Genomic DNA, 55,794 nt, shown 5'->3' on the forward strand with positions numbered 1-55,794 from the left:
CAAACCCATCCTCTCCCCTCAAGTACCGGATATATCTTGTGTGGTTTGCGTTCTACGTCAGTGTATGGGGGTGGGATGGCTGAGCTGGGAGCCTCGACATTTTTTGTTCTTCTATCTTTCATATCCCAACCATCACAATCTGGATTATACTTCCACCCCTCTTCTTTCGCTCTATTTGAGACCTTAATTAAGCATTGAACCTGACGCATCCATTGCTTCTCTAACACCTCTCCTTGTCTGTCCCTTTTTATTTCACTCCATACATCTGGGTCTAAGCCCGCTGCTCCTTTCACCTTAAATTTACGAAGGACATCCTTTAAGTCCTGTGCTTCGGTTTTCCCATAAATGTTCTTAATTATCTGTGGCACCGTATAGTGCGCCACAATTCCCTGACGGGGTTTTGTGTTCCTCTGGCCCATTCTAACAGTCCTGCCTAGGTAGCGTGTGGGACACTTAGTGTACAATATAATGCGGCTACAACATATACAAGAATGAATAATTACTTTATATGCTAGCCCAATAGCAAACCAGCTAAGTTACACTAGTTCCTCGTTGCCTTCCTCCTAGGGTGCTAGAATTCTAGAAACCTCTCCGGAATGAGATTTCTGAAACCGAATTACTTTATATGCTAGCCCAATAATAAATAATTACTTTATATGCTAGCCCAATAACAAACCAGAATGCGGCTACAACATATACAAAAATGCGGCTACAACATATACAAGCATTCCTTTAAGTGGCCAGGTATCCGACTAGATCTCGGGACTTTGTTGAGACCTTATTCCCTCCCCGTATCTGGGAATCCCTCTCATACACTCTTATCCCTGCTTTATGGAGCAGACAGGGCTTATACTCTCAACCTGTCTATGGTTTATGAGTTAGATGTGAGGTTAAGCATAAGCGTCAGACCCCCAAGCTCACAAGCCCTCAGGTTCCCAATCGTGTGAGGTAAGGCGCATTCCGTTGCTTAGTTCGGCAATCCCCTTCTAACTCATACCATCCTTGACAAGGCTCATTCACTTTCTCAACAAGACAGACAAGACAAACACAGATAACAAAACAAACAAATAATTCCAGCAATATAAACTAAAATATGCAGTAATTCTAGACTCACCACTACAGAGGCTGGTGTTTTAAAACCAGGAGAACCGTAACTGACAGAACGGATAGGCACAAATCAGGGGAGCACAGAATATAAGAAAAATAAAGCTTTTTCTTACCTGCGCAGGTTTTTTTTTTGATCTGTCGTTCCCGGAATGCCTGTCTTTTTGTTCCGTCAGCTGCGTTCGTCCACCTCTTGTAGTATCATTGGTGAGTCCCTGTTCGGGCGCCAAAATGTTAGGTTCAACTTTTAAACAAGTTGCTTAAGTTTATATTGCTTTGCCAAATTATTGCTTCTATAAGAATAATGACACGGAGTCAGGTATGTCTGTATCACAGTTCTGAGCAAAAAAAAAAAGGACTGCTCCCTTTACTTCTTTTATAGGCAGTTCCAAAAGCAGTAATCTTATCGGCATTACCAAATGAGGTTAAGGTACAAAGAGTTTCTCATCAGCGAACATGTAATGATTATTCAGCAGTTCCAAATTCCATCTAGATACAAATTGATAGAACAATTGATACGTACACAGGTAAGAAAGGAGCACAAACAATTTAAATAGAACAATTGATACGTACACAGGTAAGAAAGGAGCACAAATAATTTAAATAGAACAATTGATACGTACACAGGTAAGAAAAAACAGAAACAATTAAAGTGGAACTCTAAGTCATTATTTCAACCCTATCATGGTGTAATCATCAGAAATAATCTGAACAGATAGGAACCAGGGCAATGGCAATGGCAATGGACAGCAGAATATTTACTCTTAGATATATGCAGTCATGGTCAGAGGCGTAACTAGAACCTTCAGGGCCCCTGTGCAAGAAACCATGATGGGCCCCCCTTCCATCCGAGCTGCGGGCTTCCAATTTTGGGAGGGTGTCCATGGACATCCTCCCAAAACCGCGCTTCCCGCATGCTCCCTGGGACGTGCATTCAGCGCAATCACAGTGGCCATTTACCATGTGATGTCAGCTGATCACATGTAAACAGACTTGCCGGTTATCTGCAGCCCTTTCCTCCCACGCTGTGTCTGTGTTAGGAAAGAACTGCCATTAACTGTCAAGAATGTCAGTAAATTGTTTACACTGATAATCAGTGCCCAAATCATCAGTGCCATCTATCAGTGCCCATCAATGCCGCCTACAAGTGTTACCTATCAGTGCTCATTAATGCCGCCTACAAGTGTTACCTATCAGTGCTCATTAATGCCGCCTATTAGTGCCCATCAAATCTGCCTATCAGCACCACCTATCAGTGCTCATTATTGCTGCCTAACAGCGTCCATCCGTGCCACCTATCAGTACTCTTCAATGCTGCCCATCAATACTGCCTGTGCCTGAGTTCTGCCTATCAGTGCTCATCAGTGCCTCCTATCAGTGCCCCCATCAGTGCCTTTTTAGTGCCCCCTATCAGTGTCCCCTATCAGTGCCCCCTAGTGCCCCCTATCAGTGCCTCCCTTCAGTGCTCATCAGTAAATCCCACCGGTGCCTCCCATCTGTGCCCCCTATCAGTGCCCCCTATCATTGCTTATCGGTAAATCCTATCAGTGCCAACCAGTGCCTCCCATCGGTGCCCCCTAGTGCCTTCTCAGTGCCCCCTATCATTGCCCACCAGTGCCTCCCATCGGTGCCCCCTATCAGTGCCTTCTCAGTGCCCCTATCAGTGCCCATCAGTAAATCCTATCAGTGCCTCCCATTGGTGTCCCCTATCAGTGCCTCCCCTTTAGTGCTCATCAGTAAATCCTATCAGTGCCCATCAGAGTCCTCTATCAGTGTCCATCAGAGTCCTCTATCAGTGCCCATCAGAGTCCTCTATCAGTGTCCATCAGAGTCCTCTATCATTTTCCATCAGAGTCCTCTATCAGTGTCCATCAGAGTCCTCTATCAGTGTCCATCAGAGTCCTCTATCAGTGCCCATCAGAGTCCTCTATCAGTGTCCATCAGAGTCCTCTATCAGTGCCCATCAGAGTCCTCTATCAGTGTCCATCAGAGTCCTCTATCAGTGTCCATCAGAGTCCTCTATCAGTGTCCATCAGAGTGCTCTATCATTTTCCATCAGAGTCCTATACCAGTGCCCATCAGAGTCCTCTGTCTTCTCAGGACAGCACAGCTCTGAGCAGAGAGCGTGTCTCTCATGTAACAGTAGCACAGATACACCGCCATTGACAGTTTGTTTAATTTACCTCTCCGTGCGTCCTCTCTCGCACGGGATGACACAGGACACACAGCTGATCTGCTCCCCCCTCCCCTCTCCTGTGTGCTCCGCGGGCAGTCAAGTGTGAAGCTAAGGGGCTCACATTTCCCGCGGAGCACACAGGAGAGGGGAGGGGGGAGCAGATCAGCTGTGTGTCCTGTGTCATCCCGTGCGAGAGAGGATGCACGGAGAGGTAAATAAAACAAACTGTCAATGCCGGTGTATCTGTGCTACTGTTACATGAGAGACACGCTCTCCACTCAGGGCCCTGTGAATAGCAACCCCGCTGGGCCTCCCCCCCCCCCCCAGTGACGGAATGCCAGGGCCCAGTCGCAAGTGCGATTGTTGCGACCCTGGTAATTCCGCCACTGGTCATGGCCAAAAATATTGCACCCCCTGCAATTCTGTCAGATAATGCCCCACTTTACCCAGAAGATTGTTGCAATTACAAATGTTTAGGTATTCTCATGTTTATTTCTTTTGTTTGTATTGGTATGATACAAAAAAGTGGAGAGACATAAAGCCAAATCTGACACGTTCCACACAAAACTCCAAAAATGGACTGGACTGCAGATGGTACTAGACTGCGGATTACTTTTCAGAGGAAAGGCAAGGGCTGCTGCTTGTGAGCCCCCGAGGGAAGTTGCAGCTCAGCCCCATTCACTTGAAAAAGGGTCATATTTGGTGGTGCTAATGCCCGACAAACATGACTGGGGATATGACAGAAGAAAGCTGGGTACTATTGAGCACTTCAATACCGGGCACTTTCACCCCCTAACTGCCCAGGCCAATTTCCAGCTTTCAGCGCTGTCACATTTTGAATGACAATTGCGCAGTCATGCAACACTGTACCCATATGACGTTTTTATCATTTTTTTTCACACAAATAGCTTTCTTTTGGTGATATTTCATCACCTCTGCGGTTTTTATTTTTTGTTAAAAAAATTGAAAGACCGAATTTAAAAAAAAAAATTTTATATATTTTTTATATTTTGTTATAAAATTTTGCAAACAGGTAATTTTTCTCCTTCATTGATGTACGCTGATGAGGCGGCACTGATGGGCACCGATAGGTGGCAGTGATGGGCACTGATGGGTGGCAGTGATGGGCAGTGATGGGTGGCACTAATTGGCACAGATTGCTTACACTGATGGCTGCACTGCTAGGTGGCACTGATTGGCACCACTGGTGGGCATTGATAGGTGGCACTTGTGGGCATTGATAGGTGGCACTTGTGGGCATTGATAGGTGGCACTGCTGGGCACTGTGGGCACTGGCAGGTGGCAATGACAGATGGCACTGGCAGGCTCAGATGAGGCATATGTGCCTCCTTCCTCTTCGAGATCGATCTCCCTTTAACATAAGCCGGTGATCGGCTTTTTTTTCTCCTCACGCTGTCAGCGTGAGGAGAAAAAGAAACCGATTACCGAGCTTTTGTTTACATCATGTGATCAGCTGTCATTGGCTGACAGCTGATCACATGGTAAGGGGCCAGGATCGGCCCCTTACTCGGATCTGTGATCATTCGAGTCTCCGTGACTCAGTGATCACAGGGCGCGCAGAACGCATGCTCCGCGCGCCCTGCGGGGTGCGCCCGGTGCGCGTGCACAGGGGAGGACGTCCCATGACGGCCTCCCGGAAATTGAGGTCCGCGCTGTAGCCGTCATTTGGCTATGGCCCGGACCTCAAGTGGTTCAAATCACTTGAAGACCAGGCCTTTTCTGGCACTTTTTTCTTTTTCACTTTTGTCTTTTTCTTTTCTTGCCTGCGTGGGTTTCCTCCGGGTACTCCGGTTTCCTCCCGAACTCCAAATGCTGGTAGGTTAATTGTATCCTGTCTAAATTGTCCCTGGTATGGGTATGTATGAATGTGAGTCAGGGACATTAAATTGTAGGCTCCTTGAGGGCAGGGACTGATACGAATGTACAATATATATGTAAAGCACTGTGTCAATTGATGGCAATATATAAATACCTGTAATAAATAAATAAAAATAAATACATTCCAGAACTCAGTAGTAGTGACAGCGACTCAAGTGCGGAGTGAAGGATCCATAGCCTACCCATAGAAATTTTGTGCAACAAACCTCAGATTGCCTGATATGCCCGCTATCACCCTTCTGCAAAACAGAAATGTCTCAAAGACCTGAGCATCACTAAAGCAGGCCATAGATGATGAGATCTTCTTTCCTTTCCTTTCCTATAGCTGCCTGCAGTAATTGAACATAAAAAACGACAGGCTGGTTGTACCCAAGCTGATCGATGGATCGACTTGGGTACAATCGGCCTGCCCATAGATGGATTGAATATTGTCTGGTCCCTGCTAAACTGGCCACATTTTGAGCCATGTATGGCAGGCTTTAAGCTGGCTATAGACTATGCAATTTTCTTTCCAACCATTATCGATGAATGGCAGGCTTTCAGCTGGTTATAGAGTAGACTATGCAATTTTCTTTCCTTCAACCATTAAAACAATCAGTGTTCCTCCCGCTGCACTATTGTATTCTGATAGCAGGAGGTTTCCCCACTGTCAAAATACAATGACCACTGCTGTCATCGCTGGCAGTGATCTATGTAAAAAACCTCACAGGCTGGTTGTAATAAAGTTGATCAATAGATCAGTCCAACCAGCCTGCCCATAGATGGATCTAAACTGAACCGGCTGAATTTCGATCCATCTATGGCCGATTTAACGGGACTATTACAATGACTATTTGGCTGCTTAAAGTGTTTGTAAAGTGTCAGCTTTTTTATTAAAAAAACAAACATGTCATACATAACTGCTCTGTGTAATGGTTTTGCACAGAGCAGTCCCAATCCTCCTCCTCTTGAGTCCCTCGCCAGCGCTCCTGGCTCCTCCTCATCAGCCAGTGCCCACATTGGAAGTGGCTTTCTATGGGGACACTCATGCAGGCTCGCTCTTGAGCCCCAATGCCTGTGTCCATAGACACAGACTGCTTCACCCTCCCCCCCCCCCCCCACTCCCTCTTCATAGAGTTCAATTGACAGCAGAAGGGAGCCAATGGCTCCCACTGCTATGAATCTGCTTGTGAGGAGGGACAGAGTCGGGAGAGCCGCTGCTCTCATGCACAGCAGGGCCAGGACAAGGGGTGGACAGGAGGGGTGGCTGCCCTGGGCACTGTGGTATCATGTGAGGTGGGGGGGGGAAAAAGGACCGAAAATTTTGAAAAAAAAAGTTTTTTTTAGTTTCTGTTATAGCATTTTGCAAACAGGTAATTTTTCTCCTTCACTGAAGTGTGCTGATGAGGCTGCACTGATGGGCACTGATAGGCACTGATGCACAGTGTTGGGTCGCGATAGGGTTTAGGGTTCAAGAAAGTATACGGGGGGAGGTGGGATAGCTGAGGGGATCCCAGGCACAGAAGGGTCTTCCCATCCTGATTGGCGGAGCCAGGAGCGCCGGTGGGGGACCCGAGAAGAGGAGGATCGGGGCTGCTCTGTGCAAAACCATTACACAGAGCAGGGGAGTATAACATGTTTGTTAGTTTTAAACAAAAAAAAAAAACTTTAATATCAGTTTAATGCATAGATTGCATTAACCACTTGCCTAGCGGGCACTTTTACCCCCTTCCTGCCCAGGCCAATTTTCAGCTTTTAGCACTGTCTCACTTTGAATGACAATTGCGCGGTCATGCAACACTGTACTCTGAACATTCACTCTTTTTGCTGCCATTTAACCACCTCTGGGTTTTCCTGCTATAAAATTTTGCAAACAGGTAATTTTTCTCCTTCACTGAAGTGTGCTGATGAGGCTGCACTGATGGGCGCTAATAGGCAGCACTGAAGGGCACTGATGGGTGGCACTAATGAGGAGGCACTGATAGGCTGTAATAATAGACAGCGCTCATGGGCACTGATAGGGGGCACTGATGGGCAGCACTGATGGGCACTGTTGGGGCTGCATTGATAATCAGGACACTGAAAATCAGTGTCCTGATGATAAGTGTAAATGTCCCCTTTCACACATGCCGGTTACCGGCTCTCCTCCCCTCACCTTGTGACGGTGTGAGGAAAGGAACGCAAGTCAGTCTGTCTCCTAGTATAATATCCCCCCTTGTCAGTCTGTCCCCTAGTATAATATCCCCCCCAGGCCAGTCTGTTCCCCAGTACAATATCCCCCAAGTTAGTCTGTCCCCCAGTTCAAATTCTCCCCCTCCAGATCAGTCTGTTCTCCAGTACAATTGCCCCCCCCAGGTCAGGGATCCAGTGCACTGCTCATCCACGAGTCAGAGGAGTGCCTCCGGGAGCCAAGTCTGCCGATGTGTGTAGAAAGAAGAATAGGATGCATTAAGGTGAAAAAACACCAGGGTTTACAACCCCTTTAGGTATAAATGAAGGCGTGGATAGAGTGGGACTAGAACACCTGTCAGTTTTTTTATTGCTGTTCCGTCAGAGTCAGCGACCCGTCAAATGTTGTTACGGAAGTGACGTTCCGTCGTTGCCATCTTGGTACACCCTGCAGTCTGAACTTGCTAAGCGGACATCTTTTTACACCCACCGAAGTCTTGCATTTCACACTTATTTTTACCAGTAAACTCAGCTTATATCGTGAATTGCAGTATTTAGAAGTCAGTGACACTGTTTTGATGTTGAATTTTAAAAGTAGCGGCAAGCCTGCTGATCCCACAGGTTTGCTAATCTGACAGAAGGCCGCTGCTTCTAAAATTCAAAATTAAAACTGTTTCACGGACTTCTAAATCCTGTATTTCACAATATAAGCTGAGTTTACTGGTAAAAATAAGTGTGAAATGCAAGACTCCGGTGGGTGTAACAAGATGTCTGTTTGGTAAATTCAGACTGTAGGCTTACTGTGGACGAGTGCGGGGTGTACCAAGATGGCCATCACGGAACGTCACAAGTTTTGACGGGTCGCCTAATCTGACGGTACACCCCAATTAGGGAGATTCACCTATGTTTGGGATGATTACTGTTATCATTGAAAGAGAAAGTAAAAAAAAAAAATCCCAAATTTTGGGTTGTCCTCAGAACAATAAACATTTCAGTGGCAACACAAGTCCTTATGACTTCAGGTGATAACCAGGGAGTTCCTCACTGTGGACGGATTTCCTCTCACTTCCTGCTTTGGGATAGGAAGTGAAGGGAAATCTCCCAAATGGAACACAGATGGCAAAAAAAAAAAACAGACAGGGGTTATAACCCTCTGTGAATACTATCCAAAATGCAAAAAAAAAAATAAAAAAGCTTTGCCTTTAGTTCCATTTTAGGTAGCTGGGAAGGTGAACTGATTGCATCTATTATCTTGCTATATCCTGCTGACGGCTTTGGCCATGCCTGACACAGTCCTATATACATCTGACCATCATACATGACAGGTACTCATTACATACAAAAAAGATGAAAAAGCAATAATCACAGAGAAATACATTTTATTTTTACAATGACAATTTACCCATCACCTCAGTTATAACATAATAGTAACACATTAGTTGTGTAAATTGAATTTTTTTTTAATGTTTTAGTAAGCTCTCTCCATGTTAGGATGGATAAGCAACGTTTTCAGAGTAATAATAATGTTTAAGGCTCCATTCACATCTATGCATGTTGCTTTTGAGCATTTTTGCAGTGCTTTTTTAGGCTCCATGCAAACTAGCGGGTTTTTTTAAGCTCCTAGAAGCTATTATTAGCATTTTTTCTGCTTCTAGAAGCAAAATAGTGTTATGTGTCCATGCACACTATTTTAGGTTATTAGAGTTTTTTGAAATTCAGCAACTAGGAGCAGAAAAAAAATCTTTTTGTAGAGCTTTTTGAAGTGTTTTTCAAGCAGAAAAAAAATTGCTGAGTGCACCTAAATGCTTCTAACTACTTCTAAATGCTACTACAATGCTCCTAATAGCTTTTTTTTTTCTTCATGCACTGCAAAAACACTAATAAAATGCTAATGCTCCTTAATGCTCCAATAAAGCTAAAATTTACTAAAATACTACTAGAAGCTGACACAAAAATGTTATCATCGGCATTTTTCATCCAGCGTTTTTCTTCTAGCTTTTTTTGGGCTTATGAAAAACACTCCTGTGGAGCTAACTGAGATTTTGCCGTGATTGGCATTTTTTATGCTTTTTTTGGGGGGGGAACGCACTACATGTTTTTCTGCAGCTTCTTCATTGAAGTATTTTGAACCAAAACGGCAAAAAAAAAAAAGCAGCGTTTTGTGTTTAAAAAAAGTCCCTGACCCTTTCCAAAAATGCATTGATGTGAACGTGTTTCATGGGAACCCATGTTAAAAATAATGTCCTGCGTTTCTGCAAAAAGCATGAAAAAGCGCATTGATGTGAATGGAGCCTAAAGTACTAGAACCTCTATCAGCCAATCAGATCTCACCTATTGCCAGGTCAGAGCCTGCTGGTTCAATGAAAGATGATTGGTCGATGGGGGTTCCAACAATTTACATACTGCAAAGTCATAAACTGAAAACAAAATAAAAAAATTGATTTGTAGAATAGGATAACATGTATTTTTCCTTGACCATAAGGCCCCTTTCACACGATCGGACCGTTCAGGTCCGCCTGTCAGTTTTGACGGCGGACCTGAACGGGGGCTCCATGTTAGTCTATGGCGCGTCGGATGTCAGCAGAGACATGTCCACTGACATCCGACCCGGTCCGATCCGCTAAAAGCAGACGGATGGCCCTACGTCCAGGTCCGTTGCTGGCGGATCGGATCGGGTAAGATCTGATGAAAACGGACATGATGTCCGTTTTCACCCGATCCCTTCATAGGCGGCAGCGGCGCCTGACAAGCCCCTCCCCACTCAGTGAGCAGAGAGGGACCTGTCATCCGCCGGCTCAGCGGAGATCAACGGACTGATCTCCCGCTGAGCTGGCGGACCGAGGCGGGCTCCGTGGAAGCGGAGTCCGCCTCGTGTGAAGGGGGCCTAAGAAATAAAGAAAATACATAGGATACCCTCTATACAGTAAAAACATTATAGTGTATTTGTTCTATACAGTTATACAAAAGAAACCCCCCCCCCCCCCCTGCTTTTAAAATAATTACATTTCGTTGCTTTGCAGCTGGAAATTAGGACAGACACAGTTTTTGTTTTATCCAGCTGTAGTTACTCAGGGTAACTTATAATACCCAAGTGAAAAATATAACACATGTAAAAAAATAAAAATAAATCAAAAAAACAATCACTGAGTTGGAAAAAGGATCACCCTCCTCCTAAAAATGACTTGTAAACTCAATAAGGTATAGCTAATCACCTTCTCAATGGCACACAAATTCTTTCCTGGAGCATTTCAGTCCCTGATAGTGCATCTGAAGGAAACATTTAACTATGGTTGGCAAGGCAATGTCAAAAGATCTCTTGAACTGCTAGAATTCACTGTGAAGCTCCAGCCATACAGTGATATTTTATTTACAGGTGGAGTCTGGTGGGCTGAGGCACTTCTTGGCTTGATATTAAAGTCGTTGTTGAGCCACTCTAACCTATATACACCATCAGCACTTCCTCCTATTGTAGTGTCCCCCTCTGTGTGTGATTTATAAAAATAAATGCTGCTAATACCTAATTTTACTGCCGAGATTACGATCACATGACTGGCCAACTTTCTCCTTTTCTCCTCTGAGAGATGCAGTGGGCGGGGCTGAGATTCCCCTGCTGATGTCAGTCTGGAGGGGAGGAGGAGAGATCTAGCTGGTCATGTGATCGCAATCTCAGCTCTTAAATTAGGTATTTACAGCATTTATATTTATAAATCATTCACAGAGGGGGACACTGCAATAGGGGGCAGTGATGATGGTGTATACAGGTTAGTGTTATGAGAGCAGCAGGAGGGGGGAGGAGCGGCTCACACACAGACAGAGAGGGGAGGGGGAGGAGGACACAGGAGCAGAGAGGAGAGCAGATAGCAGGCTGCTGATGACAGAGGGACGTAAACTGACCACGGTGTCAGGGCTCAGCAGCGTGGTCAGTTTACAGAGGGGGGGGGAACTGTCAGGATCAGCCAGGTTTTTTAGATGTTACAGGGGGCCAAATGACACAGGACAAGCACTGTGCCATATAACATGCCTTAACCACTTGCCAACCAGCCACCGCAGTTTCACTGCGGCGGAATGGCATGGCTGGGCGCAACAATGTTATGTAACATCGCTTTGCCCTGGCACATGCGTGCCCGCTGCTCGCCCCCTGAGCCAATGCGAATACCTGGTTGTCGCGATCACCGCTGGGCTCCCGCGATCGCTGGTGAAACACCGAGAACCGGGATTTGTGTGTGTAAACACACAGTTTCCGGTTCTCAGAGGGGAGAAGAGACAAAGTATGAACAGCGATCTGTCCTCTCCCCTAGACAGTTCCCTCCCCCCTTCAGTTAGAACACAGAGAGGGAACGCAATTAACCCCTTGATCGCCCCCCTAGTGGTTAACCCATTCCCTGCCAGTGACATTTTTACAGCAATCAGTGCATTTTTATAGCACTGATTGCTGTATAAATGCCAATGGTCCCAAAAATGTGTGAAAAGTGTCCGATGTGTCCGCCATAATGTTGCAGTCCGCATGGAAGAAAACCATCAGGCCTTCAGGAAGAAAGTCAAGACATACCTCTTCTACGGAGCTGGACAACACAGGAGAGATCTAGCGCCTTGAGGCGATTCAGTTCGCATGTGCAGTGCTATACAAATCATTCATTCATTCATTCATGCAGTCCCGATAAAAATCGCAGATCGCCGCCATTACTAGTAAAAAAAAAAATTTTATAATAAAAATGTCATAAAACTATCCCCTATTTTGTAGACGCTATAACCTTTGCGCAAACCAATCAATATACGCTTATTGCAATTTTTTTTTTACCAAAAATATGTAGAAGAATACATAACGGCCTAAACTGAGGAAAAAAAATGTTTCTTTATATACTTTTGGGTGATGTTTATTATAGCAAAAAGTAAAAAATATTGCGTTTTTTTTTCAAAATTGTCGTCCTTTTTTTGTTTATAGCGCAAAAAATAAAAACCACAGAGGAGATCAAATACCACCAAAAGAAAGCTCTATTTCTGGGAAAAAAATGATGTCAATTTTGTTTGGGTGCAACATCGCACGACCGCGCAATTGTCAGTTAAAGCGACGCAGTGCCAAATCGCAAAAAGTGCTCTGGTCAGGAAGGGGGTAAAATCTTCCGGGGCTGAAGTGGTTAAAGGAGCAGGATGTATTTTTTTTTTTTTGGGTTAACAAATGTTTTAAGTGCTGTGACATTTTCACCATAATTTTTGGTTCTGTCCCCATTTACTTTGGAGTCTCACTTTTCCTGCAACAAAATGGTTGTCCTGCTCCCTTCATAGCATTCCCCTTAATATAGAACACATGACTGCTGAGGTGCAATACACCCAGGTCCACACCAAGATCCATCCAACTTAGACCTTACCCCTTCTAACCATCAATAAAGACCACTTACAACCATTCATGTTGGAAAGGGCAAGGCCACAGCTTTTATTAAATTCAACTCTTTAACAACTTAAACATAACATTTAACATTCCACAGTGCCAGTCACAGTAGCACTGTGAGCACTCAGTTCCGACTGGTGGAAAGGGAGAAAACTGAGGGGCCTGTCCTTACCATCAGTGCCGGACTGCCGTCTATCTCCCAATTAGCGTGAAGGGCGTACCTCTTACCGCCGTGTTTTGCTGGCAAGGTCACCAAAAACCGCCGCAAGCTGTGACATACCAACCATAGATAGGGCGGGGGGGTGGGCAGCTCTTACCGATCTTCTTCACCAAAAGGCCCAGAATCCCCTGGGGCAATCACCTTAGTGAGCTCAGGCCCAACCCCACCCCGTCCCCCCACCAATCCACCGTGACCCCTGGTCACCATACTCCGCCCTGGTTATGCCCCCATCAGTCAGGGCTCTCTTTCCTAATGGGTTCAAGAGGCCTGCATGACTGCTGAGGTGCAATACACCCAGGTCCACACCAAGATCCATCCAACTTAGACCTTACCCCTTCTAACCATCAATAAAGACCACTTACAACCATTCATGTTGGAAAGGGCAAGGCCACAGCTTTTATTAAATTCAACTCTTTAACAACTTAAACATAACATTTAACATTCCACAGTGCCAGTCACAGTAGCACTGTGAGCACTCAGTTCCGACTGGTGGAAAGGGAGATAACTGAGGGGCCTGTCCTTACCATCAGTGCCGGACTTCCGTCTATCTCCCAATTAGCGTGAAGGGCGTACCTCTTACCGCCGTGTTTTGCTGGCAAGGTCACCAAAAACCGCCGCAAGCTGTGACATACCAACCATAGATAGGGCGGGAGGGTGGGCAGCTCTTACCGATCTTCTTCACCAAAAGGCCCAGAATCCCCTGGGGCAATCACCTTAGTGAGCTCAGGCCCAACCCCACCCCGTCCCCCCACCAATCCACCGTGACCCCTGGTCACCATACTCCGCCCTGGTTATGCCCCCATCAGTCAGGGCTCTCTTTCCCAATGGGTTCAAGAGGCCTGCATGACTGCTGAGGTGCAATACACCCAGGTCCACACCAAGATCCATCCAACTTAGACCTTACCCCTTCTAACCATCAATAAAGACCACTTACAACCATTCATGTTGGAAAGGGCAAGGCCACAGCTTTTATTAAATTCAACTCTTTAACAACTTAAACATAACATTTAACATTCCACAGTGCCAGTCACAGTAGCACTGTGAGCACTCAGTTCCGACTGGTAGAAAGGGAGATAACTGAGGGGCCTGTCCTTACCATCAGTGCCGGACTGCCGTCTATCTCCCAATTAGCGTGAAGAGCGTACCTCTTACCGCCGTGTTTTGCTGGCAAGCTCACCAAAAACCGCCACCCGCCTGTCAGTAATCTACTGACGGGCGCCCCACCGCAGCCAGCGCCTGTTCCACGCCCCTCTGGAGACCCAGATTAAAAATATCCATCCCAATGTCATTCAAATGGACTCCATCACTACACAGCAAATCGCGATTATCGCCCTCTAGGTCTCTGTGGCGGACCACTATCCCCCCTATCTGACGTACAAACTTAGCCACTTGGGCATTGACCTTCCTACGAAAATGTTCCAGAAGGGGGCCAGGGACATCACGCGCCCGTACCGAGCGAGGCACGATTTCTGACCAAACAACAGTCAGATTATTAAATAAAGCACAACATTGGGCAATGTCACTTTTTACAGCAGATATGATGTCCACAGATCTCATATATCCAACGTCATTCCCACCCGCATGTATGACCAGGATGATGGGACCAGAGACGTGGGCACGAAGTTGCTGACATTCCTGAAGGACCTGATGCCAACGTAACCCGCGCAACCCAATCCAGCGTATCCTCGCCACATCGTATGAGAATCCCAAGTTCCTGCCATAAGTTCGGATCTTTGCCCGGCGAGCGGCCCAGTATATAAAAGAATCCCCGAGGATCCAAATCTGTGCTGGAAAGGAACCTGGAAATCAACACAACAGATGTGGTCGGACATACAGAGAAAAACGAGATGACTCCCATCTACCTAAACGCTGAAGTTCCGTATCGGTGAAACCCAAACCCGAAGCGGCGGTCGCGGCGCCAATGCGAAAAGAGTGGGTGGAAAACTCCTTTGCAGGAAAGCCCAAAATCTCCAAGCAACGACGAAAAACGCGCAAAAATTGAAAACGGCTGAGAAAAGTTGAATCAGCATGGACAAAAAATGTAGGGGACAGGGGGCGCAAAGGCACGAAAGAGAGGGCCAGAGACACCGGACAAAAGGGGCCGCCGCAATAATGCAAGACTACCCGGCGACCCCTGCCAGAACAATCAGTTTTGGATGATTGCAAGAAAATCGTGACACTGCGGCGCGACAACGACACGTCCTCCCATAGGATGCCCCCCGGAGACAATTTTGATTTTGACACCAATTCACCGATGCGAAAGGCACCAAAGAAAGCCCAAGAAAAGGATACCCGGAAAAGAAGGGTCTCGTATTCCGATGAACACACATTCGGAAGAAGAGACAAGATGGCCAAAAGAATCTGAATGGAAACAGGGCGCCTGGTGTCCGGGAGGTGCGTAACCCGCTTCCAACCCCGAACAACCCGCCGGACAGGGAAAGATTTAGTTACATCTTCCCACCCTAAGAGCTGAAACCAAAATGACAGGGCCGACAACGCGGATGAAACCGTCGACCCGGAGACGCCTTTTTCCGCCAGAAAGAATAAATAGGCAAATATGGTTAAACGACGGTCGTCTGGGGAATAAATGTTGAACTCACCGCCCAACGCCAGGACCCACTCATGCCAAACCCGGCAGTACGCCGCCCACGTCCGTGAAGAAAGCTACGACCGAAGGAGCTCTGTCAAACGCCGGAAACGAGGTTCCATAAGTGGGCCGGACAGGGGAGGCCCTCCAAAGAAGCCATCGGAGCCAGTGTTCGAAAACGGCAGAACTGTTGACGAGAAAGAGCATCGGCAATATCATTAGAAGCACCCGGTACATGCCTAGCCCTAACGCAGATGTTAAAATGTAAACATTTTAAAACTAAAAACCGTAGCAACGAAACGACCGGAGGAGAACTGGCTGACTGTTTGTTCACCACCTGCACCACACTCATGTTATCCGACCAGAAGACCACCTGGTGATTGCGCAACCTGTCACCCCAGAGCTCAACAGCAACAATAATTGGAAACAGCTCCAGCAGGGGGAGGTCCCGCAACAAATCCATGTGGGCCCATGAGGCCGGCCAGCGTTCAGCAGCCCATTCCCCTTGAAAGAAAGCGCCGAACCCACAGGAGCCTGCCGCATCGGTATATAACTCCAGCTGTGGGTTCGGCACTTCCTCCCGCAACCAGCACGACTGTCCATTGTAAGTCTGCAAGAATGATAGCCATATCCCCAAGTCATCCCTCATAGGCTTGGTGATCCTGACATAGTGGTGAGGGGCAGTTATGCCCTTCGTGGCCCATGATAGTCGCCTACAGAAGGCCCTCCCCATCCGGATGACCCTACAGGCGAAAACCAGATGACCCAACAACGACTGAAGCTGTTTCAGCTGTAATTTCTTCGCCCCTTTAGCCAAGCGGACCAACGAGAGGAGCCTAGACAACTTGTCACTAGGCAACCTAAAAACCATCGCCACCGTGTCTATCTCAATACCTAAAAAGGACAGGACTGTGACGGGGCCCTCCGTCTTGTCAGCGGACAGTGGGACGGCGAAAAGCCGGCATGTATCCTGAAAAATAGTGAGCAGCCGCAGACACTGCCCACTGCCCGCTGGACCCACAAAAAGAAAGTCATCAAGATAATGCAAAAGGGACTGAATACCCGCCTCCTGGGTGACCACCCAGTCAAGGAAGCTACTAAATAGCTCAAAGAAATAACACGAGATGGCACAACCCATAGGAAGGCACATGTCGAAAAAATAGCTACCCTGAAAGTAGCAACCCAGGAGGTGGAAACAGTCCGGATGGACTGGGAGGAGGCGAAATGCGGACTCTATGTCCGCTTTCGCCAGAAGGGCAGACTGCCCCGCTGCCCTAACCAGCTGAAGCGCCCTGTCAAAGGACGCATAGTGCACTCTGGATTCCTCCCTGTCAATGCCGTCATTCACCGAGGAACCAGAAGGGTAGGAAAGGTGATGAATGAGGCGAAATTTTCCCTCCGCCTTTTTTGGGACCACACCGAGAGGAGATACCCTCAGGTTGTGGAAAGGAGGGAGATCAAATGGGCCTGCCATTCTTCCCAGTTCCAATTCCTTCCAGAGCTTCTCGGCCACGACGGACTCGAATTCTCCCGCCGATTTTAAATTATGAGACATGGTCGGGGCGGCTGACGGGGTAAAAGGGATCCAGAAACCGCGGTCCAAACCGTCCCGCAAAATCAGGGCCTCTCTACGAAGGGGGTACCGGTCTAGCCAGGGAAGCATCTCTAGGACGTTCACCGGCGTCCTCCGGCTTAGGAAGGTCAGTCTTGGCGCCGAGTCTAGAAAACGATTGTTTTCCCTTTCGAAAACACTTACTGGCGGGGTGAGCCCCTCCACAACTGGAGCACTCATGCCTGAAGCGACAGGCGGAGTACCACTTGCAGTGGCTTTCGTTGAAAAGCCAGCAGATACCCTTCTTTTGAGCGGCCGACGCTCCGGACTGAGGGGCGCCGACCGCGGACTGAAAGGACGAAGGCCTGTGAGGGCACATAAGCAGCAACCACAGGCTACCGTCCTGACAATCAAAACGAAATTCCCGACGTGACGCCATTTTTTGCCGAAATTGAGTGTCATAGTGAAACCAGCACTGGCCCCCATAGACCTTGTATGCACCCCAAATAAGGTCAAATAGCAAAATAACGAGGTAGCCAACTCCGGGAACCGCTCACTGAGCACTCCCGCATAGGCACAAAACCCCTGCAGCCAGTTCCCGAATGTTCTAGGAAGCTGTTTGGGTTTGTCACCCTGCGCCGATACGTCAACCCGTCGGGATTTGTCGATCGTCTCCCTATCCGGCGGAACGAGGGTAAGAAAGTCGATGAATTTGCGACGCCATATCTTCTCTTTCGTCTCTTCCGCCAAGTGGGTACCCGTCGGCGACACAGCCCACAATGCACCCCCATAAGCGGAGGTGGGGTTGGGCGATCCCGAGACACCCATACTAGAGAGAACAGATTTTACAACCGACGCTATGCGATCCTCCAGGCCCGATACGGAAGCATCAGCAGCTCTACCCCAAATTAACTCGCAGTCATACTCACTTGGTCGAGGAGGCATCGCGGGTGATGGACGATCGGCCATCGGGCCCGGCAGCGAATCCGATTCCAAGGCGATTTCAGAAGACTGCAAGCGTAGGCGGGCTGCGTAATCTGCTGTGCTGTCCCGACTGAGGGAAAGGTCCAAGGGCGGGGGTCCAACCACGGACCCGGTCGAATCCGACTGACCATGGACAGAGGCTGAGCAACGGCAGGTACACCTGCCAGCTCCTCTTGGTTGACCCGGGGCGGATGCCGCCGCCAGCCCGGGTCTGGAGCCGAGATCCCCCGCCCTGACGGGTGCAGGGGGATGAGGAAGGGCAACCGATGCGGGCATCCCATCAGGACCGCCATCCCGGACCGGCACGTAGGGACACGGTTGCCCCACCGACGGGGTGGAGGTCAAACGCACTCGGCTGGCCTCCGCCCTGCGGGGCGCAGGAGGCTGCCGGTGGGCACGGGGTATCAGAGGGGGAGGGGTTAACCGCACATCGCCCGCCCTGCCGGGCGCAGGGGAGATGTGCCTCGCGCCAACCCCCGCATCCTGGGACGTGGGAAGAAAATACCTGTCCCCTGCCCTGCGGGGCACAGAAGGAGCTCCGCAGGATTGATCCTGCACTTGTGCTAACATGCCTGCCCAGGCAGGCGCAGGGGGATAGTGCTGTGGCCCATCATTACTTTCTCCACACACCACACTGCTGTGCTGCCCAGCGTGCCTAGAATCCAGCTGTGGTGTGTGGAGATTCAAAACTCCCGCTCTGTCAGGCGCAGGGAGCACTCCGTCCACCAGATGGCGCCGGACCGGCTCCAAGTCCCCGGCAGAGCGATCCTCGCCGGCTCCGAGGACAGCTGCGGAGGACGCAGCGGTGGCCGGCGGACCGACCCGCCTCCTCCTCCCCTTCATGCCCGAGGATTGCCCAGCGGAGGAATAAGCGGATCGGCCGCTCAGGACCCCCCGCCCTCCGCGCTGGCGGCAGTTCTCCAAGGATGAGTGAGGGGGCTGGGGAGCGCTGCGGCTCCAGCCCGGCCGCCTCCCACATTAGGGGGGGGCGGGGTGAACGCTGGAGCGGGGGCTGCGTGACCGGGGACAGCGCGACGAGGCCCGAGTGGAGGCCTTAGCCCGCGCAGGGGACCTACTCCGTGCCTGAGGACAACGGGGGGGGGGGGGCAGAGGAAGGGTGTTTCCCCATCGGAACAGGCAGGGGAGAGACAGGCGCAGGAGTGGGGGAGAAGAGGACGGATGTGGAGGGGGGCAATAGGAGGCCCTAGAGGGGCTGGGGCTGAGGCGGGAAGGCGGCCGAGTTGGCCTTCTAACCCTGGGGGGGGAAACCTGAGGGGGATCAGGTGTGGGAATAGGAGAGGGATCCCCAGGAGTCAGGAGGGAGAAAAGCCACCCTGCCTGACCCTGAAGAGCCATCTCTCGGACCCTGGCCAGAAGAAGCTCGGTGTCCATGGTTGGAGGGACAGGGCGGGGTTCAGCCAGCTCTTACCGATCTTCTTCACCAAAAGGCCCAGAATCCCCTGGGGCAATCACCTTAGTGAGCTCAGGCCCAACCCCACCCCGTCCCCCCACCAATCCACCGTGACCCCTGGTCACCATACTCCGCCCTGGCTATGCCCCCATCAGTCAGGGCTCTCTTTCCCAATGGGTTCAAGAGACCTGCATTATGAATTTACCACAATGGGAGCCCCTTGTAAAGATTTCACCATTGAAATCCCTGAGAAGGATAAGAAACCAACATGAGTTTATAACTATCCAGCATTTGCCAAATACAGATCAGATTTGGGTGAAGTGCTAAAACTGTCACTGACTGCCGAGAATGAAACATACAGCACAATATATTCCTAGTTGGTAATAGTCATTGATCCATTCCAAAGAGCGATCACAAGATGGAGGGGCTCGGTGAAGGTGGTGGTGAGGGTGTGGAGGTGCCTGATGGGGTCACACAGCTCATAAAAAGAGATCCGCCCGACCTCATAATCCAGATAAATCCTGAATTTATGACTGGTAGGGTTGTAAACACATGATATAGTTGTACTATTATGTATCATATTATACTCATTATAACACCTTCGCAAACACCAGGAATACTTATTATCCCCAATATATGATTTCCTGTCCATACTGGGATAACACAACCCGACTCTCCAGATGGTTGAATTACTCGTGTCCACCTCCCAGGAATGCCGTCCTGAAGAAAAACTTCTGCATTGAACCTGACATTGCTTAAATCTTTTGGGAGTTTCTAGACAATTTATTGTTGCTGCTGACAAAGATGCAGTTTTCAAATCCCCTGAAATCTTTATATTATTAGAGGCCGTTTCCTCATCAAGTAAAACTCCTTCTAGTTTCTGTATACTAAGGGGAATATCTTTTATAAAGTCAGATAATTTGTGTAATCCGTCTGTGATGGAATTCTCGTAAAAATCACCTTCACTCGGAATCTGTGTGTCCATATTATCCTCCGGCTCGGTTTGGCAGATGTCCTCCTTATCCGAGTTCTGATCCTTCAGGATGGTCATTGGGTCGGTGGTGTTACACAATTCCTCAATGTGACTTATCTTCCTGGACAACTTGTCCTTCTGTATCTCCAGCTGCTGGATAACTTTGGACACAGACTGTGAGATCTTCTCCTCCTGCCTGGAAATCTCACTCAGGACTCTCTTCTCAAGTTCTTCCAGCTCTCTCCTGATATCTCTGAACAGGACAGTGACTCTCTCTATTACACCGGCTGCCTTTTTTTGTACATCTGTTTTACGTTTCTGCAGACTCTGGACTTGTTTCTCAGCCCGTGCTTTGCTTGATGTTATCATCTCCAGATTTTTCCTCAGCTTCTTCATCTTCTTCTTGGAGGCCTCATCCAGCTTCTCCACCTGGTGTCCTTTGTGTTCTCCCTCGGCAATACAGTATACACAGATACAAACCCTTTCCTTGGTGCAGTAATACTCCACAATCTTTTTATGGATGGAGCATTTTCTGTTCCCCGGGGAGTTGGTGGGATCAGATAAGACGTGTTCTGGTGACTTGGCATGGATTCTCAAATGCCTGCCACATAGGGAACTTTCACAGTGCAGGCAGGATTTTATAGCCGGTACAGGAGAGTCTAAACAGTAAGTACAATAGATTCCCGTATCTTCCAGAACGGGCTGAGAAATAAGGAACTTCTCCGCTATGTTCCGTAGGACTCTAGCGTTATACAGTACAGGTCGTTCCTGGAACTCCTCTCTGCACTCTGGACAGGTATAAAGTCCAGATGCCTTCTGAGTGTCCAGCACGCGGTCAATACATTCCCGGCAGAAGTTGTGCCCACATCTCAGTGTTACCGGATCCGTATAAATGTTCAGACAGATGGAGCAGCTCAGATCATCTCTCAGATCAGCAGATGCCATTGTAGCCAGCAGGGGGAGAAATGAAAGTGAAAGTTTGTTCAATTTCTGCTAAACAAGACGGGTGGAATAATATACAGGAAGAGTCACCGGAGCTCCACTTGTCCAGCTCACCATTCATAGACGTGTCCAGGCACCCCCTCCAGGATCTCAAATATTTGAAGATTTTAAACACAGTTTGGGGGATCTCAGATTTTTGATACCTTGTAGCAGCTCTGGATGGATCTATCACATTCCAATGTTGCAAGTCCCCCAAACAATAACTTCCTTTGTATCCGTTCAAAAATTGATCTCACCGCTCTTTGGGGTCATTCAGTGCCTTCTTCAGACCACTCTCTTTGCTCGGAGATTCTGTGCCGGCTTTCCCCTCCGCAGTCAGAAACACTTCGACTTCCTCGTCATGTGATCACTGCCCCACCCACATAGGTTATTAAAGGTACAGAGCAATGTCTAGGGCGTAAAGTGACACGGTAAGGAAGGAGGATGGAAATACCTGCAGTGATATATAACTGCTGTATAGGAGGCATGCGGGTCCGGCAGGCAAAGATTTGCACACGTCCAATATGATCTAGATCAGAGTTACCAATGCAAAACCTTTTTTTTACCGACAATACGTGAAAAATTTACTGACTGAACTATTTATTAGAAAAAAAAGCAGTGATAGCAGTAAGTAGCAGGAGATTTATCCCCATTGTGGAAGGGGCTATCGAGTGGTCTGCATTCTGAGCAAGAGAAATCTAAACTGTTTATGGGCTGGTTCACACCACAAAAACGAACTCCAGAAATTTTCCGGATGTGTTTCTGCATGCGTGTTTTTGGCGTGTTCCGGTGCATTTTTAAAACGGTTCAGGATGCATTCCTGATACTTTTTTCTTATTTTTTCCCATTTCTTTTTCACTGTACTGGGGTTCAGTGTGTTTTTGATGCGTTCCAGTGCATTTCAGTGCATTTTTGATGCATTTTACTGCGTTCCAGTACAGTCCAGTGCAGAAAAAATGCAGCATGTTCTACTTTTTTTTTTTCTGGAACGGGAAAGCCCTGGAACGGACCGCACTGGTGTGAACAATGCCATTGGAAACCATATAACCTACTTTCCATGCGTTTTTGATACATAAAAAAAACGCACTGGCCTGCATGTGGTGTGAACTGGCCCTATGGCCAGTTTAATGCTTCTCCCTGCTGAAGGAATGTATAGAACAGAACATTACATTGATGGAGCTCTTTATGGAAAATAAACTGAAGTTGTGTGTTTTATATGCGATGTGCAATAAAACAAGCCCATTCATTGACGGTCCACCTTCATTACCCTCAGACCCCTTTCACACTGGGGCATTTTTCAGGCGTTTTTCAAGCACTTTAGCGTTAAAAAAAGCACCTGTAAAGCGCCTGAAAGAAGCCTCATCTGCCATCCCATTGTGAAAGCCTGAGCCCTTTCACACTGCCAGCGCCCGACAAAAACGCTGGTAAAGCGCCGCTTAAGACCCCTTTCACACTGGGGCGTTTTTCGGGCGCTGGTAGTGTGAAAGGGCTCGGGCCGTCGGTGCACCCAGCCGGTGTCAAAAACACGAAAGTGCTGCAAAGAAGCTGCTTGCAGGACTTTTTTTGGCGCCCTGCCAGTGCAGCGCCCCAGTGTGAAAGCACTCGGGCTTTCACATTGGGATTGCAGATGAGGCTTCTTTCAGGCGCTTTTTTTGACACTAAAGCGCCTGAAAAACGCCCCAGTGTGAAGGGGGTCTCACTGCCAGTCATCCAGCGCTTGGTGCAAAGATGAATAAAGGCACCCCTCTTCCCCAGTGGTGCATGAGGCGAGGTTAATAGTAACACAGGTTGGCACTGAAATAGTGCCGACCTCGTAAACCTAGCCCCATCATGTGACAACTTCATGCATTGCACATGGTTGCACAGTGGTTGTGATGTGACGTGACATGGGAGTATCATTTCTGCCATACCTGCAAATGCTTTGTATGTTTACAACTCGCTCTGGCAGCCAAGCCAGATTATTAGGTGGTAAAACTGTGGCTCAACCATCTGTTTTTACTACCCCCTGAATGCAAATGTAAGCAAGGCTTAAAACATGTGGCTAGCAGTGGCAAAGAAAGAAATACTCCGACATCAGTGCAAAGAAAAAAATGCCCCTGCATTGGTGTTGTCACTGGTAGCAAAAAATGCCAACCGATAATGAAATTCTCTAAAATATCACTTGATGCATTGAAGGAAATGTATTCATTGGTGTTACAATTATACATATAATCCTATTTAAAAAGTACAAAAAAATGGTATAGTGTCCCTCAGGTGTTGTAGGCGGTAGACCCTGGAGATGGCATAATCATCAGAAATAATCTGAACAGATAGGAACCAGGGCAATGGACAGCAGAATATTTACTCTTAGATATATACAGTCATGGTCAGAGGCGTAACTAGAACCTTCAGGGCCCCTGTGCAAGAAACCATGATGGGCCCCCCTTCCATTCCAATTTTGGGAGGATGTCCATGGAGCATGCCCCCTGGGACGTGCATCCAGCGCAATCACAATGGCCATTTACCATGTGATGTCAACTGATCACATGTAAACAGACTTGCCGGTTAGGACTGCCATTAACTGTCAATGGACAATCAGTGCCCCAGTCATCAGTGCCATCTATCAGTGCCCATCAATGCCGCCTATCAGTGCCCATCAATGCCGCCTACAAGTGTTACCTATCAGTGCTCATTAATGCCGCCTATTAGTGCCCATCAAATCTGCCTATCAGCACCACCTATCAGTGCTCATTACTGCTGCCTAACAGCGTCCATCCGTGCCACCTATCAGTACTCTTCAATGCTGCCCATCATCAGTGTTCCTCAGTGCCCATCCGTGCAGCCTATGAGTTCTGCCTATCAGTGCTCATCAATGCCTCCTATCAGTGCAGCCTATCAGTGCCCCCATCAGTGCCTTTTTAGTGCCCCCTATCAGTGCCCCCTAGTGCCTTCTCAGTGCCCCCTATCAGTGCCTCCCTTCAGTGCTCATCAGTAAATCCCATCGGTGCCTCCCATCTGTGCCCCCTATCAGTGCTTATCGGTAAATCCTATCAGTGCCCACCAGTGCCTCCCATCGGTGCCCCCTGGTGCCTTCTCAGTGCCCCCTATCATTGCCCACCAGTGCCTCCCATCGGTGCCCCCTAGTGCCTTCTCAGTGCCCCCTATCAGTGCCTCCTATCAGTGCCCACCAGTACCTCCCATCAGTGCCCCCTATCAGTGCCCCCTATCAGTGCCCCCTATCAGTGCCTCCCTTCAGTGCTTATCAGTAAATCCTATCAGTGCCTCCCATCGGTGTCCCCTATCAGTGCTTTCCATCGGTGTCCCCTATCAGTGCCTCCCCTTCAGTGCTCATCAGTAAATCCTATCAGTGCCCCCTATCAGTGTCCATCAGAGTCCTCTATCAGTGTCCATCAGTGTCCTCTATCAGGACTCCCACAGTGACGGAATGCCAGGGCCCAGTCGCAAGTGCGACTGTTGCGACCCTTGTAATTCCGCCACTGGTCATGGCCAAAAATATTGCCCCCCTGCAATTCTGTCAGATAATGCCCCACTTTACCCAGAAGATTGTTGCAATTACAAATGTTTAGGTATTCTCATGTTTTTTTCTTTTGTTTGTATTGGTATGATACAAAAAAGTGGAGAAACAAAAAGCCAAATCTGACACGTTCCACACAAAACTCCAAAAATGGACTGGACTGCGGATTACTTTTCAGAGGAAAGGCAAGGACTGCTGCTTGTGAGCCCCCGAGGGAAGTTGCAGCTCAGCCCCATTCACTTGAAAAAGGGTCATATTTGGTGGTGCTAATGCCCGACAAACATGACTGGGGATATGACAGAAGAAAGCTGGGTACTATTAAGCACTTCAATACCGGGCACTTTCAACCCCTTCCTGCCCAGGCCAATTTCCAGCTTTCAGCGCTGTCACATTTTGAATGACAATTGCGCAGCCATGCAACACTGTACCCATATGACATTTTTATCATTTTTTTTCCCACACAAATAGAACTTTCTTTTGGTGGTATTTAATCAATAATCACCACTGGGAGTTTTAGTTTTTTGCTAAACAAATGAAAAAAAGGCAGAATATTTTGAAAAAAAAAAAATATATATATCAGGGTTATAAAATTTTGCAAACAGGTAATTTTTCTCCTTCACTGAAGTGCACTGATGAGGCTTCAGTGATAGGCTGCACTGATGGACACTGATAGGCACTAACGAGGCTGCACTGATAGGCAGGGGCGTTGCTAGGTCTGCAAAAGATCTGGGGCTGAAGCCCATAGCAGCGGTCACCAACCTTTTTGCATGCCCGAGCGGGGGAGGGGTAAGCAATTTTACACGGGCGATGGCTGGTGTTGGTGCTTCAATCACCCTGGCACCATGGTTGATATGGTGTCAGGGTGATTGATTGAAGCGCATTATTTATATTGTAACATTCTAATATATAATGAAGTGGTTCAACTCACCATTATGCAGAATCAGTGGGAGCCCTGGGCGTGTCACTTTCCACATCTCCTGCCACTAGATGCAGCATGTCACTTGCCACCGTCGCCTGTCACCAGATGCAGCGTGTTACTTCCCACTTTCACCTGGCAGCAGATGTGGATTGTCACTTGCCACGTCACCTGCCACCATTTGCAGATTGCCACTTGCCACTTCACCTGCCACCATTTGCAGATTGCCACATCTCCTACCACTATTTGCAGATTGTCACTTGCTACGTCTCCTGGCTCCATTTCCAGATTGCCACTTGCCACATCTCCTGCCACCATTTGCAGATTGTCACTTGCTACATTCCCGGCCACCAGATGTGGGTTGTCAATTGCCAACTGATGTGGATTGTCACTTGCCATGCCAGCCAGTGCCACCAAATGTGCATTAACGCTGCATTGGTGGCAGGCTGACAGCACTGGTCCATTTAGTGAGAGCAGTGATGCGGGGCGGGCAGTGAGAGATGATGTCATCTTGCTGCTCCCCGCCGCGCCTTCGACATTGAAGCAAGGGGGTCTGGCTGCAAAGTGGAGCTCCACGATGACAGGAAGCAGGTGACCTCCACTCCACCGTGCTGTGAGGGCAGAAGAGCGCTGATGTGTGGCGGGCAGTGAGAGATGATGACATCTTGCTGCTGCTCACCACACCTCGCTCCTAAATTGAAGAGGCCCGGCCGGCTGTGAAGAGCGCTGATGTGGAGCGGCCGGAGAGAGATGTCATCTCTGCTCGTCCGCCTGCTTGCTTCTCTCCTCCGCCTCTTTCATGCAGCCAGCCCACCGCAGCAGCCGCAACCCGCTGGTTAGGCAGGGACCCTGCAGCAAGAGACTCAGGGCTATGGGCCCCAGATTCAGGGCTATAGCCCCAATAGCCACCCCCTAGCAACGCCCCTGCCGATAGGCAGCACTAAAGGGCACTGATAGGTGACACTGATGAGGTGGCACTGATGGGCACTGTTAGGTGGCACTGATAGGCACTAATGAGGCTGCACTGATAGGCGGCAGTGATAGGTGTCACTGATAGGCGGCAGTGATGGGCACTGATAGGTGACACTGATTGGCAGCACTGGTGGGCACTGTTGGAACTGCACTGATAAATCAGGACACTGATAATCAGTGCCCTGATCAGTGTAGATGTCCCTTTAACAGAAGCCGGTTATCGGCTCTCCCCAGAAAAGGTGTGATGATAACCGGCTTCTGTTTACATTGTAAACAACTGTCATTGGATACAGCTGATCACGTGGTAAGGGGCCAAAGGACTCAGTGATCACAGAGAGCTCTGCCCATGCACTGCAGGGGGCACGATCACGGGAGGACATCATATGACGGCCTCCCGGCAAAGTAAGCCAGCGCTGTAGCTGTCATTTGGCTTTAGCGCGGTGGGAAGTAGTTAAGCAGCATTTTACTGTTAGGAGGTGGAGGGGATATCGGTAGAAGGGTTGATTGGGCCATCAGCTTACATCCAAGTCCATTTATGACCACAGAAAGAAATGGAAAAGGTTTGGTTCTTTTTCTGTTTTTGTGGACATAAGCGGATGTTGTCCGTTTTTTGTACGGTCAATTTAAGTCCATTTTTAAGCAAGAAACATATTTTCTGTTTATACTTTTGTTCATGTATAACTATTTTCTTAAAAAATTTTTTTTTAAAATGGACATATTAAAAAAGTATATGTATAATTTATTCTGATATAAACCAAACTGAACTGAAGACAGATGTACAAACTGATGTAAATGTACTCATTCTTCATGTATTTTATATTGTATACAATGCACAGGGCTCTAAACATGAGTACCACTGAGTACAGTGATCAGCCCCATCCAGGCAAAGCCTGCCATAGACTTTGACAAGCTGCAGACGGAGGAGCTGTACACTGCACCTGTGCAATACAACACCTGGAGGATCACATAGCAGCTAGACCAGTTTTTCTCAACCTCTGTACCCCAGAAGAACCCTAAAATCATTTTCAGGTCTCAGGGAAACCCTGCTCAAACCAGTTAGTAAAAAAAATGGCCCTTTACATTGGTGGTCAGTGGGAAGATCATTGGAGTCATGCTGCTGGCACCGACCCCAGAACTTTGCCGACACCATCAAATGGGAGATCAGACACAGCTCAAAGAATCCTTAGTAACCTCTGAAGGAACATTGGTTGAGAATGGCTGAGCGAGACAGCCCCATGTGCCTACGGAACCTTAAAAATGAGCAGAGATTGCAAGAAAACTGAAAGGGACTAAAAGCCCGGTACACATGTACCAAAATTTGGCAAGTTCAGCAAGAACCAGCTGAATTTTGGTACGTGTGTCCCGCTGGTAGTTCAACAGAAACCAACATAACGTCAGACCGGCTTCTGTTTTAACCGCTTCAATACCGGGCCAATTCTGACACTTTGCTCCTACATCATTTTTTTGCTAGAAAATTACATAGAACCCCCAAACATTATATATGTTTTTTAGCAAAGACCCTAGAGAATACAATGGCGGATGTTGCAACTTTTTATCTCACACAGTATTTGCGCAGGAATTTTTCGAACGTGTTTTTTTTGGGGAAAAAACTGTTTTGTGTTTAAAAAAAAAAAACAAAACAGTAAAGTTAGCCCAATGTTTTTGCATTTTGTGAAAGATGAAGTTACGCCGAGTAAATAGATACCTAACATGTCACGCTTCAAAATTGCACACGCTCGTGGAATGGCGCCAATGTTCGGTACTTAAAAATCCCCATAGGCGACGCTTGAAATTTTTTTACTGGTTACATGTTTTGAGTTACAGAGGAGATCTAGGGCCAAAATGATTGCTCTCGCTCCAACGTTCGTGGCGATACCTCACATGTATGGTTTGAACACCGTTTTCATATTTGGGCGGGACTTACGTATGCGTTCGTTTCTGCGTGCGAGCACACGGGGACAGCGGCGCTTTAAAAAAAAATTTTTTTATTGTTAATTATATATATATATTTTTTTTTTTATTTTGACACTTTTTTGAAAAAAAAAAAATTGATCACTTTTATTCCTATTACAAGGTAATGTAAACATCCCTTGTAATAGCAATATGACATGTCAGGTGCTCTTAATAGTGAGATATGGGGTCAATAAGACCCCATATCTCACCACCAGGCTGGGAAGCCTGAAATAAAAAAAAAAAAAAAAAACGATCGCCGCTTCCAAGCCGATTGCCGTTTTTTGAATGGAGAGGCCGGGCGTGACGTCATAACATCGCGTCCGGCCTCCGACGATCATAGAGACTCCGGGGACCATCTGGTCCGCCGGAAATCTCTATGATCTACATCCGGCGCCGGTGGATCCACTCTCCGCCTCACCGATCGTAACGGTGAGTCGGAGCAGGCACCGGGGGGCGGCGGGAGGGGGGGGGGACGTCCCCTCTCGCCTCCCATAGGAACGATCAAGCAGCGGAACGGCCGCTATGATCGTTCCTATGGTGTAGAGATTTGCCGGCTGAAACCGGCAATATCTGAATGATGTCTGTAACTACAGGCATCATTCAGATATACCTGCTCAAAGCCAAGGACGTCATATGACGTCCTTGGTATTGAAGTCGTTAAAGTGAATAATATTGATTATATCATTACAATGGAACTTGAAAATGGGTGGGATAAATTAGACAGCAAGTGAACATGTTGTACCGGAAGTTGATGTGTTGAAAGCAGAAAAAAAATGGGTACACATAAGGATCGGAGTGACTTTGACAGGGGCCAAACTGCAGCTCTTCTGGGATGTTTCCAGTCTGCAGTGAACAGGACAGACTAAAAGCGGTCCAAGGAAGGAAAATCAGTGAACTGGCACCAGGGTCATGGACAGCCTAAGCTCATTGATGCATGTAGGAAGCAAAGGCTGGCCCGTGTAGTCCGATTCAATAGAAGAGATACTGGAGCTCAAATCTCTGAAAAAGTTAATGCTGGTTCTGATAGAAAGAAGTCAGGACACAAAAGGGGTTGATTTACTAAAACTAGAGAGTGCAAAATCTGGTGCAGCTCTACATAGAAACCAATCAGCTTCCACATTTTATTGTCAAAGCTTAATTGAACAAGCTGAAGTTAGAAGCCGATTGGCTACCATGCCCAGCTGCACCAGATTTCGCACTCTCCAGCTTTAGTAAAATCAAAACAGAGCATCGCAGTTTGCTGTGTATGGGGCTGTGTAGCGGGAGACCAGTCAAGGTGTTCAAGCTGACCCGTGTTCACAGCCAAAAGTGCCTACAATGGGCAGGTGAGCATCAAAACTGGACCACAGAGCAATGGAAGAGCGCGGCCTGGTCTGATGAATCACATTATCTTTTACATCATGTGTATGGTCGGGTGCGTGTGCGTAACTTACCTGGAGAAGAGATGGCACCAGGATGCAGTATGGGAAGAAGGCAAGCTGGCGGAGGCAGTGTGATGCTTTGGGCAATGTTCTGCTGGGAAACCTTGGATCCTGTCATTCTTGTAAATGGTACTTTAACTCATACAACCTACCTAAACATTGTTGGTGACTAAGTACACCCCTTCATGGAAACTGTATTCCCTGATGGCAGTGGTGTCAGGGTGTGGTCCCCCTGGTTTAAAGTGGAGGGCCACCCTGAAAAAAAAAAATTACACCAAAAATCCTAAAAAAAAAAATAAAAAAATAAAAATTTGAAAAAAAAAAGAAAAAAGTTTAAACTTACCTAAACCCTTGTTGCTAGGTAGTTTTCCTAAGTTGCGTCTTCCTTTTCCCCGGAGTCTTCTGCTCCTCGGTGAGCGGCCCCGTTGTCTTCTGGGAACTGTGTGTTCCCAGAACACCAAGGGGCCATTCACAGAGCGCCGCTCGCGCGTGCGCAGTAGGAAACTGGCAGTGAAGCCGCAAGGTTCCACTGCCTGTTTCCCTTACCTAGGATGGCGGTGCCGGGACCCGAGAGCCGAGGGACGGGGCGGCCTCAGGCGGCCGACATCGCGGGCACCCAGGACAGGTAAGTCTACTTATTTAAAGTCAGCAGCTACAGTGTTTGTAGCTGCTGACTTTTAATTTTTTTTTTTTTTACGGCCGGAATCCCGCTTTAAGTACCTCCAAGCTCCATAATCTCCAGAACTGGATAGTAGCGGGCCTAGGCCGAGGGCAATGACTCCTGCTTGGGATTTCTGACCTTTATTCTTCTCCTCTTCTCTCCTTCCCTTCTTCTCCCCCCCTCCTCTTTTTTTATCTTATTTTAATTATTTTTATTTTATTTTTCTCTTTTTTTTCCCTCTTCTTTTCTCTTTTATGTTCAATGATTTACCTTATGGATGCAAATGGAGCCTCTCATTTTTTTTACACCAATGTGGGAGCTATGCAGAATAAAGTACCTGGTCAACTTTGGTGATAAGGGCCCCGATCTTGAGCTATGCTAAAGGCGCTACAGCTTGATCTAACGTTGCCGAGAAGTTATAATTACTCCGTTCAGGCCCAAGCGGGCAGTAGCCTGATGCCCTGTACACACGACCGGTTTTCCCGTCGGAATAAACCCTGAAGATTTTTCCAACGGAGTTCCGACGGAATTCCGCTGAAACTGTCTTGCGTACACACGATCACACCAAAGTCCGACTGTCTAGAACGAGGTGACGTACAACACGTACGACGGGACTAGAAAAAGGAAGTTCAATAGCCAGTAGCCAATAGCTTCCGTCTCGTACTTGCTTCAGAGCATGCGTCGTTTTTGGTACGTCGGAACAGCATACAGACGAGCGGTTTTCCCGATAGGAACTGGTTCCGTCGGAAATATTTAGAACATGTTCTCTTTCTAGGTCCGTCAGAATTTTCGAGGGAGGAAGTCCGATGAGGCATACACACGATCGGAATAGACAATGAAAAGCTTCGGTCGGACTTTTTCTGCTCGTGTGTACGCGGCATAACTCAACTGTAATTACCGTTATAATTTTTTTTACATTACAGCCATATGGATCAGACACTTGGTCACCTTTTGAGAGTGCATGGATCTTTGTGTACTGATATACTATTTGTATCCTAAGAAATTTGTTAAAACTTTTGAATGAAAACCTATTGCAAACAAAAAAAAAAAAAAATTGTTAAATATTTTTTTTTAACTTTTTTTTTTACATTCTTTTTTTTGTCTACATACAGTAACCAGCACAATACAGTGTTACCATAGTAACACTGTACTACTCTGGGGAGGTGACTAGGATTTATTTACTTTTGTTTGTTTATACCTGTGCATTTTACAGTTATAAACAACCATTTTTTCTGAATGGAAATTACTCAGTGTTTACTATTGTGATTAGCTGTAATTGGCCACAGCTAATCACATGGTAAAAATGGGCTGGATTGGCCCTGTCTGTACCATGTGATGACTGTGAATAGAGAGCCCATCACAATAGTACACAATGAAAAGCATGTAACAAAGGCTCTCATTGTGTACAACTGTCATGTGATCTGCTGTGATTGGTCACATGGTACTGGCAGCAGGCCAGTACAGTGATCTGTCATCGGCCATGTCTGGTGGACACAGCGGGTGACAGATTGCGCCAGGGTGTGGTTAGGTTTGCCACCTGTCTGGGATTCACCCGGACAGTCTGGGTTTTGAATCATGTGTACGGTTTTCAGACCACCTGAAACCCAGGCACAATATTCAGAATGGACTGTGGCTCCCCAAGTAACCAAGTACCACAAACGCTGAGTGCATAGGTGTGCACATTGGCCCCATCCCCATTCATGGACAGGAGAGAGGGCTTGATCTGCTCCTCCTCCCACCCCTACCCCACTGTCTTCCCACCCACACTCCAATGCCTGGCATTCTGAGCCTCAGGAAAGGGATGTGTGGGCTGGATGTTTGGAGCTCAGCAACTGGCAGATACATCATGGAAGAAAGGTGTCGATGCCTGAGCCTCCATCCTCAGGTGAGTGAGCTCACCATCCAATGTCTGTGACTGAAGTCTCCCCCCTCCCTATCTTCTCTCTCCTGTCCCCAAGCGAGTGAGTACACTAAGATAAGGGGGACCCAGATGTAAGGGGTGCCCTGTGGACTCTTATGTAAGGGGGGCTTTCAGAACCCTAATTTAAGGGGGAATGCTGGAAACTCTGATGTAAGTGGGAGGTCTGGTGATCAGAAACCCCCTTACACCAGAGTCCACAGCGTCCCCCCTTAAAAATACAATTTTGCAGTGCGCCGCTAAAGGTGTTCGGGTTTGGCTTGAAGAAAAGGTGGCATCCCTAAGTGAGGCCCGTGGGGAGCATGGGAGGCGCGATCCTGGGAGGACATCATATGACAACAGTGCTCATTTTACAATAGAAAGTAAAAAATGCAGCGCTGAGTGAATTTTCAACAAAGTAAACAAAGGTAAAATCAAGTCCATCTTTAAACTTGATGGTGCATATTGTGGTAGGTAAATTATAAAGTCTCAAACTAAAAAAATGTGAAATAATGGAGTGTCTGATTGTGTCAGAACACAGAAGGGACATTCATGGATGGTAGATGTCCAAAAAGGACTGGTGGGGGTGGTATAGATCCGTGGATGGAACCAACATCAATAGTGCTCAACATCAATGGATAAGAAAAGATGGGTACTCTTACCAAATCTGGTGGATTCCCCTGTCAGCGACAGGGAGTGAATAAGGCAGTGAGCCCAACCGGGCAGGTAGAGGGATATCCAGGATGGTGGAGCTGGCAAGGTGGACTTCAACCGAACCTCAAGGGATCATCAACCGAACCTCCAAGGATCATCAAGGCAGGTCATCGAAGTAGGAATTCCAAACGCAAGACTTTGGAGGCACGATGTGCCACAAATGGCCCAAACTGGGCGATTGCTCTCATCCAGATAGTATGTAAAAGAAAATTAAAACTACCGCATGGTGCAGGTAAAAAAGGGGGGGATTTTTATTTCTAAAAAGCCAAACAAATAAAATTGTGATCACTTTAAAAGCAAAGGCAGCATAGAGAGGGGGTAACCGTCCGACGCGTTTCGACCTAATGGTCTTCTACTGGGGCATGCCCCGGTAGAAGACCATTAGGTCGAAATGCGTCGGACGGGCATGCCCCAGTAGAAGACCATTAGGTCGAAACGTGTCGGGCGGTTACCCCCTCTCCATGCTGCCTTTGCTTTTAAAGTGATCACAATTTTATTTGTTTGGCTTTTTAGAAATAAAAATCCCCCCTTTTTTACCTGCACCATGCGGTAGTTTTAATTTTCTTTTACATACTATCTGGATGAGAGCGATCGCCCAGTTTGGGCCATTTGTGGCACATCATGCCTCCAAAGTCTTGCGTTTGGAATTCCTACTTCGATGACCTGCCTTGATGATCCTTGGAGGTTCGTTTGATGATCCCTTGAGGTTCGGTTGAAGTCCACCTTGCCAGCTCCACCATCCTGGATATCCCTCTACCTGCCCGGTTGGGCTCACTGCCTTATTCACTCCCTGTCGCTGACAGTGGAATCCAACAGATTTGGTAAGAGTACCCATCTTTTCTTATCCATTGATGCTGAGCACTATTGATGTTGGTTCCATCCACGGATCTATACCACCCCCACCAGTCCTTTTTTGGATATCTACCATCCATGAATGTCCCTTCTGTGTTCTGACACAATCGGACACTCCATTATTTCAAATTTTTTTAGTTTGAGACTTTATAATTTACCTACCACAATATGCACCATCAAGTTTAAAGACCTATGGACTTGATTTTACCTTTGTTTACTTTGTTGAATATTCACTCAGCGCTGCATTTTTTACTTTCCATTCTATTGTTTTTGTCACAACGTATGTAGCTGCTTTTTCGTTTGTTCTTTATTAGTGAGCACAGTGTTTTTTGTACATTTCCATTCTCATTTTACAATAGACTGGGTTGGAAGAGGTTAATCAGCATACAGTTTGTTAAGTACCCCCATAACTTGCTAATTCCTGCTACCTGCTCTGACCATGTTGGCACAGTCTCCCATGCAGCTGAACTCACTGTGCGTATGTGACAGGCACTCACTGCATACAAAAAGATGAAAAAACAGTAATTACAAAGAACTACATTTTATTTTTACAATTTAAAATGACCCATTATCCACACCTCCCAACTTTTTGAGATGGGAATGAGGGACACCTATCAGCAAAAGTATGCAGGCATAGGACACACCCCTTGTCACGCCCCCTTAAAGGAGAATTGTACAAAAAAACAAGATTGGTTAAACCCACAAGTGCTTTTTTTACCACTACTATTCCTTTATATTGGCTTTGGGAATTTACAAATGCAGCAAATTAAGAAAATCAAATGAAAGGTTTAGCGCTGGAAAACTTTTTAATAGATAAAAAGTGCATTTTATATCCAACTATATAGATCAGACCAAAATGAGGGACGATTGAGGAGGAATGAGGGACAGAGGGACATTGCTCCAAATCAGGGACAGTCCCTCGAAATCAGGGACAGTTGGGAGCTATGCCATTACCTCTGTAATAACATGACAGAACACATTAGCAAAGCTCCCAAATGTCCCAGATTTGGAGGGACTGTCCCTGATTTGGAACAATGTCCCCTCTGTACCTCTTTCCTCCTCATTTATCCCTCATTTTGGTCTGATCTATATAGTTGTATATAAAATGCATTTTTTTTTTAATCAACAGGGTTTCACAGTGCTAAACCTTTCATCCAATTTCTAATTAGCTGAATTTGTAAATGTCAAAAGCCAAAATAAAGAAATAGTAGTGGTAAAACAAAAAAAACACTTGTGGGTTTAACTAATCTTTTTTTTTTGTAGAATTTTCCTTTAAGGGGGCGTGGCAAGGGGTGTGTCCTATGCCTACATACATTTGCTTATAGGTGTCCCTCGTTCCCATCTCAAAAAGTTGGGAGGTATGCATTCGTTGTATAAAAGGACATTTTTGGTAATATTTTACTAAGTTCTCCCCATGTTAGGATGTACAACCAACATTTCCAGAGTAATAATAATGTTTAAAGTTCCACAACCTCTATCAGCCAATCAAATCTCCTCTCTTACCAGGTCAGAGCCTGTCAGTACAAAAAGAGATGAATGATGATTGGTTGATCAGGGTTACAACACTTTACGTACTACAAAGTCATTAACAAAATTAGAAATAGATTCATAGAATAGGATATGTATGTTTTCCCTGACCATAAGAAATAAAGAAAATACGTAGGATACCCCTATCAGGGCCGGTGCTACCACTAGGCGAACTAGTCAGCCGCCTAGGGCGCAGCCATGGCCAGTGCCACATTCCTCTCCTGTCACCTCCTCATCCCCGGTGGATGTCACCTCTAGAGCCGCCGGGGTGGAGATGTCGGTGTGGCTGGTCTGCAGGATTGTACCGGAGAGGAAATGTACGCTATGGGGGACCATGCACGGGCTGCAAGCCGTGAAGAAGGAGTTCAGGCGCAGAGTGGAGAGGCAACTGGAGGACATGCTGCGCCTGGCGGGGCCCCTCTCCCATCACCGACCTGCAGTGTGAGAGCCGAAGGCTGCTGTCAGTTGGAACCATAGAAGCACTGAGCCGGGTGGCGGGACTGACAGACCAGGTACTCCTACCATGCGCTGCTCGCTGTGTTCAGCAAGGCAGGGGGTAAAGTCTATACAGGGCAGTGTGTGCAGGAAGGGGGGCAGTTTGTGTGGGAAGGGGGTATAGGAAGGAGGGTGTGGGGTTAAAGGGGGGGGCAGTGTGTATAGGAAGCGGGGGGTGGGGTTAAAGGGGGCAGTGTATACAGGAAGGATGGTGTACGGTTAAAGGGGGCAATGTATACAGGAAGAGTAGTGTAGGGTTAAAGGGGGGCAGTGTGTATAGGAAGGGGGGTGTGGGGTTAAAGGGGGCAGTGTATACAGGAAGGGTGGTGTAGGGTTAAAGGGGACAATGTATACAGGAAGGGTAGTGCAGGGTTATGGGGGCAGTGTATACAGCAGTGGTTCTCAACTCCAGTCCTCAGGACCCACCAACAGGCCAGATTTTAAGTATTACCTTGGGGGAGATGCAGACTAGAATACTGCAATCACTGAGCAGCAAATTATATCACCTGTGATGCATTTCAGTTATCTTGCAAACCTGGCCTGTTAGTGGGTCCTGAGGACTGGAGTTGAGAACCACTGGTATACAGGAAGGGGGCTGTAGGGTTAAAGGGAGCAGTGTATACAGGAAGGGTAGTGTAGGGTTAAAGGGGGGCAGTGTATACAGGAAGGGGGCTGTAGGGTTAAAGGGGGCAGTGTATACAGGAAGGGTAGTGTAGGGTTATGGGGGGCAGTGTATACAGGAAGGAGGGTGTAGGGTTAAAGGTTCAGGAGATATTCATTTTACCTACAGGTAAGCCTCATTAGTGCCGGTTCACATCAGTGCGCTGTGTGAGAACGCATGTGTTTCGCACCGCAGTGCAAATCACATGCGATGTCTGTGCAATGTGATTTCAGTCATACAGATAGTATGGCTGAAATCGCATCGCATTCAGCCCAAACTCGCACAGAACCCTTTTTTTGGTCCGCACCAGAATCGGATTGATCTGATCCGATTCCTATCCGAACTGTTAGTTCACACTTCGATATGCAAACTGAAATGGGGGTGTCATTAACAATGTATTGATACTCCCAGCAGTTCGCATATGGCAGTGTGAACTGCCTTTGCGAGTCGGGTGTGATGCGGGAACCCGCAGTGGATTTGCAGTATTCCCGCATCGCACCCATGTGAACCGAGCCTCATAGGCTTACCTTTAGGTAAAAACGACAAAGCGGGGTTTACAACCACTTTCAATTCCTGAGAAGCATAACAAACCAACATGAGCTCAAACTCTCCAGGAAATGCCAAACGCTTTACTATTAGATTTGGGTGAGCTGATAAAACTGCAACTGACTGCACAGAATGAAGTATACAGCACAATATATTCCTAGTTGGTAATTGTCACTGATCCATCGTAAACAGCGATCACAAGATGGAGGGGCTCGGTGAAGGTGATGGTGAAGGTGAGGAGGTGTCTGATTGGGTCACACAGCTCATAAAAAGAGATCCGCCCGGCCTCATAATCCAGACAGATCCTGAATTTATGGCTGGTAGGCTTTTGAAGAAGTGGCGTCAATTTATTTTCATGCATCTTATTAAACGCATGAATATGCCTTTGCAAACACCAGGAATACTTATTATCCCCAATATATGATTTCCTGTCCATACTGGGATAACACAACCCGACTCTCCAGCTGGTTGAATTACTCGTGTCCACCTCCCAGGAATGCCGCCCTGAAGAGAAACTTCTCTTGCTTAGAACACGATATTCTTTAAATCTCTTGGGAGTTTCTGGACGATCTAATTTTACTGCTGACAAAGATGCAGTTTTCAAATCCTTTGAAATCTGTATATAATTAGCAGCTGTTTCTTCATCAAGTAAAACTCCTTCTGGTTGCTGTATACAGATGGGAAAATCTTTTATAAAGTCAGATAATTTGTGTAATCTGACTGTGATGGAATTCTCATAGAAATCACCTTCACTCAGAATCATTGCATCCATATTATCCTCCTGCTCGGTATGACAGAGGTCCTCTCCATCTGAGTTCTGATCCTTCAGGACGGACATTGGGTCAGTGGTTTTACACAATTCTTCAACGTGACTCATCTTCCTGGACAGCTCGTCCTTCTGTATCTCCAGTTGTTTGATTAGCTTGGACACAGACTGTGAGATCTTCTTCTCCTCCATGGAGACCTCCCTCAGGACTCTCTTCTCAAGTTCTTCCAGCTCTCTCCTGATATCTCTGAACAGGGCAGCGACTTTCTCTATTTCACCGGCTGCTTTATCTTCTACGTCTGCCTTGCGTTCCTCCAGACTTCGGACTTGTTTCTCAGCCCATGCTTTCTTTGAGGTCATCATCTCCAGATCTTTCCTCAGCTTCTCCTTCTTCTTCTCAAAGGCCTCATCCAGTGACTCCACCTGGTGTCCTTTGTGTTCTCCAACAGCAATACAGTAAACACAGATACAAACCCTTTCCTTGGTGCAGTAATACTCCACAATCTTTTTATGGATGGAGCATTTTCTGTTCCCCGGGGAGTTGGTGGGATTGGATAAGACGTGTTCTGGTGACTTGGCATGGACCTTCAAATGTTTACCACACAGGGAACTTTCACAGTGCAGGCAGGATTTTATGGCCGGTACAGGAGAGTCCACACAGTAAGAACAATAGATTTGCGTATCCTCCGGAACGGGCTGGGAATGGAGGTACATCTCCGCTATGTTCCGTAGAGCTCTAGCGCTATACAGTACGGGTCGCTCCTGGAACTCTTCTCTGCACTCCGGACAGATATAAAGCCCAGACACCCCCTGAGTGTCCAGCACACGGTCAATACATTCTCGGCAGAAGTTGTGTCCACATCTCAGTGTTACCGGATCCGTATAAATGTTCAGACAGATGGAGCAGCTCAGATCATCTCTCAGATCAGGAGATGCCATTGTAGCCTGCAGGAGGAGAAATTAAAGTGAAAGTTTGTTAAATTTCTGCTAAACAAGACGGGTGGAATAATATAAAGCATAGTTGCCAACAGTCCCGGGACAATCCCGATTTTGGGACCCTCGTCCCGATTTAATCTTGTCCCGGGTGTTTTCCCGATTTTTTGGGTTTGTCCCGAGAAAATCGTGAATGTTTTTGTCAAAAAAACGGCAACGGCTCCACAAAAATGGCCGCCGTCGCCTCCACGAGTCAGTGTTGTTTCCCCTTGTGTTCAGTGCAGGGGAGAGGGGCAGCCGATCGGCTTCACTCTTCAGTGTACAAATAGAAAATTCTATTGTACACTGAAGCCTATTGGCTACAGGGATTGGCGACCCCCCCCCCCCCCCCGAACACAACGAAATGTTCAGTCGCCGCCAACCCTCCGCTCTGCCCCGTGTGTGACAGTGTGCGAGAGCGACACTGATGGAAGGAGCGTGTGCAATGATGGTCCTGGCTCCCCCCTTGCAATGAACAGGGACACACTAATGGAAGGACTGGGGCTCTGTTGGCTGGGGACAGTGCACTGATGGTTCTGGCTCCCCCTTGCACCCTGTCCCCCCATGTCACCACCATACCTGATTCCCCCCTCCCCTTGTGTCACCACCATACCTGCACCCCCCTCTCCCCTGTGTCACCACCATACCTGCAACCCCCTCTCCCCTGTGTCACCACCATACCTGCAACCCCCTCCCCCGTGTCACCACCATACCTGCACCCCCCTCTCCCCTGTGTCACCACCATACCTGCACCCCCCCTCCCCTGTGTCACCACCATACCTGCACCCCCCTTCACCCTGTGTCACCACCATACCTGATTCCCCCCTCCCCCTGTGTCACCACTATACCTGCACCCCCCAGTTTGCAGATCTCTGATCTTTGCTACCTTGTAGCAGTTGTGGATAGATTTATCGCATTTCAGTTTTGCAAGTCCCCTAAATCATAACTTCCTCTGTATCTGTTCAAAAATTGATCTCCCCGCTCTTTGGTGTCATTCATTGCCTTCAGACCACTCTCTTTGCTATTCTGTCCCAGCTTTCCCCTCCACAGTCAGAAACACTTCGACTTCCTGATCATGTGATCACTGCCCCATCCACCTAGGTCCTGAAAGGGACATAGCAATGTCTAGGAAATAAAGTGACACGGTGAGGAAGGAGGATGTAAATACCTGCAGTGATATAAAACTGCTGTATAGAAGGCATGCGGGTAGAGTTGCCACCTCATCCCTTTAAACCCGAACACCTTTGAATTACACAGGTTCTGAGGCTAATTTAATGCAGATAAGGCACCAAGTGAATTTAATTACCACCTTAACCACTTAAGGACGGAGCCTCTTTCTGAGATTTGTTGTTTACAAGTTAAAAACATTTTTTTTTTTTGCTAGAAAATTACTTAGAACCCCCAAACATTATACTTTTTTTTCTAACACCCTAGAGAATAAAATGGCAGTCGTTGCAATACTTTCTGTCACACCGTATTTGTGCAGCAATTCTTACAAGCGCACTTTTTTCAGAAAGAATACACTTTTTTGAATTAAAAAATAAGACAATAGTAAAGTTAGCCCAATTTTTTTTATATTGTAAAAGATAATGTTACGCCGAGTAAATTAATATCACGCTTCAAAATTGCGCCCGCTCATGGAACGGCGACAAACTTTTACCCTTAAAAATCTCCATAGGCGACGTTTAAAAAATTCTACAGGTTGCATGTTTTGAGTTACCTAGGAGGTCTAGGGCTAAAATTATTGCTCTCGCTCTACCGATCACGGTGATACCTCACATGTGTGGTTTAAACACCGTTTTCATATGCGGGCGCTACTCACGTATGCGTTCGCTTCTGCACGCGAGCTCGGCGGGACGGGGCGCGTTTAAAAAAAAAAAAAAAATTCTTATTTATTTTACCTTTTATTTTTTATATTTACGCTGTCTTTTAATAAAAAAAAAATTGTGTCACTTTTATTTCTATTACAAGGAATGTAAACATCCCTTGTAATAGAAAAAAAGCATGACAGGTCCTCTTAAATATGAGATCTGGGGGTCAAAAAGACCTGAGATGTCATATTTACACTAAAATGCAATAAAAAAAATAAAATAAAAAAATTGTCATTTAAAATGACAATGGAGATGGAGCTTTATGGAAAACAAACTGAAGCTGTGTGTTTATCTGCAATGTGCAAAAAAAACAAGCCCATCCATTGATGGTCCACCTTCATTACCCCCCGGTGCTAAGGTCTTCCAGTGCCCAGGGTGAAGATGCCAAACAAAGACTTCCCCAGTTTAGCAGGAGGCAGGCCTAATAATAACACCCTGTGCTGAAATCGTGCCAACCACGTAACGCTAGCACCATCGTGCCACAACTTCATGCATTGCACATGGTTGCAGGGTGGTTGTGATGTGACCCAACGTGACACGAAGTATATTTTTTGCCATACTTGCAAATGCTTTGTATGTGTACAAGTCCGTTTGGCAGCCACAGCAGATTATGGGGTGGTAAAACTGCGACTCAACCATCTGTTTTTACTGACCCCTGATTGCAAGTGTAAAGAAGACCTAAAACTTGTGGCTAACAGTGGCAAAGAAAGAAATACTCTGACATCAGTGCAAAGAAAATAATGCCCCTGCATTGGTGTTGTCACTGGTAGTAGCAAAAAATGCCCCTGCACCGGAGGTGTCACTGAAAGTAAAAAATACCCCTGAGCCGGAGGTGTCACTAAAAGTAAAAAATGCTGCTGCACCAGAGGTGTCACTGAAAGTAAGAAATGCCGCTGCACCGGAGGTGTCACTAAAAGAAAAAAATGCTGCTGCACCGGAGGTGTCACTGAAAGTAAAAAATGTCGCTGCACCGGAGGTGTCACTGAAAGTAAGAAATGCCTCTGCACCGGAGGTGTCACTGAAAGTAAAAAATGCAGCTGCACCGGAGGTGTCACTGAAAGTAAGAAATGCCCCTGCATCGGAGGTGTCACTGAAAGTAAAAAATGCCCTTGCAACGGAGGTGTCACTTAATGTAAAAAAATGACGCTGCACCGGAGGAGTCACTGAAAGTCAAAAATGCCGCTGCACCGGAGGTGTCACTGAAAGTAAAAAATGCCGCTGCATCGGAGGTGTCACTGAAAGTAAAAAATGCCGCTGCATCGGAGGTGTCACTGAAAGTAAAAAATGCCCCTGCATCGGAGGTGTCACTGAAAGTAAAAAATGCAGCTGCATTGGAGGTGTCACTGAAAGTAAAAAATGCCCCTGCATCGGAGGTGTCACTGAAAGTAAAAAATGCTGCTGCACCGGAGGTGTCACTGAAAGTAAAAAATGCCCCTGCAACGGAGGTGTCACTGAAAGTAAAAAATGCTGCTGCACCGGAGGTGCCACTGAATGTAAAAAATGCCGCTGCACCGGAGGTGCCACTGAATGTAAAAAATGCCGCTGCATCGGAGGTGTCACTGAAAGTAAAAAATGCCGCTGCACCAGAGGTGTCACTGAAAGTAAAAAATGCCCGTTCATTTGTGGTAATGCTAAAAGGAAAAATGCATCAGCATCAGTGTTGGTGGGTAAAAAGATGTCGCTGTGTCGGTGTCAAAAGGAGGAAAAAATGCCACCACACCAGTGGTGTCAGTCTAAGAACGGATTTGGAATCTGTGTCAGCGGGATGAAGGAGGGGAAGAGATATATTAAATTACTAAAACCTATAATAAAATTCTGTACAATATCACTTGATGCACTTAGACCCCTTTCACACTGGAGGCATTTTTCTTAGGCGCTAAAGGGCTAAAAATAGCGCCTGTAAAGCGCCTGAAAAATGCCTCCCCTGCAGCCCCAGTATAAGAGCCCGAGTGCTTTCACACGGGAGCAGTGCGCTTGCAGGATGTTAGAAAAAGTCCTGCAAGCAGCATCTTTGAGAGCGGTTTAGGATTTAGCGCTGTATACACCGCTCCTCCACTGCCCCTGCCCATTGAAATGAATTGGCACAGCTGCCGAAGCGCCTGCAAAGCTCTTCGGCAGCGGCGCTTTTCGGGCGCATTAAACCCTTTCTTCGGCCGCTAGCAGGGGTTAAAAGCACCGAAAAACGCTGCTAAATCAACTGTAAAGCGCTTTACCGCTAACGCGGCCACGCTGCGCGTGCGAAAGGGCTCTAAAGGAAATGTATTTATTGGTGTTACAATTATATGTATAATCCCATTTAAAAAGGACAAAAAACTGATAAAGTGTCCCTCGTGTGTTGTAGGTGACAGAACCCAGAAATATCCTAATCATCAGAAATAATCTGAACATATAGGAACCAGGGCAATGGACAGCAGATTATTTACTCTTTGATATTCATAGTCATGGCCAAACATTATGGCTCCCATGCTCCGTGTGGCACACAGAGACACACAACAGAAAGGTTGAGTCAATTTTACACCATTTTAACTGGTTGCTTGTGTGATATCTATATTGTCAGCACCTGGTAATTGATGCAGGTGAGTGTATTTACAAACTTGGAATGCAATTATTTCTTACAATTTTGAGAAGGTGCATATAATTTTGTCCAATCCGTTTTTGGAGTTTTGCGTGGAATGTGTCAGATTTGGCTTTTTATTTTTCCACTTTTTTTGTGTCATACCCATACAAACAAAGGCAATAAACATATGAAATGCCAGACTCCGGTGGGTGTAACAAGATGGCCGCTTGCCTCCTTCTCACTATATCCTTACTGTGGACGAGTATGGGGTGTAGCAAGATGGCGACGACGGAACCTCACTTCCGTTACAAATTCTGATAGGTCGCCGAATCTGACGAAACACTGGCTTTGTTCAGCTCTCTGATCAACCGGTAGAATCTCAGGTCTTCCGAAGTGGGGGGGAAATGAACATCCACTCCAGCTGCTTGTAAAAGCAATCCAGCAGCTAGTTAGCTTCTAGGGTTGCTGGTACAAGAGACCACCATTTTATGCCTTTTACTGCTTTGCAATTTTAGCAAAAGATGGAATAAAAAGTGTGAGTGTTCCATTAATATGCCGTGTGTATGGCCAGATTTAGATGGTTTATTGAATTCCTGCTGCTACTCTGTTCATGGAGGAATGTGGTCAGACTTGAAGATCCTGGAACATGCAGATCCTAAAGACAGATTGCAGACCTTCTCACCTTTCCCTGCCATCTCTGCATGCATACCTCCCAACTTTCTGGGATGAGGGACACCTATTAGCAAAAAAATGTAGACATAGGACACACCCCCTGCCACGCCCTCCTTAAAGGAGAATTGAGCAAAAAAAATGATTACTTAAACCCACAAGTGCTTTTTTACCACTACTATTCCCTTGGGGTCCCCCCAAAATCCATACCAGATCCTTATCCGAGCACACAGCCCGGCAGGTCAGGAAAGGGGGTGGGGACAAGTGAGCGCCCCTTCCCCCCCTCCTGAACCGTACCAGGCAGCATGCCCTCAACATGAGGGGGTGGGTACTTTGGGGCAGGGGGCCCCAAAGCACCTTGTCTCCATGTTTATGAGGACAAGGGCCTCTTCCCAACAACCCTTGCCGTTGGTTGTTGGGGTCTGCGGGTGGGGGGCTTATCGGAATCTGGAAGCCCCCTTTAACAAGGGGGCCCCCCCAGATCCTGGCCCACCACCCTATGTGAATGAGTATGGGGTCCATTGTACCCTTACCCAGTCACCTAAAAAAGTGTCAAAAATAAAACACATTACACATGTTTTTAAAGTAATTTATTAGGCAGCTCCGGGGTCTTTTTCCGATCTCTTCTCCCCTCTCCGGCTCTTCTGTGTCTTCCGCTGACGTCTTCTGCCTCTGTCGGTTCTTTTCCCCTCTCTGGTTCTTCTCTGCTCTCTCTCCGGTTCTTCTCCCTCTGTACGCTGTCTTCTGCCGGGTCTCCTCCGCTGTCTGCTTGCTCTTTTGCCCTGTATTCTCCCTCTCTTGACTCAACGCTCTCTCCCGCTCTAATGCCGGGTGCTTGGTGTGCCACTACTTATATAGGCATGGGGTGTGGTCAATGTGTGATGCCATCCGGAGGCCCCGCCCCTTATGACGTCACCGCCCGGGGCATGATGGGCGGTGATGTCATAAGAGGCGTGCCTCCGGTGACCCCGCCCGATGCCAATATTAGTAGTGGCACACCGCGCATCTGGCATTAGAGCGGGAGAGAGCGTTGAGTCAACATCGGAAGAAGAACAGAGAAGACAGCAGAGAAGACCGGGCAAAAGAGCGAGAAGATAGAGGAGGAGACCCGGCAGAAGACAGTGGAGAGAGGGAGAAGAACGGAGAAGAACCGGAGAGAGAGCGGAGAAGAAACGGAGAGGGAGCGGAGAAGAAACGGAGAGGGGAGAAGAACCGGAGAGAGAGCGGAGAAGAAACGGAGAGGGGAGAAGAACCGGAGAGGGCAGGAGAACCATAGAGGGGAGAAGAACCGGAGAGGGGAGAAAAACCGACAGAGGCAGAAGGCGTCAGCGGAGGACACAGGAGTGCCAGAGAGGGGAGAAAAGATCAGAAGAGACGACAGAGCTGCCATAATAAATTACTTTAAAAACATGTGTAATGTTTTTTTATTTTTGACACTTTTTTAGGTGAATGGGTAGGGGTACAATGTACCCCATACTCATTCACATAGGGTGGGGGGCCGGGATCTGGGGGCCCCCTTGTTAAACACTGCATCTCCGATCGTGGTAAAGAGCCTATGACGTAGGCTCTTAACCACGTGTCCAATCACAGCTGATCACAGCGGTAACCAGGAAGTGCCGGTAAACGGCTTTCCTCGGTTTGCACTGGCAGGGAGAGCCGATTGGCGGCTCTCCTGACGGGGGAGGGGTCTGCGCTGATAATCAGCGCATTGATTATCAGCGCAGCCTCCATCAGAGGTGCCCACCGAAATGCCAATTAGTGCCCAAAGTGACAATCAGTAATGACTGTCAGTGCCTATTCATCAGTGCTGCCTATCAGTGCCACCTATCCATGCCCATCAGTGCCACCTATCAGTGCCCGTTAGTGAAGGAGAAAACAAACATTTAACAGAAACTAAGAAAAGCGTTTTTTTCACATTTTTTTGACTTTTTTGGGTTTGTTTAGCAAAAAATAAAAAAACCCAGAGGTGATCAAATAACACCAAAAGAAATCTCTATTTTTGGGAAGAAAATGATAAAAATGTAGTTTGGGTACAGTGCTGCATGACCGCGCAGTTGTCATTCAAAGTGTGACAGCGCTGAAAGCTGAAAATTGGCCTGGGCAGGAAGGGCCAGGTATTGAACTGGTTAAGTTACTTTATAAAAAGCACATGATGGGGTTGATTTGCTCAAAACTGGAGAGTGCAAAATCTGGTTCAGCTGTGCATAGAAACCAATCAGCTTCCAGGTTTTTTGTCAACCTGAAGTTAGAAGCTGATTGGCTACCATGCACAGCCGCACCAGATTTTGCACTCTCCAGTCTGAGCAAATCAAGCCTATTATCTTACTTATGTGTATGCACCCAGCACCCAGCACTTTCCTCACCTGGCATCCTTCTCTGGGGGAGGAATAGGGGACAAGTCATTAGCCCAACGTTCACACTGAGGGCGGCTTTGAAATCGTGCCAGTTTGGGGGCGATTTGACAGACATCTGAGCGGGGGGTTATCGCACAGATGTCTATTGAAATAGCCCCCGAAGTCGCCAAAAATAGCGGAGGAACTGCGGAAGATTCGGTCGTGCCATTGCAGACAATAGGCTCTGATTTGTCATGCGAATCGTATGTCAAATTGGCCCAATATGAACATGGGATAAGGGCCAGTTCACACCACGTGCAGTCCAGTGCATTTTTTTCTGCATCAAAAAACTCATGGAAAGTAGGTTTTATGGTTTCCAGTGGCCTAGTTCACACCAGAGCAGTCAGTTCCAATAAAAAAGTAAAACACGCTGCACTTTTTCTGCACTGGAATGTGGAAAAATGCACATGTCCTTCACACCACAAAAACGCACTCCACATCTGTTTTTGCATGCACATTTTTTACACGTCTTTGACACGTTCTAGAGAGTTTTTGATGCGTTTCCAGATGCAATTCAGATGCTTTCTTCTGTTTCCCTGTTTTTGTCACTGTACTTGGGGTCCAGTGCGTTTTTGATGCGTTTTACCACGTTCCAGTATAGTTCAGTGCAGGAAAAATGCAGCATGTTCGTGTCGGTTCACACCACATGCAGTCCAGTGCGTTTTTTTCTGCTTCAGAAATGCATGGAAAGTAGGTTATATGGTTTCCAATGGCATAGTCCACACCAGTGCGTTCTGGTTCCAGAAAAAAAAAAAAAATAGAACATGCTGCATTTTTTCTGAACTGTACTGGAACGTGGTAAAAAAAGACCAAAAAACACACACACACACACATCCCCATTTAGGCCTTCTTCACGTCTATGCATTTTTACATTTTGCACTACCGTCCATTTACCATGGTTTCCTATGGAACACATTCTGTAGTGCAAATCTGCAAAATGCAGAAAGCATTAAAAATGCCATAGGTGTGAATCCAGTCTAAATGGACTGTAGAGCAAATCTGCAAAATACAAAAAGAACTAAAAGTGTGAATCAGGCCTTAAGGTGAAGAGAAAAAAAAAAGGGGGGGGGGGGGGGGAATGCACTGGAAAGCATCGGAAATGCGTCAAAAACGCACATGCAGAAATGCATCCAGAACACATCCGGACTTTGTTTCTATGGTGTGAACTGCTCCTTTGACTTTATTTTCTTGAACTGGAACTGACCGCTCTGGTGTGAATGATGCCATTGGAAACCATATAACCTACTTTCCATGTGTTTTGCAGAAAAAAAAAAAAAGCACTGGACTGCGTGTGGTGTGAACTGGCCCTAAGGCTTCAGACATGCCAATTTGAAAAGGGTCCGGTGCGTCCCTGTTCTCCAATACAGGTGCGATTTAGGTCCGAATTTTTCTGCCTGAATTCGCACCCGATTTGGAGCCAAAAACGCACAGGTCTCTTTTCAAATCCGGACCACGGCCGCCTCGGAGCTGCGTGACCTGGCTCCATTGAGAGCTGGTAACAATCTCCTGCCATGCGAATTGGATGCGGTGGGAAAACCACATCCAATTTGCATAAGTGTGAACCCAGTTTTAGTCCTCATGCACACGGACGTTTTTACAGCTGCTTTTTTGAGCTTTTTTTGCAGCTTAAAAAGGCCTGTCTATGTTAGTCTATGGCTTCATGCCCACCTGTGCGTTTTTGAGCTGCAAGTGGCATAGGCATTTTTAAGCTGTAAAAAAAACCCAGGACCAGTGGGTTCTGAGAGACGTTTTTCAGCTGTATAAACAATCTAACGCTGAAAAACGCTCAAAAACGTCATTCACCAACGTTTTTTAGCGTTTTTGATCCATTGAAAAAAAAAAAAAAAAAATTTGAAAAAAAAAAAAAAAAAACGCTCAAAAACGCTAACGCGGAAAAACGCTCAAAAACGCTCAAAAACGCTATTGCAAAAACGCTGAAAAAAGTTAAAGAAAATCACTGCAAAGATACTGGCGTTTTCATAACGTTTTTTTAACAGCCTGTGTGCATGAGGGCTTAGGCCGGGTTCACACCTATGCGAATTAGATGCAGATTTCTCCACATCCAATTCGCATAGCAGGAGAATGTGACTGGCTCCCTATGGAGCCAGTTCACATATCTCCGTTGCGGCTGCGGAGCGCACTGTGCATCTTTGGCTCCGTTTCAGGGCCGAATTCAGGCATAGAATCGGCCCTGATTCATTCCTGATTCGTTCCTGAAACGGGGAAGAGGGACGCACAGCGCTCCTGTGCGATCCGCAGCGGGTTACAGTGTGAACCCGGCCTAAAGGTTAAGAAAAAAAAAATGCACTGGACCGCACCAAAAACGCTTCAAAACCACGCATGCAGAAAAGCATTCGGAATGCATGCAGACTGCGTTTCCATGGTGTGAACTGGCCTTTGATGTTTCCTTTCAAAACGATTGTCTGGGGTTTTCTACATGGATCTGAAGGTGCCCATAAACACTTCTGTCATTGGCAGATCCTATGGAAACCAATCGTATTGAGAGGGATCATCTATTGTCTGTGGGTGCCTTGACCTCTAAAGTCTTTTCTCCACCCAATGTTCATTTTCTGGGCATACACTTTAAATTTTCTACTATGCAACATGGAATAAAAAGAAACACACATCGTTATTAACATAAACATTGTTTATTAGAAAATTTGTTCTTTGTGTCTTTACTGATACACTTACAGCCCATTCATAAAATGTAGGCCACAGCTTGGAGCCCTCTCTGCTTACTGCAGCAGAGAGGAACTCCATGATTGGAGGACAGAAGGCTTTGACAGATCATGTGACCGGGCTGCCTCCTTTCTTTTCTTCTCCAATTAGTTTATTGTCTCAGTGCTCAGCCGGGACTCTCAGCACCAGACCTGGAAGATGGCTGCCAGTAGGGCACTCACACTGATCTCTGCAAAAATGCATATGCGATTTTACCGCGTTTGCGCTGCGGTTTTTAAAGGACATGTGACTCGAAAAATGCACCAAAAACATGATTTTGACACGTTTTTAAACCGCATTTTCCATTGCTTTCAATGGGAAGGTGCGTTTTTGGTGCAGTTTTTTTTTTAGCTCCCCCAAACATGCTACAAAAGGTGCTGCAAGCAGGATTTTTTTTTTCACCGCAATGGAAGCGCACCACCCCAACGTGAACACCTTCAGACTGAATCGCGGGCTGATTTGCCGCGATTTCAAAAGCGCCGAGGTGTGAATGACAAATCGCAGAGCGCACATTTGAGATTCCATTCTTTTGAATGGCACCTAAAGTTGTGGTGCGGTTCTGCCGCGATAAATCGTGCTGCGATCGCGGCAACCCGCATCACGCGAAGCTTGTCTCCCCCAAAAAAAGTTCTGGAGCTACTTTTGGGGGGGGGGGGAGGGAATGTGCTTCACGCGATGCGGTTGCTGCGATTTATCGCGACAGAACCGCACCATGGTTTTAGGTGCCATTTAAATGAATGGCATCTCAAATGTGCGCTCTGCGATTTGTCATTCACACCTCGGCGCTTTGAAATCGCGGCAAATCTGCCCGTGATTCAGTCTGAATGTGTTCACGTTGGGATGGTGCGCTTCCATTGCGGTGAAAAAAAAATCCTGCTTGCAGCACCTTTTGTAGCATGTTTGGGGGAGCTAAAAAAGAACTGCACCAGAAACGCACCTACCCATTGAAAGCAATGGAAAATGTGGTTTAAAAACGTGTCAAAATCATGTTTTTGGTGCATTTTTCGAGTCACATGTCCTTTAAAAACCGCACCGCAAACGCGGTAAAATCGCATATGCATTTTTGCAGAGATCAGTGCGAGTGCCCTACTGGCAGCCATCTTCCAGGTCCGGTGCTGAGAGTCCCGGCTGAGCACTGAGTTCTGCGATTTGTCTTTGAAATTGCGGGCAGAATCGTGGCAAATCTGCTCCCCCCATTCAAAATGATGATGTGTGAATGCAGTCTCATTGATTTTAAAGGGAAGCATTTTTCTTGAGCTTTTTAGGCGCTTTTTTTTTCTTTTCTTTTTTTTTTTTTTAACGCAAAAGCGCTTGAAAAACTCCTCAGTGTGAAAGCAGCCGTACTGTAGTAGCTTTAACTACTACGGTGATTGTGAGCTTCCTCAGTGGTCCATCAGTTATAGGATATGCATACTTCTAATGTACCAATCTGGACCAATGGAAGTATGCAATAAATATACCTGGAATAGCTCTATAAGAAAAATAAAAAAAAAAATAATAATAATAATAAAAAAAATATTGATCATATGCTGAACATGGAACACTTGGCTCCTTACAGTGTAAGCAACATAGGCAGCATGTATTAGTAATCAATCACACCTAATTGTGATCGTGTGGGATTGATCCATAGGTCTCTTTATATATATATATATATATATATATTTTTCTATCTATCCCCGGCACATTGATCTCCCCACAGTGAAAGAAGAGCATAAGCAGAGACGGTGAGAGGGAGAACTTTCATAGAGTGATAATACTAATGCACATGGGGTGATTAGGGCGTGCCTGGGTACACCCGGCACACACTGTGCGCACACCTATGGATTGACCACTACTACTGTATATATTGTTTTCTGCAGTTTACACAATAGGATGACATTCGCTCTGTTTGATTTATAAGCGCAACTGAGAAACCAGAAATTGACTGTGCAGCATTAGCCAAAATGTTTTTCAAATACCTGGACAGTGTGGTGGGCCGAGGCAGCTCCTGGCATTCTAGATCTCTCGAGAGACTCCAGGGCTGAGATATTTCTGGTTCACTCCTATCTGCCTTGGTCTCCTGAAACAAAAAAAGGGCGCCCTGCTGCTTCTGTTGCAAGCCCCATAAAATAAAAGTAACATTGGACACTAAGCCCCCCATTCACACCGGTTCGGCTTGTCATGCAATTTGACAGATCAAAGTCGCGTGACAAGTCGCACCCCGTTTGTGGCTGTGGAACCGTTCATATTGGTGCGACTTTGACTTGCACCGCTTTGAAAAGGTTCCTGCACTATTTTTGGCGATTTCATGTGTGACTTGCATTGACATCTTGAAGTCCCACAGATGTTGGGAAGCCGCACATGAAATTGCGCTGACCAGCGGCTTTGAAATCATGCTGAAGTAGCGAGATTTGAAAGCCACGTTTGGTGTGAACTGGGGCTTACTGTACAAAAAAAAGAATGGAACCCCATGGAAGGTGGCAGACCTGGGAAACGCAGTGCAGAGGTTTCACCACCGGAGTTTCTAAGAAAGAGAATACTAAGGGGTTGATTTACTAAAGGCAAATAGATTGTGAACGTTGCAAAGTGCAAGTTGCTCCAGAGCTTAGAAAATGAGGTGAAGCTTCACTTTGCAAAGAAATCACATGCAAGGAAAAAAAAAAGAAACAGCATTTTTGCTTGTACATGATTGGATGATGGAAGTCAGCAGAGCCTCTGATCATTTACTAAGCTCTGGAGCAGCGGTCTCTGAACTGCGGCCATTTGCGTGCTTTTATCCGCCCCTTGGGGCCATAATTCCCCCAACTGATACCAATGATGGGGCACAATTTCTCCCAATGACACCAACAATGAACCCCAATGACACCAATGATGGGGCTCAATTCCTCTCACAAATACCAATGATGAGGCACAATTTCTCCCAATGACACCAACAATGGAGCCCAATGACACCAATGATGGGGCACTATTCCTCCTACTGATGGGGCACCATTCCTCCCACTGATGGGGCACAATTTCTCCCAATGACATCAACAAAAGAGCCCAATGACGGGGCACTATTTCTCCCAATAAGACCAAAAATGGAGTCCAAGGACACCAAAAAAATGGGACACTAGTCCTCCAAATGAGACCAACAAGGGGCCCAATGATACCAATGATGGAGCACTATTCCTCCCAATCAGACCAACAAGGGGCCCAATGACACCAATGATGGAGCACTATCCCTCCCAATGAGACCAACAAGGGGCCCAATGACACCAATGATGGGGCACATTTTCTCTCAATGACACCAATGATGGGGCACAATTTTCCCCAGTGACACCAACGATGAGGCACAATTACTACCACTGAAACAAACAATGGGGCATTAGTTTTTCTCCACTGATGTTGGGACCTTTTCTACTCCCAATGACCACAGTAGCCCCCTAGAGTCTGAAGGACAGTAAACTGGCCCTTTGTTTAAAAAGTTTGGACCCCTGCTCTGGAGCAACTGCACGTGCGCAGTCTATTTGCCTTTAGTAAATCAACGTCTACAGTATATTACCATCATGGGCTTTAAAGCTAAAGTTTAGCTATGGTTTTCCTAGTAGAATTACGTTGGTCCAGCTTAAAGTGGAGTTCCACCCACTTTTACAACTCTTCAGCATCCCTCACTAAACTGTTCACTGTAAACGAATTGGATATTTTTAAAAATTTTTTTCTCAGCACCTACTGTATATCTGCTGTATTCATTTTTCACTTCCTCCTCCCTGGCCGTGGCCCATCGCATCATTTCCTGTTTGCAATGCCTTCTAGGAAGGGGCAGCAACTTCCTCTGACACTGCCGTTGCTATGGAAACCTGACCTGAACCCTATTACACTGCTTGTGCTGCACTGAGCATGTGCAAGATCTGCAAGGATGAGATCCAGGAAGAAATACAGTCCGGCTTCAGATGCCCACACTTAAGATGGCCACGGCCTCCTGCAAGTTTATAAAAGTTTAAAAAATAACAAACTACTGCTATAAACTAACAAAACGGACCTTAGTTTACAGACTAACTTTACTAGAATACATTAAGCTTGTGTATTATAGGGGTATTTTTATTTAAAAAGTATAATTTCAGCCGGAACACCACTTTAAGCTGTAAGTATGTATGTACTATGCTCAGCAGATCCCTGTGGAAGTGCATAATCACTGTAGTAGCCGCAGCTATTCAGAGAAGCTTGTGCAGTCTTTCAATGGATTCAAAGCGTTCTCCGATTGGACAAGCTGGAGAAGTGGGGTTGGGAGCTGACGTTGTGATCTCCACCTTCACCTCAAATCAGAAAACATTTGCATGTAATAAAGAAATTACAAAACGTTCTGTGAAGGCTACAGAACCCAGAAGCCTGTGGTGACCACTGTAGTAGTGACAGCTACTACAGTGATTATTCATTTAAACAGGGATCGGCCGGGTTTGGCGCATGCATGCTTACATTTGTCCAAGTTGGACCAATGCAATTATCCAAAAAAAGCCATACCTAAACTTCAGCTGGCTCACACCAGATGCTATTCAGTGCATTTTTAAACTGCATCCAGATTGCATGCACAGTGTTCGCCATGTATTCCAATGGCCCTAGTTGACACCAGTGCAGTCAGTTCCAGTGCTTTCAAACAAAAAGTATAACCTGCTCCATTTTTTTCCCCATCTGGAACACATCAAAATTAGCATAAATGTACCGGACTGCACATTTTTCTAATGCAAAGTGTCAAAATAAAAAAAAACAAATTAAAAAAAAGAGGTAAAAAAAAATAAAATTGCTTTGAAAGCACTTTTAAAAAAAAGCGCTTCAAAAACACGTATATGCCTGTACAAAAATGCATTAGAAACATTGACATTGTGGTGTGAATAAGTCCTAAAGCTGAACTCTAGGTATACATCTTTATTACATACTTATATTGGTCCAGTTTGCCACAATATAAGTATGCAGAGCTCATACCTGACGGGCGGCTGAGGAAGCAGACATCCACTTTTTTTTTTTTTTTGAAAGCCTATGGCGTGCAAAACACACCCAAAAACTTCACCCGGTGCATAAAAAATGTGCACACACATAAAGAGTGCTCACAAAAAAGTGCAACGCAGGGGCGGACTGACCATCGGGCAGTTCGGACGCTGACCGAGGGCCCGTGGCCAGTAGGGGGCCCCATGGCAGCTTCCACTTCGGGACCCGATCTACCCGTCAGCTAGCTGTGATTGACGGGCTGATCGGGTCCCTGCTCACTGCTAAGAGACTGCAGTGTATACACACACCTCGTGATGCGCTCCTCCTCCTCCCCGCCGGCCCCTCCTTCCCTCCCGTCCATCCCAGGTGCTTGTATCTGTCATCACCTCGGACGGACAGAAAAGAGGAGGGGCCGGCGAGGAGGAGGAGGAGCGCATCACGAGAGGTCTGTATACAGCCGCTTCCCGCGCTACTCTGCATGTAGGAAGGAAAGTGCAGCAGCTTGTACCACGTGCTGCTATTAGAAAGTTGCTGCACAGCTTCCCACCCACAGTGTCCCCCTGTGCCCCCACCTCCCCACAGTGTCCCCCTGTGCCCCCCACCTCCCCACTGTGTCCCCCTGTGCCCCCCACCTCCCCACAGTGTCCTCCTGTGCCCCCCCACCTCCCCACAGTGTCCCCCTGTGCCCCCCACCTCCCCACTGTGTCCCCCTGTGCCCCCCACATCCCCACAGTGTGCCCTCCACCTCCCCACAGTGTCCCCCTGTGCCCCCCACCTCCCCACAGTGTCCTCCTGTGCCCCCCACCTCCCCACAGTGCCCCCCTGTGTGCCCTCCACCCCCACAGTGACCCCCTGTGCCCCCCACCTCCCCACAGTGACCCCCACCTCCCCACAGTGTCCCCCTGTGCCCCCCACCTCCCCACAGTGACCCCCACCTCCCCACAGTGTCCCCCTGTGCCCCCACAGTGTCCCCCTGTGCCCCCCACCTCCCCACAGTGCCCCCCTGTGCCCTCCACCCCCCACAGTGACCCCCTGTGCCCCCCACCTCCCCACAGTGACCCCCGCCTCCCCACAGTGTCCCCCTGTGCCCCACAGTGACCCCCACCTCCCCACAGTGTCCCCCTGTGCCCCCACCTCCCCACAGTGACCCCCTGTGCCCCCACCTCCCCACAGTGCCCCCCTGTGCTCCCCACAGTGCCCTCCACCTCCCCACAGTGTCCCCCTGTGCCCCCCACCTCCCCACAGTGTCCCCCTGTGCCCTCCACAGTGTCCCCCTGTGCCCCCCACCTCCCCACAGTGTCCCCCTGTGCCCTCCACCTCCCCACAGTGTCCCCCTGTGCCCCCCACCTCCCCACAG

The 55,794-nt window shown here is 47.2% G+C and overlaps 2 protein-coding genes across 2 annotated transcripts; both read right to left on the reverse strand.

Annotated features, from left to right (window-relative positions):
- Positions 1–19,824: 19,824 nt before the first annotated feature.
- On the reverse strand, positions 19,825–21,939 carry LOC141113623 (E3 ubiquitin/ISG15 ligase TRIM25-like). The gene has a single exon (XM_073606838.1). The coding sequence runs from the start codon at positions 21,383–21,385 to the stop codon at positions 19,841–19,843; it is 1,545 nt and encodes a 514-aa protein (XP_073462939.1). The 5' UTR covers positions 21,386–21,939; the 3' UTR covers positions 19,825–19,840.
- Positions 21,940–37,613: 15,674 nt separating this feature from the next.
- Positions 37,614–40,402, reverse strand: LOC141113624 (E3 ubiquitin/ISG15 ligase TRIM25-like). The gene is made up of 2 exons (XM_073606839.1): positions 40,175–40,402; positions 37,614–39,261 (listed from the first exon to the last, which is right to left on the reverse strand). Exon 2 carries the CDS (start codon positions 39,253–39,255, stop codon positions 37,708–37,710), a length of 1,548 nt encoding a protein of 515 aa, XP_073462940.1. The 5' UTR covers positions 39,256–39,261; positions 40,175–40,402; the 3' UTR covers positions 37,614–37,707.
- Positions 40,403–55,794: the final 15,392 nt, after the last annotated feature.

This window comes from Aquarana catesbeiana, linkage group LG12 (genome assembly GCF_042186555.1).
Source record: "Aquarana catesbeiana isolate 2022-GZ linkage group LG12, ASM4218655v1, whole genome shotgun sequence".
Taxonomy (NCBI): Eukaryota; Metazoa; Chordata; class Amphibia; order Anura; family Ranidae; genus Aquarana; species Aquarana catesbeiana.

Excerpts from the sequence above, each read along its gene's own strand:
- LOC141113623 (XM_073606838.1), bottom strand. The coding sequence starts at position 21,385 with ATGGCATCTGCTGATCTGAGAGATGATCTGAGCTGCTCCATCTGTCTG.
- LOC141113624 (XM_073606839.1), bottom strand. The coding sequence starts at position 39,255 with ATGGCATCTCCTGATCTGAGAGATGATCTGAGCTGCTCCATCTGTCTG.